Source organism: Sinohyriopsis cumingii, chromosome 10, assembly GCF_028554795.1.
Source record: "Sinohyriopsis cumingii isolate HCF-2022 chromosome 10, ASM2855479v2, whole genome shotgun sequence".
NCBI classification, from domain to species: domain Eukaryota; kingdom Metazoa; phylum Mollusca; class Bivalvia; order Unionida; family Unionidae; genus Sinohyriopsis; species Sinohyriopsis cumingii.
Genome location: NC_142970.1, coordinates 7,582,217 through 7,654,305, shown reverse-complemented (window position 1 = coordinate 7,654,305; position 72,089 = coordinate 7,582,217). Strand labels below are relative to the sequence as shown.

Sequence of the window (72,089 nt, the reverse complement as noted above, 5' to 3'; positions counted from 1 at the left end):
AAGACTGATTATGAGTGGATATTACATTAGGCACAAAGTTAAATGAGGCTATTGGTCACCACCTAACGATTCCAAAAACAGTGTATATACTTATGGATACTTTACAAGAGAACATTTTGGGCTTGCCTGTGGAATTGAGAGAAAGGATTTACCGAGAGCTGGTGAAAATACAAGTGAAACGTAAAGAACAGTTGCATCCGTTACGTCACCAGATCTTTAACCACTGGTACCTGAATGGTATAAGAGAACTGATTCGTCAGAAATTCTTTCAATGGTCAGACATTGTTCAACACTTTGAGGTCGCTAATGATCGACATGTTCATAATTATGGTTACTTCGAGATTCACCTACAGCAATACATTGAGGAAGACAAGGTAAAGGATTACCAACATTTGTTACGTGGAATCTACTTAGCGGAAGAGGAAACTTCTAAACGAACTCTGACGTTTCGGTTACAGTATGCAAGATTTAGATTCCCTACTGGAGAACGAAGATCTCTGGCTAGAAAGTACGTGTATTGCATCCAAAAAAAAAGAGAATATAAAAACAGGCTGCCATGCCACGGTTTATGTCACATGTCATCCAACAGATTCCGTGGAAGGAACTCAATGACCGTATTCAAACCGTGGATCATTACCATCAATTATTACAAGAACTGTATCCGTTCAATTTGGGACAAGTGGTGTGTGTCTTAGTGACTTGTTTTTTGGGATTTCGTTTACCAGCCGATTCTTTGTGAACTCTTTACGATCAGTACTTACCACCTCAATGGCCTTAAATGGTCACGAAAAACTCCTTTTGCTCAAAGCCTTGCGTTTTCATCTGGATACTTCTCGACCTCAACAGGAAAAAAAGATTCGTCAACTTTTAGCTACCCAAGACGTGTATGACGATGTGTGTGTAGCTTGTGACTTACATCCCCATTGGACAGATGTCCGTGCCTGGAAAGAATGGGGTTTTGAGGCTTGGACCCAAGAAGTGGCCCAGTATGCACGAGAGTTGTTCAAGGAAAAAAGTTACTTTTCAACCCGTGTTAGTGACGGTGCCAGAAGAACCCGTCACCCAGGACAGGACTGTCGCGGACAGACCTGAAAGACCCTTTCGGGAGGACACTTGTGTGACCTTACCCCCTACTATAGAACTGGTTAGAACTTTACCCAAAACATGTTGTACAGACACTTGTGTTTATTCCACGTTCACCGTTATCATGTGCCTTTTATCGTTGTACTTAAGCCTTTGGCTTTTATGTATTTTTGTCTTTCCTATTCATGTTTGAAAAAAAACATTCAATAAACGTGTTCTGAAAAAGTATATAAACTCTTGTCTTGTTTGTTTTCGTGTCACAAGTGACATTTCTCACACCATGGCTACCTCTACTGTCTCTGCTCCCTCTTTCTCTACTGTCAAAGTCATCGACGAACACTTAGATCGTGCCAGTTGGGAGGCTTTGTATCTTCGCCATCCCTTTAACATGCTCATTGCTGGACCTAGCGGTTCTGGCAAAACCGAATTCGTCAAACGTTTGATCGAACATAAACATCATTTGATCGATCGGCCCCCTCAACGGATCGTGTGGTGTTACAAAGAGTGGCAATCGGCGTACAGCCTCTTGCGAGAAAGTCAAGGCGATTCCATCGTGTTTGTGGAAGGCATTCCTAATGAAGACGACGGCATCGTCTCTGACTCCTGTCAAACCCATTTGGTCATTTTCGACGATATGTTAGGAGAAGACGAAGAAGAAATTAAATTGTGGTTTACGCGCAAAGGGCATCACCGTAGTACCAGTGTCGATTACATCACCCAAAATTTGTTTCAACAAAGTAAAGCCCATCGCACCATCAGTCTCAATGCGCATTACGTGGTCTTGTTTAAAAGCCCTCGAGATAAATCGCAAGTGCAAGTCTTAGCCAAACAGTTAGGAACGCCTTGACTAACTCAGGCGTACGACGATGCCACTCAAACGCCACACGCCTATTTACTCGTCGATTTGAAACCTACGACTCCCGAGGATTTGCGATTTCGTACCCACTTGTTTCACCACTGGTGCCAAGACGGAGGGCCTGTCCTGTACACGTCTCCGTCCTCGACTTCATTTCACTCCCCATAAAAAAAATCTATAAAAACCTCAGACCCTTTTTCGTCTGTCTCACACAGTGTGAACATGACGTCCCTTCAGTCGCATCTTCCCGTCAAATTGATTCGTGCCTTGTATGGCATCAGTCGAGAAAAAAATCCACAAACAAGAGCTCGTGTCTTAGAAGCTAGTCTCAAAGAAGTCTTACGATGGTTCACGGTGACGGCACGTCAAATACTCCAAGGAATCATTCAGATTCCTCATCAAACCCAACGCTTTTTCGATCGAAACAAAGTTGCTTTGGTCCAACTGGCCGATCCCCGCATCGATACTCAAACCAAAACACAAATCATTTTGAAACCTGGAGGGAGCGGTACTCTAGGAGGGGTCATCATTCGCTCACTCTTAAGATGGGATCCTAATGCCCCCAAAGTTATCCCCAAGACAAAAGTCCAACGAAGCCCCAAGAAGAAAAAGAAAAAGACCAGGTCCCCAAGAAGAATAACTTCTCCAGTGGCAGGACCCTCCTCTTACCAGACACCACCCCGGAAAAAGAAAAGAAGCCCCCAGAAAAAGAAACAGAGAAAAAGTCCCCAGAAAAAGAAAAGTCCACAGAAGAAAACTAGTCGCAAGAGAGGCACTTCGGCCAGGACGCAACCTTACACTCGCAAACCACGACCTGCCACAGCGGTGACTGCGTCTCCGGCAGCCTCACGTTTGTCCACTTCTCCGTTGATGTCACCAGGAACTGAAGAGTACTTGGAGACGTTGATCACACCAAGAACTTCTCCGTTGATGACCCCCAAAAGAACTTCCCCAGTGGCAGGACCCTCCAATTTAGCGGCAGTGGCTGCTGCTCACAAAGTACCTTCTCCCAAAATCAAAGTCCATGAAAGATCGGGTATGTTACAAAGTTTACTGGATTTGTCCAAGCAAGAACTGGCTCGATTTAGTCCGTTGCGTACCCCTGCACGACGTGTCATGCCTGTCCTCAAACTCATACGACGTAAAGACAATCAGTGGCGACGCGTTCCAGTATAAAAAGACCTGTGACCAAGTCGGGGTATCAGTGAACTTGTAAAAGATGTCACCTCCAAGAAGCCACAAAAGAAAGAGACAAAGGCAGACGCGTCATCCGACAAAGCGCTTAGCCAAGCATCGACGTTACCCTAAGAAAAGACACAGTCGTTCCAAGAAAAAGAGGCGTCAACAAAGGGGAGGATTCCTTGGCGATTTTGGGAAAAACATTGTCACCTTTATGACAAAGCGATAGTCCCAAAAAAAAGATAAAAGGGTGTGTGTTAAGTCATCGACGTTAGTGTCTGTTTGGTGAATGTCCCGGAACCCACAAGCAAAGATGTCACCCTCCAGAAAACCCCAAGGAAAGAAAAGAAAAGGACTACCACCACGTTTAGCCAAACATGGGGACATGTTATCTGTCCTGTCCAAAGCTTCTCCACCCCTACGAAAAAAACTCATTCAAACGGCCTCCAAAGAGGTCATCGATACCGTGTGCGAATGTTGTTTGAACGTTTCGAAAGGCACGATCCCTTTGTCCAAACACCAGAAACAATGCTTAGGCAAACATCGTCACGTTCTTCGGAAAATGGTTCAAAAGAAAATTCCCATTCGTCAAAAAAAGAAGATGTTGGTCCAACGTGGAGGCATTTTACCTCTCTTGTTAGGCCCCATACTGAAAGGAGTCTTGGGAACCATGTTGGGAGGACTGGTGGGAGCAAGATAAAAAGGCCCTCGGAAGTCCAAAGATCTCAGAAATCACACCTGACAACCCCATGGAAGGACGAAAACTAGCTTTAGTGCCTTACAAACGATGGATGGAATACCATCGGTGGCAAGAACAACGCACCCGGCATTTACCTCCCAATCCCAATTTGAGCGAGATGTCCCAGTTACAACACGAATTGCAATCCTTGATGGATCGCCAAGATTTGTCCGAAACAGAAAAATCGCAAAAGTACGGTCAACTCTTGCAAAGACTGCAACTCTTTCACCAGAAAGCTTTAGACGAAACAGCTTTACCCACTCTGAAAGATTTTAAGACCTTGATGAAAAGTCCAGCACCATCATCATCATTACCACCACCACCACCACCACCACCACCACCACTACCATCCCCAAGGGTCACCAGAGATGCTACCCCACAAAGACCTGAGGAAGAAGAGACGCGCGAAGTGTTTCAAACACCGTTAGCAGCTCCCATTTCGAGTAAGATTGCAGCATCCTTGTTGACCCCGTCCCCCACACCCCAACGAGAAGAAATGAAAGCTTGGGTTAAAAAGATGATGTCCGCGCCTCCTTCGACAGAAGTGAAAAAGAAAGAAGGGAAACCAGAAGCGAAAAAAGAAAAGAAAACCAAAGCCATTCCATTGCCACCTCCACCACCACTACCTTCGACTTCTACTCCCATAGCCCATCGGACACGTAAATCCGTTTCCAAACCACCCTTTCGACCCACCCAAAGTAGCATCACCGAAGAGTGGGTGACTTATTAACACACCAACACAAAAAAATGGAAAAAGTCTTAGCCAGCATTTACTATGATCCCTCCCATCCTGCAGGTTACGCAGGAGTTCAAAAATTGTATCGTGATGCCAAAACGCGACTGAAAAGTCTCCGTTTACCTCAAGTGCAATGATGGTTACAAGAACAAGCTACCTACACTTTACACAAACCCATTCGACGCAAGTTTGCCAGAAGTCGCACCCGAGTGGAAGGCATCGATCATCAATGGCAAGCCGATTTAGCCGATGTCTCTCATTTGGCCAGCTACAATCGTGGCTACAAATATTTGTTTTGTGTCATCGACGTCTTTTCCAAATTTGCCTGGGTCGTACCCTTGACTTCCAAATCGAGCAGCGAGTTAGTGCGAGCCCTGCAACGGGTGTTGAAACAAAGCGGTCGTCACCCTCTTCGATGGCAAACGGACAAAGGCACCGAATTTCTGAACCAAGCTTTCCAAAAAGAATTAAAGAAACGTGACATTCATTTTTTTACCACCGAGAATCCCGAAACCAAAGCCAGCATCGTGGAACGTTTTCAACGCACTTTGAAAGAACGCATGTGGAAATATTTTACGCATCACCACACTCTGAAGTACATCGACATCTTACCGCACCTGGTACAAGCGTACAACCAATCTTACCATCGAAGCATCGGACGTGCCCCGCAAGACGTGACTCCCGACAACGAAGTGCTGGTGTTTGAGCGCCTGTTCGGTACGTCCCCGACGAGGGCTGTCCCCAAGAAAAGTGGAGAGTTGGCCGTAGGAGATTGGGTGCGCATTGGCAAAACCAAACGCACTTTCGACAAAGGTTACTTACCTAACTGGACGACCGAATTGTTTCGCGTCACTGGACGAGTGCATGGCCGTCATCCTGCCGTCTATAAATTGGAAGACATGAACGGAGAAGTACTCAAAGGAACGTTTTATTTGCCCGAGTTACAACGTGTCACCAGAAAAGAAGACGACGTGTACGACATCGAAAGCATTCTCGAACGCAGAACCCGTAAAGTGGGCAAACGACGTGTCAAAGAAGTCAAAGTACGTTGGAAAGGATATCCACCCAGTTTCGATTCTTGGATCGACGCTTCGCAAGTCATCGACTATAAAAAGAAGAAGTGACCATCATGCCCTTTCACACAGCAGACGCAGCTACGTCGACCACTCCTTCTTCACCTAGTTCTTCTGTGCAAGATTTACAAAAACAACCCTTGTGGGTGTGGTGTGGAGAACGTGTGCCTAAAACGCAAATCGTCTTTTTCTGCCAAATCATCGTGGTGTATTGTGTCATCGGGGCAGCCATCGCCAATTTGAGTTTGCAACAAGGAGACAAACAATTGTGGACCATTTTATTGAGCAGTTGCATCGGTTACCTGCTTCCCAATCCCTCCCTGAAATTCTCCTTGAACGGGAACGTTGTGTCCAGTGCCAGTGCCAGTCACCACTCCAACAACAACCACAACCAGAACCCCATTTTGGGCGGAGACACGCCTCTGACATCCACTAACCCCTCGGACAGCCACAGAACTCTGGAATTATGAGTCACCAAAACCAATTTTACTTAACCTTACCCAGTGACAGTTCCATGGAGGTGTTTCCCCACAACACGTTGTGCTGTTACACGGCCAAATTACCTCAAGCCATCCCCTTAGATCACGAAGCCCATTGGGAAGTGGCTTTAGTGGAAATGATTCACCCGACCCAAGTCCTCAATGTCCTTCCCGATCAAAATAAATTTGATGTGGAAGTTTATGACGAACAAATACAACAGTGGATGGATACCCATAGCAAATATGAAAAGAAAACCCTTGGCACAAAAAATCAAAAGTACACCACCTATCACTTGTTCATTCCCCCAGGTTATTATTTTAGTGGTCAACATTTGGTCAACACCATAGCCACCAGGTTTAATGGCGTGTTTGGGGAAGCTTTTAAGAATGTCAAGAACAAAACTGTCACCCTGGAATACCACAAAACAGCTCGTCGCTTCCTGATGAAATTTCCTGAGGGGGATAAAATCATGGGTTTCTATTTTTATGATGAATTGTTTGACATGTTGGGCGGTAACATGGAGATGAGGAAGAAAGTAGAACAACAAACCCCCCCCCCCCCGAATTATCAGTCATTTACAACAACGAGTCTTTTGGCCAGTATTTTCATACCCCGGTAGAACTGAACCAAGGACTGAATTTGATGTTTGTGTATTCCGATGTGGTGGAATACAACGTGGTGGGACACACCTCCGTACCGTTACTGCGTGTCATTCCTTTCAAAGTGGATTCTGCCACAAACGCTGACGAGGAAGGTGGAAACACTTACCACGTCCACCGCGAATTTGTCCATCCTCACTATTTGCCGGTCAGCAAGTCGTATTTGGACACGGTCAACATTACTATAAAAGGAGATTTGGAACAAAATATTCCATTCACCAAAGGAAAAGTCACGGTCCATTTTCGAAAACGGTTCTCTCACGACTCGTAAGTAAGTCATGTATCCAGTGTACCGAGGGGTTGCACGACAGCGAGGACACGGTTTAGGAGACATGTTAAAATCGGCCTTTCGTTCGGTGGCCCCGGTGTTGAAACCGATGGTGACACGCGGATTGCACGCCTTGAAAGATGCGGCACTGACGCAAGGCAAAGAATTTCTCCAAAATGTCATCATCGACAAACAAAACCCTAAAGAAGCCTTCATGAGGGCAGGCAAAAATGTCTTGCTGCAAACGGGTAAAGACATTTTAGGCCGACGAGACACACCTATAAATGCCCTGCACGCTACCGAGTCAGGCATTCAGCAAGGACAAGGCAGAAAGAAAAGAAGAACCGTTCGAGACTTAGACGTTTTCGATTATTGAGAAAGAGAAAAAAATGATGCACCGGGAGTCTTGCGCTTGTTCCAAGACGGAACTGGATCTGTTTGCCATGCCCCCCACCATGATGACCATGCAAGAATCCCAGTGGGTGGAATTTCATCCCGTCTCCTCTTTGACGGATTCCGCTCCCATCGAGTTTGAAATCAAAGGACAGCCCGAAGATTACATCGATCTGAATAGCAGTTACCTGTACTTAAAAGTGAAAGTGATCGAACCACCCAACACTAACCTAGGCGATAATGATGCAGTAGCTCCCGTCAACAATTTCATGCATTCCTTGTTCAGCGAAGTGGACTTGTACTTGAATAACAAACTGGTCAGCAGCAGCATGGATACTTACCCTTACCGAGCCTACCTGGAGAACACTCATCTGGATGCTTGCGTGGCATGGAAACCTGACCCAGCGACTAAGTTCAACACTATTACACTTGCTGCGGATGCTTCACATTCAACGGGATTTGTAGAACGACGAAAGAAAATTGCTGGAAGTCGTAGTTTAGAACTGATGGATCGCTTGCATTTGGACATGTGGTTGCAAGAAAAGTATTTGCTGAACGGGGTGGATGTCCGCCTGAGACTGAATCGCAGCAGTGCCGCTTTCCATTTGATGTCTGGTGTTGATGATGATATCCCTTCTTACAAAACCGTCATTCAAGAAGCCAGACTTTACGTGCGTCGTGTGGAAGTGTTACCTAAAGTGGGAAACGACATCAGTCAGACGTTGAGCAGAACGACCGCCAAGTATCCGATCCGACGAGTGGAAGTGAAAACGTTCACGATTCCCACTGGACAGCGATCCATGATCGAAGATCATCTGTTCCAAGGACAGTTACCCAAACGTTTGATTGTTGGTATGGTCTCGAATTCAGCTTTCAATGGAGCCTACAACCAAAATCCTTTTGAGTTTAAGCATTACAATGTGTCCAAGATCGAAGTCAGTCGCGATGGCAAGACTTTGTGTACCCGACCTTTCGAGCCTAAGTTTGGTGACAGAAATTACTTGAGATCGTACTTGTCCCTGTACGAAGCCACGGGCCAGTTAGGAACCAACACCAGTCACGGCATTACGTACGACGATTATGACGGAGGCTATGCTTTGTGGGCTTTCGATTTCACTCCAGACCAAGGCAGCGACGAGGGACATTTCCACCCTATAAAATCTGGCCAGATTCGTGTGAAACTTCAGTTTGCAAATGCTCTGCCAGCGACAGTGAACGTCATCCTGTATGCAGAATTCGATAATACCATAGAAATCAACAGTTTGAGAGAAGTCATTCTAGATTACTAGAAGCCATGGAAGACTGTTATCCCTCTTTACCTAGTGGAAAAACTTTAAAGATGGAATGTGAGGAGACGTTGGAAAAAGAAGAAGTGATCATGATGAAGTCAAGATGGCCAGAACAAGAAGCCAATTTAGTCTCCTGTTTTGCCAAACACTTGGTCGACAAAATGACGGAATTGATCAAGAAAAATTGCTATGGATGTCAAAACGATCATCCCAGTCAAATTCAACACGATAAATGCATGATGTTGAGTCAAGAAGAAAAATTGGACGAGTATCTGGACGAAGCTTGGAGCCTCATCTCGAACAAAGACGTGTTGCACCAGTGGTATAAAGACTTGCGTGAACATTCTTGTCCACCATTAACGACTCAAGAGATCCATCGTATCGAAGCTCTCCTGAATCAGAGTGAGGAAACAGAACGAATAACCGTTTATTCGTCAGATATTTTCAAGCAAAAAGTCAGGATCGAATTGACGACTTATTATTACCTGTGAAGAAGAAAAAAACATGGATACCTGGGAACTTTATTACCTTTTGAACCACAGTTCGTATACGGCTTCTTGGAATCCTGTCGTCTGTGCTAAAGATGAACTCCCTCATCGCAAACCTAAAGACCATCAAGCTTACGTGATCAACACGGACGAAAGTCATCTCCCAGGAACCCACTGGGTAGCCGTCTACTTTCCTCAAGAAGGATGTGTGGAATATTTCGATTCGTACGGATTGCCCCCTTTGGAAGACGATATCATTGACTTTATGAGAAGAAATGCTCAAACCACCCGATTCAATAATGTGAAATTACAAGGCACAGATTCCTTGGTGTGTGGACAATATTGTGTGTATTTTCTGCATCATCGCAGCCTGGGCTATTCCTTAGAACATTTAGTGACTCATTTTGATCCTCGTTCTTCTGCTAGAAATGATGTGAAAGTAGATCGATGGTTTTGTGACCATTATGCTTATCTTTTGTCTCAAGCTAGGAAACGTAGTGTCCATCAATGGCCTAATGATTTCCAACAGTGGAAATCACAATTTCATTCACAACGTTGTCAGCCCTGTTTAAAGTAGATTGTCCATTGAGAAAAATGTTTGTGATTTGAAAAAAATTGTTTGATGTTATAGTGTTGGATTATTGTTATAAAATGTTAGAGTTGTTGTTGTTTAGTGTTAAGTGATTTTTGAATAAAAAATGTTGTCTTTTGAAAAAATGCCTTTGTGGTTTGTTTAGCTATAAGAATGTTGGATTGATGCTCTTTCATTTCTTACTATCCCTCTCATGACACTCACTGAACGTTGCGACTCGAAAACCGTGTGGGGGATGTTTTCCTTCACGTCCGCGCTTCGACTTTAAGAACCTACGTGAATTTGCATAGGGTCAGACACAGTCTGATACCGAAGCCAGAAGAAATAGAGAATGTGAGAATGTTAAAAATCACTGAAGACCTGATAGAAGAGCTCTTCAGAGAAGAAATGAACAGGGAGAAAGAAGAATGGACAGAGAAGTACAGACTTCAGAGACAGCAGCAACAGCAGCAACAGCAGCAACAACAGCAGCAGCAGCAACCTGAAGCTGACAGAGGCTTTGTCGATTGCCGTATCGACACCAAAGAGTTCTTCTTCTCTTTCCGAAGAAGCAGACCTATCGCCAGAAAGTCTATCCTCAGAGGACATCGCATTCTTAGAAACTAAAAAAAGAATGCCATAGCAAACAAAAAAAACAGCCCTTTTCAGGGCTACCCAATACTCTAGAAAAGAAATAACGATTGATTTGCCAATGTGTGTAGGTAGAGTAGTGTGAAAATAAACACTAACTCTTTTTTAAAAAATGTAAGGGTATGTGTTTGTGTGTTTGTAAGTGATTAAGTAAGTTGGTGTGGATAGTAGATTAAAATCATGTTGTTTTTTTTGGTGTTTGAGGTGTATATTTGGAGTTAGATTGGATTGCTTTGCATATGTAAATAGTCTATTGAAGTGATTTATAAAAAATTTTAAAATAGTGATGGGTAACATAAAAAGTGAGTGAGTGTTTCTTTTAGGTCCGCGCGTTGTTGTTGTTTTTTTTTTGGTCATGATCTAGGCAAGATCCATTTTATGTTTTTAGGGGGATGTTTTCCATCACGTCCGCGCTTTCACTATAAATTGAAACTCGCTGGGCAGTCTAGCTACCCTTGTTGATTGATCAACACAAGAATGAATAGCAGAATAGTGAAACTGTTAGAACTCCAGATGCACCTGGAATATGCCAGGCGCATAGTAAACGAACTATCAGCGGAGGCTATCGTAGAAGAAGCAAGAATAAAGAAGGAAGAGGAGGAGAGAAGAGAGAGGGAAGAAGAGGAAAAGAAAATAGTAGAGAGGATGTCTTACAATATTCCCGAGACAGAGGATTGGGGTGCTGAAGCGAATCATCCCGCCTCTGCACTCTCAAGACAAAAAGTAAAAAGAGACTGGAGTCAAAGATGCGTGTGCGGCGCCAGGCCTGGAAGGTGCAACCATTAGAAAGGTGCATCTGTAGTTAAAAAAAAACAGCCCTTTTAAGGGCTACCCAATACTCTAGAAAAGAAATAACTATCCATTTGCCAATGTGTGTAGGTAGGGTAGTGTGAAAATAAACACTAACTCTTTTTTAAAAAATGTGAGGGTATGTGTGTTTGTGTGTTTGTGTTTGTAAAAGCTCTGGTATGTTTGTGTGAATAGTAGATTATAGGTTTCTTTATTGTTTCTTAGCGTATGTGGAGAGTATAGTTTGGGTTTGATTATATGAAATGAGAAAAGTGGGGATGTTTTCCTTCACGTACGCGCGTTGATGGGTCATGATCTAGGTAAGATTAATTTTATGTTTTTAGGGGATGTTTTCCATCACGTCCGCGCTTTCACTATAAGAACCCACCACGTTCGTCATTAGAACCATTCTACGGAATAATAAAAACGAAGATGGTGGTTGCAAGTGACTTGTTCAACAATTTGGTACATATATACAACTGGATAATAGATGGTATCTATGTAGTGGAGAGACTGGAAAAAGAATGCAAGATAGCAGAGTACGTGGACTACGCTAAATGTCTAAACATAGCAAAAGAAGTGATAGCAGGAATGATTGAAGAGGAGGAAAAAAGATTGAGAGGTATGATAAATCCCACCTATGTCAGAGTGGGAAGCCTAAAGGAAGCACTTGACAATGCAAGCAAAGTCAGGTGCTTTCTTGAAAAAATGTCACATGGGACAGAGTGCTCTTATGTGGAGAGAGGCCAGGAAAGACTGAGGAAAGGAGAGGAGTTGATGAGAAAAGTGATGGAGGTAGAAGTCAAGAAGATTAAAGAGAGATGGTATAAAGAAAGAAAAGATCAGGAAAACAAAAAGAAACAGGCTGATTTTGAAAGGCTAAATCAAAATTGGATCAAAGTCCAGGAAAAGTTTAGAGCCTTGGGCCATCCAGACTGGATGCCAGAAAAGGAGAAAAAGAAGACAGGAATAGTGACAAAAGTGAGAAGATGGTTGAAGAAGTGGAAGTGTTAGAAGAAACCCAAAGGCACTTTTCAGGGCCCCCATATTTCTCGAAAAGAGATAGCCTTTCCATTGCCTACCCCTTTTTTTAAATTTAAATTTAAATTTAAATTTAAATTTTTTTTTAAAAAAAAAAATCCCATATTCAATTCCCCTTGACGCTAGACAGTCCCACGATTTATTCCCATGTTAAATTCCCCTTGACGCTAGATTGTCCCACGATTTATTCCCATGTTAAATTCCCCTTGACGCTAGATTGTCCCACGATTTTTCTCCATGTTAATTTTCCATTGACGCTAGATTGTCCCAAGGGGGTCTGTAACGCTAATTTCCATTGACGCTAGGGTATCCCCCTTCACTACTCATATGCCAAAGAATGACATATCATAGATAGAAGTAAAGTTTAGAGTTTAATTGAAATATTCACACGCATGAAATTAAACGTATATGTGCAGACGTGCATACGTATATTTACTGATGCACACGAAAGAGGAAATAATTAATTCTTTATTTTCCATGCACGCACTGGCAATTAACTTTTTTGTTTCTTTAATTTACGATTGTAACTTTTTTCCCATAATATGTGTTTCTATGTTATTCAAGCTAAATATCAAAATGAAAATGACTTGTTTGTATACGATGACGACGAAAAAAGAAGATGAATTGATGACATTAATTAGAGGACCACAACAAACGTATAGTCTTATCCTTCTGCTTTTTTTGTCCCCCTCTCGCTCTCCTAAAACTTCTTTAGGGATGGTGGGTAATGTTATCGCGTACGAGACACGATTACTTTCAGAGCAGGAAGGACAATAACATCCTCAGAAAAGAAACAAAAAGCAAGAAGGAACAAACATAATTAATGACAAAATTCGGATCGGACGATTGAGAGTGAGTCAACCGTTGATGATCACCATCACAACTACCTTTACTAATTAGGAGTAAGGAATAGCGGGATGATGATGATGATAATAATAATAATAATAATATAGAAAAGTCGATGGCACGCCATCACAAATTATCCATTTGTTAAAATAAACATATCTGGTTTATATATAAAGCGTTTATAATTTGTGCCCCTTCATGTATTGCCATTGCACATCTCACTGCAGCTGGCTCTTCTACCTACAAACAGCCAGAAGACCAGTTCCTGATTGTAAGAATATGCCTACTGATACGGTTCCGCGTACAAAGTATACGAAACCAAAGTCGCTTTTAATACCAGAAATAGAAGTTGCATATATCAGCTCTTTTGGGGTCGTCTATATTGATTTCTTGGTCCGGAATGAACCGACCGTGATCCCAAACTATACGCAGTTAAACAGCAACCAACATAAACTATTCACAACGTAGATGAAATGTCATTACGCAAAAAATTCCTTTACCGAATAAGTTCTAAGTCGGAAAATTTTTCCACCGCTATATAGATATGTTATACTGTATTGACATATAAGCATTGGAGAATGAGTTCTTTTTTCACTGATGTAAATGAGATGTTACCGAACTATTATACAAAATAACCCTATTCTACTTTATACAACAATGAGGCGTTATGGTATCATTACACACTTACATCATCTTCATCACTCTTTGGCACCTTTCGTAAGTTCTGGAACATTACGATTCTTTGGATGCGAAAGCAATTTAAAAGGATTTGAATGCTATGGTAACATGTTTTGTTGATCAATAATGTTTGTACCTCTTTAATAATAATAATAAAATGATAATAATAATAATAACAACAATAAAAATGATGATAATAATTTAAAGTATCATCAGTATTCGTCATGATCATTATTAACATAAAAAATGATTATAACCTTTTATTCTTCTTCTTCTTCTTCTTCTTCTTCTTCTTATTATTATTATTATTATTATAAAACCATAACAACATCACTGATATGTGTATATAGTGCAATCGTGTATATTAGTTGACTCCTTATGGGGAAATCAATTCGGCGAGGCCAGTGATTGTTACAAGTTACAAGTAAAACGTCTATTAGTTACCTTATATATCCACACCTTGTCGCTACTATTAAAATTGAAACTAATACATTAAAGACGGTGCATGGAAAGTGTGGAGATGTTGCTTCGTTTTGAATTTTCATTGGCAAAACAAATAAAGATGATACATAAAATGAAAGCAGTTGAAAAATAAACTTCATCTTCTGATCCTGCTTTATTTCAGACGGTTTTATATAGTCTTGATGATACGTAGGTGCAGTGGGTCAGATAGATAAATACACATGGACTCCACATACTTGTACTCCTCGCTATTATTTCTGAGTTGCGCCCAGTCCCAATTTTACATATATAACATAATCCCGTCCCTATTCCTGTACCGCATCCTTCCACATCAGTATATTGTATATTGTCTCTAAGAGTAATACAGTCCGCAACTCAAGCATCCTCCTTTATTGTTGTAAATCTTTTCATATTGTGTGAATCTAAACATTTGATAATAACTAAGCATTTGCTAAAATATTATTTTCGAAAATGTAAAATACATTGATTTAAATTATGAAGTAATGCTGACTCACTAAACCTCAGGCTTACTTAATGAAATGTAGCAATTCTGTAAGGACAATTCAGTTATTGGGTCTCAGAACAATACGAATTAGGCAGGGGCTGTTCATGCTGCCAATATTATACACGAATGGGGATCAGGTTAATTAATTAGTTAATTATATAAGTCTGTTTACATATGAAGCACAAGCAGTTTGGTCTCTCTTCACGACAATGTCATCATCACAATCAAAAGAGTATTTTGATCGACTATTACTAGCATGTTTTGTTGGGTTTACGGGTCAAATGATAATTTAGGGTTTGATAGAATAATTTGTTCTCAACCAGTGTTTTCATAGTTGTGGATCCATTTAGCAGTCTCATGATTCTACCGATAAAGAAAATAGAACTGTACCACATATACAACATGCAGCAAAGTCACGAAGATACTTTCATAACTGAACTGTAAAAAATTTACTAAACAAACGATTTCAACATCCAACAGATCAATTCAGCATTTCAGCATTTATGTAAAATAATCCTGAAGTAAATTTTGTCCAAATGTAGTTTCTGGATTCAAAATTATACAAAAAATGATTAATGTGTATGAAGTAAATACACATATTTAAGATCTGCCTTCAAACGTCGCTGCTCTTATTAAATATTCTAAATCATTTCACACATTTATCGTTCAAAAATCAATCGCTTGAGACAGAACGGATGTTATACGTAATATGAAAATATTATATAAATTATGGTGATCTGCAATCAAATATGGATAGGATACAAATAATTTCCGAACCATAATATAACTCATATCATAACACAAATAGTCTTTATCATTAGGATGAATTTGAAAAGAAAGCCTCCGTCTGATTCCTCTGTTTTGTCGTCTGCTCTTGCATGTATCTGTGCAAGAGTTGTCACCCAGGTAAGCGATCTCGTGTCCACTTGGACCGTATGATCATAAATGAACAGAAATTATGTTCAGTTTTGAAAGACTTATAATAACATGAATGAATCGTAGATGAGTCATAGGCACTCACTTCTGGTCTGCTGTGTCTATGGAAACATACACCGAATTCACCATTGGTCTGCTCTCTCTGAAAAGCAATATCAACAGCACAAATTCTAATTAATGCATACGCGTTATGTATCTGAATACGAAAGCAACATTGGCCTGGAATTGGCCTTCACTTTATCCATATCAGAGCCCTGAATTCAAGTCGACGCTTTAAAATAACAGTTTGAGTTAAGTTCAGTTGTAATAAGCAATTTACGGCCAAAATCCCATTATACCGTTATATTTTTCTCCCACAACCGTGTCGTCCTCCATATGGGACAATAGTTGTTACACTAAAGTAACAACGCGTTGCACTGAAGAAGCGAATGACGCACGACTAACTATCACATGCTTACTCACGTGACGGTTATTGAATTTCGTACATGATAGCTGGTAATGATATACAATTACTTCAACTCTCTATGCATTGCCTGTCCACTGATATCATACGTTAAAAAATGTCCATAATATCACATCGCCACTCCCTTGTGCTATATCCATTCCCGCAATTTAAATAATCTGTAAATGTTATTCTGGACATTATTCATATAAGAGTTATATACATATACGAGTTATTATTACAGGTCCGGTTTTGCTCGCTGTGCACAGGGAGTAAAGACATCAAGAATTGAATTGCACATATAGACTTGGTAGACAGTTTGAACTGACTTAGTTATGATTCAGTGACTGTTATTACATCAGACTCGGTAAGATAAAATTAAATTGTAAATGAGTTCTTCCTTTTTAATTTGTTCTCTTTATGTTTTCTGTTGCCGATAACGGTCATTGTACACACTTAAATTTGTATTTATAATGACTTCAATATCTGTTTCAGGTAATATATGACCTTTTTTCCAGTAGTTTGGTTCTATGAACTTAAGAATTTTTATCAGTTGTAAATGTTGCAAATGAGAAGATTTGAACGCTTTTACTATAAAGCCAAAATCGGATTAGGTTATTATTGAATCTTCTAATCTGTATTAATATACTAACTGAGGAGGTTATTTATCTTTAGCAAGCAGAATCAACGTATGCTGTGGACTACTCCTACTGTCTTTATGTTATATTAAATCCCCAGTATTTACTTCCGAGTTATACGATTTAATGTTTAAGTACTGTTTCAAAATTATCAATCAAATGATGTCAATAGTAAGAAAATGATCAAATAAAATATTTGGTGTATCGATATTTGATTGGAACAAACATTATTGTTCCTGTTCATAAAGTATAGAGACATGTAGTATAATGCCTAAATTTGAAAGGTATTGATATTGTCGTGGCTAAAAATGAACCTATCAATATCTTTCCGATCTTGCACTAAAATACACTTTCATTTGCTTCCAATCCAAATTAATACATAGGTTCTAGCGCTAGAAGGGATATTGACGCTATTGCTATCACTTTTGTTAAGACTTTACTTATAACTTGGGGTTTTATTTACTAATAATTGTTAACCTCTCTATTAATTGTGATCATGCACTCGAAATCATTTTACACAACAAAGTCAGTTAATTATATAATTCACATGCATAATTCTGACCTTGGAGCCATAAACACACTTGTTTGAACTAGAAGCTGGAAATGAAAAGCATAACTTTCTTGACTGCCTTGTGTCGAGCACAAACGTAAGCTACTATAATCTTTAACTAAAACATCGGCGCAAAATATCAATATATACCTCTCTTTTTCCTCTTCTTTTTCTTTCCGTCAATTTTGTATGTTTCTTTTCAAATGTACTTGCACTGAAAACTGAACCAATCTTGATGAACGTTTGTTAAAAAAGAATACACACAAAACGGATATAGTCTTAACTTGTATTTCACTCCTCGTACATGATGCGCTTTCGCGATGCTTTGTTCAACTTTATTTTTCTGACGGCTGTGCTTTGACATGTAATACATTTTTGTCCTATTGCAAGAAAAACGTATCAGAAAATAATAAAATCATAACAAGTCTAGAATTGTACACAGGGCTGATGTATATAAAAGCTTCTCGCTTTGCTTATTGGCAGGGCACATTGTTTATTTAGCTACAGAGGGTGAAATTACTAAACACGTTTTATGTTCCGAATTCAGTCTACAACCATACGGATATTTCTTGGAACTATGTTAGAAATCTATTCTTAGACTATACAGCGCACCACTTTAACCACAGTTCATCAAATAAATCATTCTAAATTTGATATAAATATGCTATACAATATATATATATATATATATATATATATATATATATATATATATATATATATATATATATATATATATCTAAAAGACCGTTTACACCAGGAATCTTTTAATCTTTCTCCTTAGGTCAAATTGCTAACAATGAATCGAGCGAGAGAGAAATCTGTCTATCGATTACTCTTGGTCGGTAAAACTGGGAGTGGCAAGAGTGCGACCGGAAACTCGATCCTTGGGAGATCCGCTTTCAACTCAATAAAAAGTTCAAACCCGGATACTCGGGACATATCTGTATCCGAGTCCACGGATTTACATGGAAATAAGATCGTAGTTGTTGATACTCCAGGGCTGTTTGACAGAGCAGACTCCTTGCGTCATATTGCAATTAAGATTCAAGATTCCGTGAAGATGTTGTCACCAGGTCCTCATGCGTTCCTGGTAGTTTTGAAAGCTGGTAGAGTCACTGAAGAAGACGAAAGGATACTTGAATTTCTAACGATCATGTTTGGTCCAAACGTTTTCAACCATGCGATCATCATATTGACACATATAGATCACGTGGAGAATATTAAACAATTCTTAGATGAATTCCAGGAAAATGAGGTAATAAAGCATTTGTTCCATATGTGTAGGCTACGAATCATCACAATAAACAATTACGAAAACGATATGGACATTATTCAGCGAGAAAGAGACAAATTAATGTTTATGGTGGATGAACTAACTGATAATGGCATGCAGTATTACCAGGATGATCTTTCAGTTTATAAAGATTTCCTAAACAAGCATACTGAAGAATGGACTTATACATGTAGGGACAAAGGGGAAATTCAAAAGATATTTCTAGAGCACCGAAAGGAAATGCACAGGGAAGAGACAAAGAGACAAAAAGAGACGGCGGACGGACATGAAAGAGAGAATCTGACTAAAACGTTGACGGAGGAAGAGCTGAAATCAGCATTTGAGGAAGCGCAATTCAAAACGTTTGCAAGCGAATGCATACATACAGTGGTAGCAGCAATCTTCCAATTGCGGGCTGTAGTCATGGCAGCCGCAGTCTTTTTGTTTTCGGGATCAACCCAACCAACACAAACAACCAGTTCTGACAGTTAGTGAATATTGCAGACATTATTTATTTTAATGTGATCCTCATTTTATGTCGCCATTGATTTGTGCAAAACAGGCAACGCTAAAGACACGCACACACTGACATTCCATCCACGCAAAGAATAGCATATTTGTTTTAATACGAATCTGTTGAAAAGGTTGAAGATTTATTTCTTCTGTATAACTTGTCATTTGTGATCGTATCAGTTCAAATATCCATTAGATAAATGCTGAGAACAGATTTTGAATGGAACAAAATTATTATTCATCGTTTAACGCGCGCACGATTCGTTTTGTAAACTTTTACGTAGTTTTAAAACTTTGAACTATGATGGAATACCGTGACTTTGATATCATGAAGAAAAAAAAACAGCAAATCTTAAATATATCAAGCGGTGTTAGTACACCAACAAAGGAACAAGTGAGAGTTGTAGAAATCAAACATATTCATCAAATCATCAATAAAATATTGGTGATAAGTTTTTATATCATCTTTTAAATTAATTTGAGAAAGGAATACTTTCGGAACTGTTATAGAATGTATAGAATGCATTGCTTAATATATATATATATATATATATATATATATATATATATATATATATATATATATATATATATGCTAATTTTCAGTTCAGAACAACATATTGGAGGGTGAAGACGAGATTACAAGTGGTTATAATTCAACAGATAGTGTGGAAAACAGTGGACATGGAACGTTGGAAGAAACGTCTGAACTAGGTAGATAGAAAGTGGTGAATATTTACTAATACACTGGGTGTGAAGTGTAATTAAACATCATACCATCTTCTGATTCTAAAGAGTCTTTTCCTGGGTAATCTGTTGGTTATGATAACGTTATTAGTATTATATGTCTATATAGTTTGCTTTGCACTGTGTTTTAAAACATCAATGATAGAGTCGCTTTTCTCGCTTAATTATATTACTGATACATAATGTACACATTGGTGAAAGAAATAAGTTATAATATTCTGCAGGTTATATACGGTAGTTATTCAAGTAGAAGCTATTTTCTAATAGCCGCCCCCCTTTCCACCAAACATTCATACCTTTACGAGGCTTAATGTTTCTTATACGTCCAGTATGGTTCGTCCAAACAAATAAAACAGTATATAAGTAATCAAATGACAGTTATAAAATCCAAATCAACTTAATTTAAGAACATTTCTCTCAATGATGTACGGTATTCACCCCACCCGCACCCCCAAGTTGCACCGCCACAATTCGTCTATTATATTAACTACGGTACATTCAAATGACCAATTAGCATGTACAAAACTACGCATCTCACAAATAATAAAAAAGAACTGCACTGTGCTTATTGTGTTGAAATCATTTACAACATTTTTATTATTCCCATTGGAAAATTGGGTTTACACTTATTTGCATCGCCGCTCTGTGAACCCTGAATTGTATTCAACTTCCAAAGTCTCTTGATATCAGCCATTCGAATCAAAGTGAATAACATTTGATAACTTTGGGATTACAGAACTCATACTACAATTCACTTGTATTTGAAGCAGGAAATGTTAAAAAGATCTTTTTTTTGCAATTAGACATTTGTAATACATATTTGACTGAATTTGTATCCGCAATCAATTACGATCCCAATGCGTACGATATCGCTATATTTGGAAAGATCTTTTGAAAGCGTGATAATATGATTCATCTGTCCCAGTTATGCAAGATGTCGTAGATTAGAAGTATTGTCGAAATTGTGATAGTTATTCAAAAGCTTGGATATTATTTGATTTCATATGAATACTCCTTAGCGATATCTGAGTGTTTTGTTACAATCTTGAGATTACGAACCGTTCATACTTATCTGGCCGTAGTGAAAACGTTTTGCGGAATAGGGTCAACTAATCTTACAGCCTCGTAAAATGTTTCGTTGTGTATAACCAGATTCACCGTTATTATTTACGGTATAGTTCGACATTTTGTTATGTGCAATTTATTTTAAGCTGTCCCAAAATTAACATCTTGACATGATAGAAAACGCTGACAATTGAAAGGGTGCTATATCGATTGTGATTTAGTGACGTCACAGCTATATTCATCATGACGACATTGTTAATCTGCACTATCAAACCGAATGTTTGAATTTAATCAGCCGTATCGTTTGCACTTTTAGTGGATTTGGATACACGTTTGGGAAACATTTCCATTCGCAACGAATATTTCATTCAAGGCACATATGAAAACAATTTTCTTTCTCCATTAACGCTCTGCTTTCGTACTGGATACTATCGATAGTGCGCAGTAACCCTATTCTTAATACAGCTGATAACATTTTTTTCTTCTCTGATGTTGGTTGTTTTTCGTAAAACGGTCTATAACTCATATAATTTATAAATTTTTAATTCTATGCGTTATGACCAAAAACCATAGCATTTCTCAACAGTTTAGTTTTCTTCGTTGTAAAATGATGCACGGTGTTGCAAGACAAACTGGAGATTTTCCAACAAATAGATTTAAAGATATTTAAAACAGATTATCGAAAATATGCTATCGTTGTCCATTGAGAACATAATCGTGAACTTAAGTTAGGTATTCGAATCTCCACTGACATAGGCTAAGAGTCTGTACGGTGTACGAGATCGACAAGTTTACAAAGGGATATACATTTAACACCTGCAAGAATATCCATTTGGACTCTCAAATATAAACTTTAGAATGAGGTATAATGTCCAAAATGCTATTTTGTTTATTTCTTAATCCTATTCTGCTGCATGTCAATAGTTGCCTTCCTTTTGATAAGGAATGGATCAACAAGCCGTATATTGGCTCTTATGTCACTCATTTTTTTATACGAACATTCATTTGTATTAAATTTAAAATAACTCATAAATGATGCAGATCAATGTAGGAGAGCTGTTTAGATTGTTACTTTGATCAATAGTCTATCCAACATTTTAATACGTTTTTGATTCAACAATAACTAGGTGTATACATCACTAACAATACCATAAATAAGATGCTGTTAAAAAGTATCGAAATTAATGGAGAAAAGTAGAACATGACATTTAAATTGAACAGGTGGAATCAAAGATTTTAAACATAATTTATTAAGGGCGCAAAACATTGTATGTATTTATACTAATTTAGAGATGCACTATTATTACTTTCATCGTGATTATTATTATGTGATATGTGTTTATGATCTGCACCATCAATTTAATAGAAACTGCATCGCCGAAACACTGGCGAGGATCCTAACACATATGCATATTTACCGAAGGTGCATTAGCTACCAAGTCAGCACCTAGCCTAAAAATAGCAAGTTTCCAAGGTACATTAATGATCGCATTGAGGGTTCGTTGTATCGGTCATTACATTCGCTGGTGATAACAATACCTCAATGTTTAGAATTGTATTTCAACACTATTATACCATCTTTGGAATTTGCACCCTCAATACCAGAGCTTTGAGCCATAACGGGTTTTCAGAAGGTGTAAATAAAGACATAAATGAAAATGTCTTGCTCAACGAAAAGAAACCAGTTTCATTCTGCCGCTCTGGGAACTGTTGCGTACTGGTTTACGCTCCCCACCTTATCAACAGTTTGTAGCAAAAATCAGAACGCTCGGTACAACACAGGAAAAAGTAATCAAAACAAGCCGCGTAGAGACAAGGTGAGGACAGTGCAGTGGGTATTTCCTACAACATTGGCTGATTACTATATCCTCAAACTTCATCTACAATGAGACTGTTTTATAAACAAACGAACACCAGGTGAGTCATGCAGAATGTATGAAGATTAAACAATACTCGTACGTTCAGGCTAAGTTGTACGCGAGATAACAGAGACCCATCCCCACTCCCAATTCATTTAGGAATCACCTATATATATATATATATATATATATATATATATATATATATATATATCTGTGTGTGTGTGTGTGTGTGTACATAAAGTGTGTCCTTTACTTTCCATCTGCAGGAAAAGAACTCGAAACCAGCTTGAATAAACTTATTTTCCACCTGCAAATCTCTATGCAAAGTAAATTGAACGAGAAACGCACGGAATGCATTCTAAGGTGGAAAGAAAGGTCATTTCCAGAGATCATCATTAAAGCGGTGAAGGAAATCAATAAAGGTAAATTTTTACTTGGCCATATCTTAGATTCGTTTGATTCTGTCATATTTTTGTAGCATTTTTATACCTAACCATTTAGGGTTTCCAGCTTTTGCGCACTGAACAAAACTCCATGAGATACCCTTACTCACTAATGCAGGATACGATGCACTGTGACTTGTTTTCTACTCAACATCCATTAAACTATTTATATACGAGTGTGTGTGTGTGTGTGTGTGTGTGTGTGTGTGTGTGTGTGTGTGTTACCTCTCCATCTCTCTCTCTCTCTCTCATAAACACTGTTGTTTCAATCATCCAGCATTATCGACAACTATGGGTACATACAGGTGCGTTGAGGGATTGCTGAAGGTGTCCGCTCCTCTATCCATCATCCATGTCCATATTGTGAACACAGATTGTTTGCGAGCAGAGGAAACACTCTCTATTCCGTAAAGGTCATTAATTACATACTGACTATTCCTGGACAGGTGTATACACTTTAAACGTTTTGCTCGACTGTGAAACATTTAAAGACACATTAAAATGAATTAGTTTACATATGCTGATGATCGAATCCAGTGAATTAAAGCTTAAAAAAATGTAAATGGCGACACGTGAGTCACTATACTTTAGGTTGCAAAACATGAACCGAGCATTTATATGATTAAATAATCGGGAGATCTATTGATCAAACTGTTACTGAAATTTCTTGCCGTTACTGATGATGACTATTGTCCGTGTAAATTACACCAATCGTGATGTATTTGGTGAGATACTATACTTTTAATGGCGGTCATATCAGACGCGATTCATTTATATGGTGGTCAGTTTTAGAAAACTGTATTTAAAGGTTGTGCAAGTTATGGGCTTAGTAGTAACTTTTTTATATTGAATATAATTGAACTGTTGTTACAGGCACCTTCCATCACATGTACAATTTATATTTTGCATCATCCGATAAATTTATTTTTCACTCTTGATTTAATCAACTCATATCATTTGAATTAGACAAAGATTTATAATCATTATTCCTGGTGATATTATGTAAATCACCTCCAAATATTCACTGTTCAGTGATTTGCTAACCGAAGAGAGTCAGAACGAAAATCTCTGTCATCTCTGGCAAAAAAGAAACAAACACAGATGAGTTTTAGCTACTTGAGGCTCTTTCGCAATTAACGGTAACCCATCGTCCAAACATATCATAAATTCCTTTCAACATCTCACGCCGATTGCAAACGAGCGGACAAACGTTGGGAAGAAAGTTATTTCAAATTTTGTTTTAGTGAGGGAAAGTAAAAATGGCGAAAGGTGTGGGTTTGGACGAAAACAAACACAACAAAATCAACTAATAGCATCGATCGCATTCGCATCAAGGGCATTCAGTGTAAGAGAAAGGGGAGAAATCCTTCATCATATGTCATTCTTCTTGTTGTTGCGTGCTATGTAAAGATCATTTAAACGGATCCTTATGGGATACGTTCCATTTATTTACCATGTGGAAATTTGAATAATGAGCTGTAATGAAGGGAATAGCATAAAACGGCTCTATTGTAAGTTCTAGTGAGTTATTGATCAGAGTTGAAGGTAACAAAACGTTGATCTGATCAGAACACCCAAAACGCTGTGAAAATGCAAACTTTGAGACTAATATTATGAACAAAAGGGTAACAACATACCGCACGTTAAAATGGAATAATAATAATAATAATTATTATTATTATTATTATTATTATTATTATTATTTAGCATATTTTTATTTGCGTAATTTTTTTATGCATTAATTAAGTCTTAAATTATACCGAATTTGGTTTTTTGTTTCGTATGTATTTTCATGGAATACTGTATTTATTTGAGCTTATGCTGAAGAACGATGTAATATCTCCGGTGCTGTTTTTCTTTGAAGGATGTTTAGAGCTACAAATATTTCTGAATCTGTTTATGCATTATTTTATTGTGATCAATAACGTGATCCACACCAAAAATAAAATTGTCCAAGTGCAATATGAATATGTCTAATTTACAAGTAATATCTACAAGAATCAACACTCTCTTTGGATGTTACTACTAAGGCTCGGTATACTGTGTCCCATCAGATGAATTTGTCTGCAGTCCATTTAATTGATTATAAGTTTCCCTGTATGCCTCTTGAAGAAAAAATAAAATTAGACCATATCCTGTTTAAAGTTTACTTTCGGATATCATTGAGCACACGTTCAAGTCGTTTACAGACAATATCCATCATTCATAAGACAGTGCCAATCGGACAGAATGGAGATATTTCTCATATATTGCATGATTTTACGGAAATTATAAAATCCAGAAACATGAGATGGTCATGCACATAGGTTCGGCCGCAAAAACAGAGGGAAAAAAAGCCATCATCGTAAAGATTAAATAATATCAAGACAGGAAGAGTGTGCAAACCGTATATTTCTGCCAAATAAAGTTCATCTCTCCAGGAATACTTTAAGGTAAGATAATTAAGACCCAGTAGAACCTGACCGACATTTTATGAATAAGGTTATAAATATGAGCATTGATGGGAAGTTAATCAACCCACAACAAAATCCCTCCAAATGCCAACGAAGAGGTTCCTCTTGATCTTAACTGGCTTGTGCAAAATGATCTCGTAATAATACACGCAATAGATACCTAAGTGATCTTCATTGCCCTCCCTCATATTTCATGTAGTGATCAATTTCTCCCACGATCGTCAACAAGACAGAAAAGAAAGACATGTCAGATATGGTGAATATTGTATGACAAGTGCAACAGATGAAGGTAAAATATAAATTTTCTGTTGGATAGTTGTGACGTGTTTGGCGAGAATACAAGCAATTAATAATGTGTAGAGATACTCTCAGTACGTATAACTTTACTGTGGAAAGTATTCTTGTCTTGTTTCTATAATACCTTTAGATAGGTAAGTTTAAAACAGTTTGTATGTCACACCATTGTAATTGTGTATGCCCAGTGGACATAATCGCCGAAACAAGATGAAAGTGCCTTAAATAGGCATTAACACAACTATCTATCATTGCAGCAAAGACAGATAGAAATTGGGAGGAGTGTATGCAAAAGTCAAACGCTACTGTGGAGATGATTGAAAAATTCCCGCAAAATGAACTTCCTGACAAGCAGGAGGTACTGACGTATATCTACAGCTATTTTAGTCCGACATCTGTAGAGACTGGCGATTTAGCCAAGACAATTGGATATCAGGAGAAAAACTGGATATGTGCCGTGGAGAAGTATGCACCTAAGTAATTGTATCGATCAGTGTCTTGATTATTCTGGACTTAATTAACTAGCACACTTACATTCTCAGCTAAGTGTAATACGAGCATCATGGTCCTTAGTAATGAAGGCACAACAGTTATATCTTTGTCATTTCACTGTATATTAAAAAAAAAGTATCTGCGGAAAACTGAATTCTACGGCAATTCGCTTCTTCTCCATTTTTGTTTCTAAATTATAGTCTTACATCAAAGTTTGCATTAACTTATAATAATGACGTAGCTCAGATCATATAGTTATTGATATCACAGGCTTTGACTAGATTTATGACATGAAATACTGATAGAGAATGTAGGTTCTCCATCAACAAAACGATCAAGGCTAATATTATTTTTTTCTGCCATGAATAATACAAGCGCGACGCAACCTAGCAGCTCAACTACACGACGCGATTTTGTGGCGGCACAAAGAAAGAAGCAAGAATCTACATTATCTATATTCAGAATGTCTGAAGATCAGATTCTTTTAAATTCATTCGTATTAATACGAAACAAATTTTATGTAATGACATGGTATTTTGTTTAATATTTCAATGACTATATAGAGAATATGATAATTAGGTTCTTAAATATGTGCTGAAACATTCATATGGTCTCAATGATTTCGAACTCCGTAGGCAACACAATTTTCCAGTACGAATTTCAGTACAAGGTCAGTAACCCATGTTCATCATTTTGATATGAGAATCGTGCTTCACCGTTAGAACAAACGAACATATCTTTATTTTGTGGTATAAGTTATAAACTCTAGATATTAATTATTGTTTTAGATTGTTGAAGACACTACCTGAAGAAAAATACCCATACGAGGCCGCCCTGTTATATTTTGAGATAACGATGCGTTATTTGGCCTTACAGGAGTCTTTCGAGAATAGAGAGTATTTCAAGAGCCGATCATTGTCTGCAGCCAGAAAAGCCAACGACAAACAATTACAGTTATATGGCACCGTGTTGTTTGTCCAAGCTGAATGGATGGCCAACACGATAGATACTGGCCCAGGTGAAAGCAAAAGTAGACATGTAGATAATATTGGAGAGACAGAGAGAGACAGGATATGATAGACGGAGCCCCACGTTCTGTTAAGAATCTATGGTCATAAAATAAGTAACAAAAGGAAAAAACCAACAAGCTTTGTAAGACTTAACAAATAATTTAGTTTTCTAAGTTAAAAAATGAAATTGGGGGTCAGTCCTGGATCTCAATTTCAGCAAGAGTCCTTAACAAAGGATGCGTTCTTTCATCTTGCCAATAAATATTCTTTGTCAGACGTAAAAAGTATATTTCGCAAAACAAGAAAATGAAAATAGTTTGGACCAGTATCGTGTGGAAAACGACATTTGTTATAACAGTGATCTGCGTTTAATTAATAAAGTTGCATCTGGATCTGAGGCGGATAGGATTTATACACTTATTGATATTGCTTGTTCCCCATGTATAGCAAAAACAGGATTATGGGACGGTGATACAGTGCTGTTTTTGGTTCAGATGAAATAGTTTAATGCAGTCCATTCCATTTTTAGCCTTAAGTGCATATGAAGAATGCAACCTGACACTGCAAACATAGAATTATTATAGTGGCTGATTAAAAGAATAGAAGGCTAGTAAAACATATATCGTTTCAAGAGCATATTTGAAATATCAAGTCAAAAATAGGTATTCTAATGGGCTTTTATCATTTGGCTGATAGATAGATAGATAGATCCATCGATCATAGATAGATAGGTAGGTACATTGATCGATTGATAGATAGATGGGTAGATAGATATATAGATTGATAGATAGATAGATTGGTAGGTAGGTTTGTGGATAGATAGATAGATAGATATGCACAATTATAAATAAAAGAGGATTGACATACTTGGTTCATTTCTAGCTGTATTTGACTAGAACATTATAGCAGACATAAAATAGTTGTACATTTATACATCTGCTTGATAGAGCACGACGAGCAGAATGTAATTTTGGGAGAGTTTGGATATTTATTACCTTCTGCACCGTTACAGTTACACTAACCTACAAAGTAAAATTTAGATATCACCTTGGGTTATGTTATAATATACTTTCTACTTTACAGCGAGACAAAGGGAGTATTTTTTTAGAGTAGCATTCTCAATGGAACGTTCTTTACAACTGGCGCAATATCTGGAGGATAAAATGGCAACACAAGTTATTCAGACAATTTTGCAGGAAGTTGAGATCCGATGCAAGCGTCCATATCCCAAGGAAATAGACCGTTGGATGAGGAGAAAACTATCAAAGAAAATAAAATGCCTTTGGATAAACAAAAGTTTGTATATTCAGTCTATAACGTTAATCTGCATCTAATGGTTACCTACCTTTTGAGATCTTATTAAAAGCATACATACAGTTATATACATAGATACAATTTCTATGTGTTCCACACTGCATCTCGAAAGCATTGATATACTGCTATTAACATTGTGAATACTCTGAAATTCTTGGAACAGAATATGTATGAAATGTTATCCATATCATGCAACTGGTTTTGTTTAAAAGGTATTTTTGACCACTCCGGTGGCCTAGTTATTAGAGCGACTGCCTCAGATGCGAGAGGCCGAGTCATACCAAAGACATAAAAATGGTACTAACATCTGCCTCTATGAGCTCAGCATTAAGAGGCTAGTGTTATGACTGGTCGGCCTGGTGTCAGTATAATGTGACTGCAGCATCTAGACATCACTAGAAACTGCCACCCTGCAGACATCGTAGCGATATGACTGAAAAATTGTTAAAGATACGTTAAAAATCCAAATCACACACACACACACACACACACACACACACACACACACACACAAGGTAACTGTATATTGCAAAATTTAATTATGAAGAAACAAAACATTAAAAATTATTTTGATCCACTACTGAACAAATATTCAGTAGCGTGATAACTTTGCATTTTCAAGGTTCAACTTAGAGCAAGGCATGCCGTCATCAATGTTGAACAAAAGTGGTCTACATATAGATTAGGATTCTCAATGGAACGTTCTTTACAACTGGTCCAATAACTGGGTGATAGAGTAGAGTGGCAACACAAGCTATTCAGACAATTTTGAAACAAGTTGAGATCCAATGCAAGCTTCCGTATCCTCAAAAAATAGACCTTTGGATGAGGAGAAAACTATCAAAGAAAATAAAATACCTTTGGATAAACAAAAATTTGTACTTTCATTCCATAACTTTAAACTACATCTTACTCCATGTCAGTAGTTTCCTACCTTTTGACATCTTATAAAAAGCATACATAAAGTACTATATACAGATAGAATTTCTATCTTTATCTGCACTGCATCTTGAAATTCTTGATATATTACTATTAATATTGTGAATACACTGAAATCCTTTTGACAGAATATTTACGAAATATTATCCATGTCATGCAATTTATTTTCTTCAAAAGGTAACTACATAGAGCACAATTGCATTACGAAGGAACAAACCATTAAAGATAATGTTGATCCTTTACATGTTAATAATCCAGTAACATGTGTTAACGCTGCATTTTCAAGGCTATGCTTAGAGTAAAGCATGCCGTCATCAATGTTGTAACAAAACTGGTGTGCGTAAGAAAGACGCTGCTGTACTAAATCTAATAGCACATTCCTCGATATAAAGCATATATTATCGATTATTGTATCTACGATGCACCGAAAGTATCGTGAAGTTTCTCGAACAATATTCTATCAAGTACAAATTGCGTTAAGTGCAGCATCATAATTAATCAGTTACTTTTTCGGTATTAAATAAATGCAGAAATATAATATAAATTTGCAGCTGATGTGGAAAATATTAATTCGTCCCAACAAAAAAAAGCAGTAACATTGGTTAAATGACAGAATTATACTAACTGTTCATAACTTGATGCATTCTGGTCTTCGGGGGAATATAGTAGCATTTCCTTGAGTCGATTCATTCCAGCAGACATCACCCTAGTGAAAAATTGGACAATTTGAATACACAGGCTTGATACATATCTACATATTTACTACCAAAGCTGGGTTAAATAATAGAAACTACATGTGACAGTCGTCGCATACCACGTTACATTGACAATAAAGAAATAAAAACAAGCCGTAGAAAACTACAGCAACACAAGAGAAGATAAACTATTAAACTGATCTTTCAAATATGCTTACTTTTACCTGAAACAACATTTTTCGTGATCTTTATAAGACTTTCCCTAGACAAATAGCCACTTCATAAAATAGTATTTACAGCCTAACTGGTGCGAACAAAATTCATAATTAAATAAATAAAAAGATACAGATGTATAGGGTATCATTATTCCTGAGACTTCTCAAAGCAACTGCCCCGATACCTTCTGTATTTTCTGGAATCTCTTTTCAATCTTTATTTTGAATTATTTTCAATATCAAGTGCTTGATTACATTTACGTTAATAGACAGTGACAATTGGTCTCAATTAGCTTCTTTGAAGTATGATAGCATTTCATGCAATCCTTTTTAGATTAAATAATTTTCCCTTTTTCTCATTAAAGGAGAAGAGAAAACCTTCAACCCTGACGATGACTTTTCGGAACAAGCAGAGAGTTCAGGTAAACTCAATGACACATCTGGTAAAATAATACGTCTATAGACATTTATCTTCAAATGTACGTACGTATGTATGTATGTATGTACAGCTATCAAAAGTGTTTTTTGCATCAATTATCTGGCACCTGAAATTTGTTGTATACCTTCCCAAGGCGAGAAAAAAATGGTTAACTTATTCGTGTTATGTAGAGGAATCCAGTAGTAAAGAATACAGGCAATTTAATCACGTGAATTCTCAAAATAGGGCCCATGAAGGATATTTATTGCCTCTGAACCATACAAGTTTTCCGATTCTTCAATTCAAAGTTATCAGCTGTATTTTCCTTAAAAGATTACGCGAGTACTGAGGAGTAGCCTTGTCCAAAGAATCCCGACACTGTCTGGACCAAAGCTAATAGTCATCATTTTACTCTTCTACACATAATACTGTAATACATGCTAAAACCTGTTAGGCTTCTGCTCTGCTTCGTTTGAACATTTTTAGCAAATATATGCCGCATTTGATATTGGTATGACTAGATATGTGTAATTTTGATACATACTTCTTATTTTAACCTTTATATGGTATATGGGAAAATAAAGATGATGCAAGTGTAACAAGATAACCGGGTGGGATTTCTGATTTACAACGGAACTCTTTTCATGGTGATACGAATACAATGTTTCATAATGAAAGACTTGAATGAGCAATTAATTGTGATTAATATGAGCGTGTATATGATCCAAATATTGGATCAATTAACATAAAACGCACGGACTTAATAATGCAAATACAAATAAATGACTTTACACAGTACAAGGACAAGTGGTGAATAATTCACAGTGATTTCACAACGAAAACATTAATGTGTTTTACTCAGATTGTAAAACATATGTAGTATTTTACTCATATAGTGAAATGTATTCACTCAAATAGTGAAATTATCAGATATCATCATCATCATCTTTATTTCCTTCCATGGAAGATTACATGATATAAGAATAAATCATCTGAATACAATCAATAAATATTTTTTAAAAAAAAATTTTAAAAAAATTCTATATTAGAATACAAATTCTTACATAATATCAATCAACAAAGTGTTCGTCAACTCATAAGTTGCAAGTTTCAGTACCTTATTTACAGAAGATAGCTGCACACTGCATGACAAAGTATGCTGCATACAGGACGAATAGCTTGGAGTTTTCTTTGTCGATTACTCCTGATGGTAACCTTTTACCTAAAGGATATTGTAGTTGCAGCTCATCTTCTGCATTAAATAACGTAATGTGCAGACTCAGGGGAAATTTATCAGTAAGGAAATCCCAGAAAGAATTTCGAAAGTTCGACATATAAGGACAACTAACACAACAATGAAGTATCAAGTCTGTATAAACATTCCCACATCTAATACACATATCAAGCTGTGTTTGTGGAACAGCAGCCCATAGTTTATCTACATATGTAAATACCTTAGTGTGTTGTCTGGTTTTAGCCGACTGCCACACTGAGGCAGGTCGTAAGTATTCGTGTATCGAAGAGAATCTATCAAAATCTGCTTGATTAGACATACGAACTCTCCAGAGGCTATTTTCAAGACCAACAATTTTTGACCTTACAATTTCTTTCTAATTATGTTTATCTGGAATTTCAGAATGACGTAAATAATCAGTTAGATACCCGAGCAAGTCAAACTTCTTTGAGGTATAATATAAATTTGAAGTTAACCCGCAGCTTGACATGCATCCGCTCAAAATGAAGTGAAATAACGCAACGTTAAACACGCGTTTAGTATGTACATTGTTAGGCATCAAACACAACCTGTGTAAAAACATCAATTTTCTTCTATCAATTTCGGACTGCGCTGATGTCCATCCTAGCATTCCCAGGGCAATATCTGATCTTGTATGTATTGGAAAACCTTGTAAATGTTTGGCAAAATACCTTAGAGTTTTATCCAATAAAGCGAGGTCACTTTTTGAAATGTTATACCATAATTCACTTCCATAAAACATTGAAGGGAAAATTACCTTTTTAATTACATTTGCAGCAACCAAAGGATTTAAACCATTCGGTTTAATGCCAATACCAAACAGACCGTGAAAAGATTTTTTCCCTTTCTTGCATGCATCGAGTGTTGCGTCATGCGACGTCAGCTTTGAGTTAATCCGGTGACCCAGGTGTGTTGCCGAATCAGTAACCGGCAAACATGACGGGCCAAGATACCATTTCATATTGATATAATTCTTGTATTGGGGTCCGAAAATGATAATGTATGACTTTGTGACACTAAGCTCGAATCGCCACATATTACTGTAGTCGTATGCTATATCTAACAGCTTTTGTAGATTGCTAGGATATATAGCCAAAAGTGAAATATCATCAGCTAGGGTTGGATTTCCCACAGCTAAGGATCCAATCTTTTCTCTAAATCCACTATTTTTTCTAACTGTAGCAGCAAGTCATTTATAAATATTGTGTACATCAAGGTTGACAAAACATCCCCTTGTCTCACTCCTTGGCCAATTGAGAACCAATCTGAAAATTGCCCATTTACAAGAACTTTACTCTGTAAATTTGTATACATGTTAAAAAATATCAAAAGGGATTTACCCGTAATTCCCAACGTGAATAATTTAAAAAGCAGTCCTTCGTGCCACACGGTATCAAATGCCTTTTTTGTATCAAGAAAAGCAGCAAAAACCCGTGAACCCATGTTTACATTATATTGTACTGATTGCAACAGCACAAAACTCGCTGTTGTGCAGCCTAAACCTTTTTGGTAACCATGTTGTTGTGAACTGGGTATACTAGAATTAGTATCTTTGAGCCAAGTTACCAAACGTTCATGAATAATTTTCTCAAAGGTTTTGTAGATAACAGGCAGTAAAGTAACAGGCCTGTAACTTTCGAGGGAGTTCTTTGATTTTCTGTTACCTTTGTACAGTGGTATTACTAACCCTTTTTTTGCAATCTACAGGTATGTAAGATTGATCAATCATCCGACTAAATAAAACTGTCATACACTCGATGAGGTAGTCGCTGCCATAGATCAAATGTTCATTGCAAATTTGATCGTTGCCCGATGCTTTTGATTTCTTTAGACCTTTAATGATTTCTCTTACTTCGTTTAAACTGATACTGGTCTGTAAGGCATCGATACGGCTTACTTCGTCCTGTAGACCCCGATTTAATTCTCTCTCTATAAATTCATAAAAGTTTCCGTCAAAACTATGGTTTAAATTCGGCGTGTGAATGTCCTCATAGTATCTGGCAAAGCCATTTGCGATGGAATCATCATCACGGACACAAACTCCATCAGTTGATAGTTCCTGACAAAAATTTATATTGTTCCCTCTCTTAATGTTGATCATTTTCCAAAAGTGTCTTACATCGCATTCATGTGCTTTTTCAATTTCTTCATACACCTCCCCCATATATTTTTCCACAGCCAGTTTTGAACGTTTCTAAAGTCTCTCTTCTTATCTTTATATTCTCTGTAAGAATTAAACTGACTACCCCTCGGTCTTCCCTCATTTATCCAAGTATACCTAGCTTGTCTTTGAAGTTTATGTGCTTCTTTGAGTTCATTTGACCAGTATGGTTTGGCCTGATAATTGAATTTAGGCTTTGGAAGCGCGATGTCGCTTGACTGCTGTATTGCATTAACAATGTGCCGGTAAAAGCTATCAACATTGTCGGAAATAGTATCTATATCTAAAGTTTTCAGGCGAAGGTCCAGCTCAGATTGATAGTTTTTCAAGATATCAGCGTTTAATTTATTCCAGGCTATGTTGTTTCTCTTCATAGACTGTCTGAAGTCTCTCCCACAGGTCACTGTACAAAGGGAAGTAAGGATAGGGAGGTGGTCCGATATCACGAGCTCTTCGTGATCTGAAAAAATGTGCACACTTCGTAATCTACCTATGCATTGATCCGACAGTACAAAATGATCAATCATCGTTCTTGCTGGGGTGAGCGTATAACGGGAACCAGTGCATATTGTTAAATGTCCAGCACTCACTAGATTATTATATCGCAAGAACTCATGAAATACTCTATCTTTGTAATCTCTGAAAGTGTCTGGTTCAGCTACTGCATTGAAATCACCAGTAAAATACACGTCCCCCAGCTGTGAGTACTGATCATAGAGATTTTGAATCAACTCAATTTGCGCTTTGTAACAATCTATGCCATATAATAGGGTCGGCATATATACACAAAAAATATATACATTTTGCATATCGGGAAATTTGAATTATATGCCAACAACTCTGTCACTATTAACTTCATCTATAAAGTTAGCATATCTCATGAGAGAAGTTTTGCAGAAGATTGCAACTCCTCCTTTACCACATTTTATTAACGTGCTATTAGAGGAAATATCCTCTGCCTTAGCAGTGCATTTATAATCAGAACGAATAGTATCGCAAAATGGAAGTATGTGCTGTAATAGTTTATGTTCAGTTACGCAAGCTACGTCAACATTATATTTATCCAGCATTGCACTAAAGCTAAGAGCAGAGGACATAATTCCTCTAACATTCCAGGTCAGTATATTAAGATTCATATTAACTTGCAATAAAGGCATATTAATACTTATGCATCGTGAAAGCAGGACTAAAATGACCAAGATGACAAAACACATTAACTTACGACAGAACATAATGGCAAATTTATGAACAATTAACTGTCACCCTAGTCACGGAATATCGCATCCTGCACCTTCATTTGCCTCCTGATCGCGATTGCTAAACCTGTCTTGCCAAGATTGATTCCCATACCACCTTCTTACATAAACACCTTTTGGCCATGTTACATCATTTTCAACAGTGTTGCAGTCTGAGTTATATACAGTCAGCTTGGCCAATAGACAATTACGTCTACTGTGGATAAACTTTATGGATAACGGATCTATATCGTATTCTTTCAAGAATTTTCCGAGGCCTTCAGCAGTAGATTTGACGCCAATGCCACCCACATAAAAGCGCCTTGTTCTACGTCTAACTACACCTTCAAATACAACATTCTCATTATTGTCATCAACATCCTCATGTCCAACAGTACTCTCTGAACCTATTTCTAAACCTGATTTACCAAATGATCTAGGTCTTTCTACCTGACCCCCAATAACGGTAGGTATCTTGCTAGGAGGGGTTTTCAAGTCAATACCTTTCACATTACTGTTGCTAGTAATCGGATGCCTAACGTTCTCTATCCTGGTCGAAGTCGAAGTCCCCTGTTCAGAAAGCCGTTCGGTGTGGGTTAACAGTTTATTTTGATTCCGAATGGGTGTGCGTACATTTGTCACATCAGGATGAACATTGGCTTTATAAATCTGTGGGATATTGCCATCGAAGGGGGCGATATGTCTTCTATCGAAAGTCTGTGAAATTATATCCGAACTTTTTGAAACCAGAGTTTGCAGAGCACTGACCCCACTCTTTTCCAAAGTTGATTGGGCCGTTACGCCGGTTCGTGACTCCACTGCCATTGTACCTGGTGTAGCGTCGTCAGCCTCAACCGGCACGGGAGACAAACAGTTGGACACTGCAGTTCTGTTCTGAGATTCACTTGATAGGCAGCAGTGTATATCGCAACCAGTTTTGTTAGAGTCGATCAAGACGGGAGATGAACAGTTAGACACATGAATCTTGTTCTGAGCGGCAATTGATGGAGAACGTTGATCACCACATCCATTGGGACTACATGATAGGTTACTTACAGCTGGACTATTCGTGCGAACGACATCCGCATAAGACATGGGTTTTCTCAAAGATTTCATCAGCTTTACTCTAAGTTGCTCGGTGATGGTGTGGAGAGTTTCATTTTCTTTCATCAACACGCTTTGAGTAGTTTTCAGTGACTTAATCTCATTACGGAGCAGTTCTATTGTTTGAGATTGTGCCTGTACCTTATTGTTTACATCAGCACGGAATGCATTAAGGTCATTCATAGTCACCAGTGTGATTTGGGTTGCCTTCAGAGATATAATCTCTTCTCTGAGCGAAACAACAGTTTGTTGTAGATGACAGCAATCACTCTTGATTTCCGCTAGCGAGAGTCTTGCTGAATTAATCACTTGTTCTGCTTGCCCTGAGCTATTTTCATCGTCATGTTCACAATGTTCAGCTTGTACATTAGGGTTTGATTTCTTCTTGCTAAAAATAGAATCGATCTCGCAAGGATCCCCTTTTATAAATATAGCTAAAGAATAACAATCCCTTGCATATTTTATTAAACTACTTACACCATTTCTGTTCTTTCTAACAACCAAATATCCAGACGGACAGCCAGGAAAACCTCGTGCTCTACTAAATAAAACTGACCCATACCAGGTTACAATATCTTCACTGTCGTGTGAAACCTCTAGCAATTTCTCAATATACATGTCTCTGGGTAGATTATCTAATTCCTGATCAAGTCTTCTAATATAGTCCTGATTGGGAACCTGAGATATGACATCTTGATATGTTGGGCTGTTACAACGGTGACTCGAATCTTGGGCATCTCTGTCAAAACATGTATTGTCAACATTCTGTGTACTCGTGTACTGAGATTGCGAGCATAGATCTGCCTTGTTTGCATTGTCAGGCTCATCACTCACCAAATCTGCATCATAAAAAGCATTTAAACCACAATACCCATGTACAGTACAATCACCTTCATTTTCTGTTTCCAGTTCAATATATTTCTTCCTGGAGCGAGTCTCATAAACAGAATTATCCTTGATTTGCACATAAGCACTGTAACGTCCATCTGAACAGTCCGCCATCTTGTTATTGTCCTCTTCTTGGTATTAATTCTTTGCTCTTGTGTAAATAATCTTTACAATACCAAAAACACACCGGGTTTTACAAATTCCAAAATTAAGCTCACGGCTAAAATATTGCATATATGGAGTTACACACTCCGTTACCAGCACACTCGACTACCAGTTACATTGGCCAATCAAACCGTCAATATTCCAGGTTGGTCAATCAAGCAGTCAGCGCATACTAGTCTCGGTCAGCAACTCTCAATCACCTGTTACTAGACCAGCAACACTGTGTTTATTCAGCTCCACGGCTGATATGGCTCAGCTTCACAGCTGCTATGGTCGACTTCTATGGTTAGTTCTGTAGCTGGTACAACGTCGACTCAGATCGCTCCGATCACTCGGGTCATTCTGTGCTCACACGGGCATATACGATAAAACCTAATGAAGTTATATACGGTAAGTTATACAGATTATATTGTCGGCACAATAATTACAAAACAACAAACAGGTTCAGAAGTGATGTGATGTGATTTGGATTTTTAACGTAGCTTTGATAAGTTTTCAGTCATATCGCTACGATGTCTGCAATGTGTCAGTTTATAGTGATGTCTAGCACTGGCGCAGCATGCCTCAGACATGTAGCATGATGTCCCACCCAGTCACATTATCCTGACACCAGGCCGACCAGTCCTAACACTAACCTCTTGATGGTGAGCGCCAAGCGAGGCAACTGTTAGTACCATTTTTGAAAGTCTTTGGTATGACTCGGCCGGGGGTAGAACCCACGACCTCCCGCATCCGAGGCGGAGGTTCAGAAGTAAACTTAACCTTGCCCGACAAGAATTCCACGGTACTAATCTTTTCTTAAAAATGTAGATTTATATTGCTAATATTATAAATCCCTTGCTAATTCACAGAACAGAATATAAAATATTTGCATTACACTTCGTAAACCGAAGCTAATTAGCAAACATACAAAAATAATTGTGGTAGTACAAACAATAGTTACAACTTATACACAAAAAATTAATAATTCACATACTCTACAGCTGAAGATATGCAACTCTTTAAAGTAAACCGCTCACTGACAATACGTTCCGTAATGTAAAGATTTGATCTTACGGTGTGGCATTTGTACAGAGACGAATTCGTCATACATTGTCTGTGCGTTGGACGTATTAGGTTTTTCCCATTGAAAGTACTTCGCACGTGCAGCATAGAATGAACCGAACTCACTATTTCAAAATATTTTATAATATACATAAATCATCCTCGGGTATCGTTGTACACAAAAAAAACGAAACCCAGGTACATGTATTTAATAAATAAAAGGATTTATAAAATTCCGTGACAGCGAGTATTATCGCTAATAAAGAAATATATATTTCAAATAAGGCAGTAAATAGAAATTCCGTATTTCCTTATTCACTGTAATAAATTGAAAATTTACTTGATACTTGAGTTTTTCCTCCTAAATTATATGATTTTGGAAAATAAAATGGTTTCAAAGTTGTGAATAATCAGTAAAAAGAAATGCAATGCAATATTATTAAATATATATTTTAATGAGACAATATAAGATAAATTATATAATGAATAGCATATTGTAGGTGTGGCATAAAGGGAGAAGCTTATACGTAGGTAAGAACTGATCTGAACTTAATAGAGCACAGCTCATCGGTTTACATATCTTTATACATGAAATGGTGGTTTATGACAAAGTTTGGTTTTCCTGAATTGAATTAATTGGGATAAGCATATTCCAAATATCAAGCGTCCTTTTAAGTTTACATCTATATAACATGCTGGTGGAACGGCTTTTTAATCAATGAAATCATAATTTGTTTTATGGCATTATCAATTTGTTTTATATGTAAGTGGGATACAGCTTAAATAATACAACTTTTGTTTCAAAGAAATATTATATACATTAATAAATCTTCTTATTCCATACATTTAGTATTAAATACCAAGAAGATGGTTGCTGAAGAACCCCGGAAGGGCAAGTTGAATTAAACATCAACAGTTTGGTCTTTTGACATTGAAAATGATCTTATTTTTAATTCTTCAGTACTTTGAATCAAAAAATATAAAATGCAAAGGAAATATTTATGACACGTTACACGAGTAATGTTTTCTGCAGTATAGCCTTTAATTTTCAGCAGTTATTTCTACAAATTTGGTGTGTGCTGACCCAAAGGAATAGGGTGTACTTTGTGAAAATTACACAATCTCTGTCTGACTAAAGAAGAATGTAAATTGAGAAAATATGATCCAGGATCTTGGAGCATATCATTCGTCATTTTATTTTAGAGCATGCACATTCCTTTAAAAAAGACTGGATACGTAACGTTCAAATCCAAATCACACATACGTTTTTCACAGAAGAATAATTAAGCATCAAATGAACAAATGCATTCATTTATTTCTGTATCAGATATGTGAGCTTTAAGTGAAAAATTTTGTGGTCGTCATGTTACAATGTATATCTATCAAAACTATGTGCTAAAGTTTGCAATGATCATTTTTCAGCATCTCGTCCTGATGAGCCGTCATCAAAAACGTTCAATATTAAACACGCAATACGTCAGGAAGACGTAGTTCATGTACAGCAATATTTGGAAAATCGAAAGTGGGAACATGAGGATGAGCTACTCGACTGCCTTAGCTATTCTCTTGCTTTCTGTGACGGTGAAGGAAAACAAACCATGGCAAAACATTTCATATCGTGGATTTGTAAAGAGTTGACCAAGTCACATCAGCCTTATCATGTGTCAGTATGGGCAGCGAGCATTGCAAAAAAATATAGCACCAACTCATACCTAGTCCTTGTCTGCAACTACTGGGATGATGTCGATCAGAAATTCAAAGATAAATGTTTCTTAGGTCTTCCTGTTATATATCAGGAATACAATACGGTCAGCGACGAAGAGCAATATGTTCAAAGTAGCGGAACCTTTTTGGAAACGGTGTTATCCCCGATCGAAGCGATACAGGCAAACGAAGTTATGTCTAAAAACACAGATTGGCTAATGAATACATATAGTAATCTAGAAATGATTAAACCGTGTCACGTCAGGAGTGCTCTTCTTGAGGTCAAAAAAGAAACCTGTATTGTTCTTTACTGCCGAATGAAAGGATTCATCCCTTTTGGAGAATGCCCGTTTCCAACGTCTCTATCCGCAGGGGGAATATCGTTTCCTATTGATGTGAGAGAGGGTTTCTATGTACCTGCCATGCTTCAAGAAGGTGCAGAAGGGCAAAGTGACCACCAGCTTTTCCGAATGGGTTATAGCATGGGTCCACATGACAAGAAAATCAGTGCGACTGTGGGTCCATTTGTACAGATGGGGGTAAATAATGTTGGATTTTTGACCTGTGCGCATGCTTTTGGAGTTCCTTGCAATATTCAAGCCGCATTGGGAATGCCCGTTGTTCATCCTGCTAATGGCGAATTTGCTGAAGTTAATCCAATTCCTGCTGACGAGTCAATCTGCGGCTACGTCGACAGAATTGTATTTGATATTGATCCAGATCATCTTGTGAATGTTGATGTTGCTCTTATCCGACTAAAGCCTGAGAAAGTTCCCCACAAAGGACGTTTTGCCCGCAATCTTCATGCAGCGGGTAAGTGGGGGTGGAGCATATAATAGAGTGAATAATTACACGAAGCTAAACCATGGTTAAAATATATTTGTTAATACGTATTTGTTTTATTTCAAGGCACTCATTATTAATTGCTTAAGCACATACAATTGGGGGAAAGGCAAAGAGGGCAAATCTCTACAAATCATCTTTACAGACATCAGTAATGTGGACTGGTGCCCAATAAAACTGTAGCTACATTTTTTTATAGTTTTTATTATACAACGGTTTGATTTAATAAAAAAGCATGCCTTCCATATTGTATTAATGAGAGATCCAAGATGATTGAGCGAGACATGTTAAACAAAAAAAAAACTATAAAAGATAATATAAGTTATTATTTCTGAAGCTTTTGAACTCTTTACTAAAAACATTATTTTTTGTGCTTTGTGCCAACAATCCACTCTAAACACTCAATTTGTTTTGCATAGTTGCTTCGAAAAGACCTGATACATACAATAAAATTTTAAACGCTTCTTTAAAAATGGAGCAATGTCCAGTCACCTATGTCTCATTGATTTAGTACATAATTGTGTGTAGAGTATATCAGGTCAAACTGGGTAAGTAATATAAACCTTGATGATTAGTTTTATATATGAGTTTTAACGCTTGCTTATATATATATATATATATATATATATATATATATATATATATATATATATATATATATATATATATATATATATATATATAATGTGTTTGCAATTTAACACAATTAAAAAGAAGTTCAGTATTTCTTTTAGGCTGATATAAAGTTCTACACTTCAAATTCAGCATGCCACAAATCGTTATGATGAAGTCTCCTTTCCGAGCCTGAACATTTTGACTTTCATAATAAAATAAACATTTCACTCGATTTTATTTTCAGATCCAAACCGACGTCAGCTTCTAACCTTTGATAACGGAGAAATAATGACGAAAGAAAATGTAGAATTCTTGTCAAACCATGAAGGAAAGATTATCAAAGTTGGTGCTGTGTCAGGTGTGACGTCATCACACTTATTTTATAACGGTCGTGTTGCAATTAGAATCAGAGAAGCGGAATTATTACATGAACACGGACATATCTTTCCTTCGATCAATGAGGGAACCAGGAGCTATGTCATGAAAGGGCAATATATAATCCAGTCCAGACCGGAGAGTGTATTCCTCATTGCCGGCGACTCGGGTTCTGGTGTATTTTACACTGATCAGAGCTGGAGACTTCGCTGTATTGGCATAGCAATTGGCTACCTGGCTAAAACATATGAAGCTGTTGTCACTCCTATAGAAGACGTTCTTGGAGCTTTAGGATTGGATGAGAACGCTTTAATGCGATTTCCTGAACATTATATTTACCAGCGAGAACAAAGACAGTAAATGTCAGATGTAAAGTTCCTTACGAATATTTTTGACACTTCCTTGCGCTAAAGTAATAAATATGTAGTGGAATACGGAAATGCAGAAATAGTCAAAGGCAGCGTAATTTGAATCCTATGTTTGTGTGGTAAACGATAGTATGTATTTGAATTTCGAATAAAGCTGACTACCAACGGCCACAGTAGCAATACTAATAAGACAGTGAACAGTATAATAGCTTACCCTACTGTGAACAATCTCACAATCCACCTTTAGTTTATGTTACTAAGGATCACTGAAAACTGTAATGGGTTGCTTTTTGTAATATATTAAACTTGATTCGTAACAGACTTAGAGACGGAGGTTACTAGTCCTATGTCCCCCTGCTCCTTGTTGAGAGATACATTGTAAGACGGAAACAATTTAGTGCATTATCCACGTTTGCTTTTTTAAAGCGCAGTTTGTATTTTGTTTTGGGTTTTTTTTAAATCAAAACTATGTTTATTATATTACCTTAGAATGTCTTAATCTGGACAGTCCATTGTTTGCATTCTACAGTTATATGTACATGAGCAATATTTCATACTAACTATTATCCTGTGGGATGATTCTAATAATGTATCATATACTTGGACCTCTCAAGTCATCTAACCCCGGCCGAGTCATACCAAAGACGTATCAAAAGTTACTTACATCTGCCTCGCTATGCACTCAGCATTAAGATGTTAGTTTAGGACTGGTCGGCCTGATGTCAGGATAATGTGACTGAGTGGGACATCATGCTATATATCTGCCTTACGATACCTCAGTGCTAGACATCACCATAATTCCACACTGCAGACATCTTAGCGCTATGACTGAATAATTGATAAAGCTACGTTAAAAATCCAAAGACACACACAAACACACATCAGATGATATATGTCTTGCTCATATTAACTATACACTATAAACTATTTGTGGTAAGTGATGAAATTAGCTACACTTGTATATTGTGTAGGGTTGTGTGTGTTGTACACTAGACCATCCATACTTGATTGCTTTCGTCGCCTCCTATTATATACCGTTCATGATTAAAAGTTAATTTGTTGGGATCAGACTTGACGCTTAATATACAAATCGATCGCTAATGGGTGTTCAGCATTTAAAGTGTAAGCAATGTTTCAAGACCTCCGGTGAAGTATGTATTGATCATGTACAATAGAAGAAATACATTAAACCATATATTACTTTATATTGGTCCTACACATAAAAGTGTGATTTGATTTGATTTGATTTTTAACGTAGCTTTAACAATTTTTCAGTCATATCGCTACAATGTCTGCAATGTGGCCGTTTATAGTGATGTCTAGCACTGGGGCATCATGCCGCAGACATGTAGCATGATGTCCCACCCAGTCACATTATCCTGACACCAGGCCGACCAGTCCTAACACTAACCTCTTAATGCTGAACGCCAAGCGAGGCAGCTGTTAGTACCATTTTTGTAAGTCTTTGGTATGACTCGGCCGGGGATCGAACCAACGACCTCCCGCATCCGAGGCGGACGCTCTAACCACTAGGCCACCGGAGCGGTCATAAAAGTGTAAAACATTTGGTCTCACTTAAGTCAAATACATTTACAATACACTTAGGCCAAACACGGCACAACATGTATAACAATGTTTAAACGTTTTAAGCTTTGCTGTGACAAATTATACAATATTTGTATTTGTATTTCCCTCAAGATTTACATTAAACAATCTTTCACACTACATTTTCTAATCAGTTTCATAAGCAAGCAATGAAACTGAGATAATTTATTTCCTAAAATGGCATTTAAGGTGTGAAAGAGATGAATGAATGAAATACATAATGTGTAGTGTTTTTATTTCCTCTAATATAATAGCCATGTAGTGTCAATTAGTTCATAAATATACATATTAACATACATGCAAATCAATGTTCTTAACTTAATTTAGGGAAACGTGCGAACCTAAATTTAGGCTTCTATAACAGAAACCTTGGGAGTGAATTAATATTGTTCAAGGATGTGAGGAGGCCGCACAACGACTTTAAGAGCAATGTTAGACTGTTAATTTGACAAAGAGGAGAAACAAGTACTCCATATATGAGAAATAATCTGAAACAAGACATAGGTAAGAGTTAACCAGGCACAAGATGTATGTTTCCATTGATGTGTATCACATTTTAAAATAATCTTCAAAACAAAATATGACCTAGACATGAATGAGTATAATGCAACATATTGCCAAAGACGCAACATTTTGTTAACCCTTGGATAACCTATAACTCTTCATAAGCACACCTCACAGCTACTTTTGTTTTTTATTTCTGAATAGGGTGTTCCATACACATTAACCTCCATCCCCCTCCTAGGCTTGCGCAAAAGATAACGTCATACTTATAACGTCAAACTTATGGCTCATAAAGCTGAAATGGGTTCTTATCATCGTTAGCCCATGTGAAAGAGAGACAGAGACAGAGAAAAACGGTGTGTGTGTGTGTGTGTGTGTGTGTGCGTCGGTGTGGGGTGGACTTTTCTATTTTTTAAACTATTTATGCCAACGGTTCATACTTTATATATACTGACATATATTACATGCACTGTATGCATCAGCATCCAGTTGTCACAATAAGCAAGTGGATTTATTATAATGTGTTCAATAGATAATCACCAGAATGCACGTATATAAAGGATAACTATCGAATATGTACAATATGCCTCCATTGTACTTTTCGCTATAATACATTGCAGTTGGTATTGTTTTCTTTCTTTTTATCTCTTTTTATTTTCTAATGTCGTATTTAAACATAATTCTCTCTCTCTCTCTCTCTTTCTCTCTCTCTCTCTCTCTCTGGCCACGCAGATGCATGAAATGCCAGATCATCCATTTTCATACTAAATAATTAAGATGAATGTGATAAGGCCCATTTTGGACTACCTTTAAGCTCTGCCAAAACCACATGTGATGTCAACCAAATAAGGAATACTCACCCTCAAAGTCTTTCATAATTAATATATCTTCAAATTCAACAACAGTTTATGTGATATAAAGAATATCACTTACAAATGCTGTCTTAATTAGAGAAATAGCAATCATCGTTGTTTTTCTTAGTACCTCATAGCCAAATGTAAAATTTACCCTAAGAAGAATGTGGCATACCTAAGAAAGTGAATCAGAAAATATAGATTAGGTACACACGAGGGACCAGGAGTGGCCGAGTGGTCAAAAGCTTTCGGCCTTACTGATCACTGACATATCTCCTCTGTCTGAATAGGTTTTAGTCTCGGACGCGGTCTATAATGGTATTTGGGAAAGTTTACCATTAGCTTCCCGTTGGTTGTGGTTCTTCCCGTGATTTTCCCTGACTCTTACCCAACAAATATACGGCCGATAATTATCATGCGCTGAAATGGCAATAAGCCAGAACTTACAACAGGTACACAGATCTATACAGGAGACAAATGTACAATTGTAATGGGTGTAATCTGCTTTATAAGTATTGTGAAGAGACTGTGTTATATGCTGACTTCAAGCAGACTATTTAATATCGAGATCTGCTTATAATATGTAGATATGATGGACAGAGATGAGGTCACATTCCTTTTACTTTGTGATTCACCGATCAATTCTTAGAATTGACATTTTTTAAAGTGTAAAGCGTTGTAAACCTATCACTTGCAATATTAACGCGTCTTTGAACGAAACGCAATGGTTATGATACAGGTTACTAAATATGTGCAGATTGAAACTTCCAAAGGTCACAAGACCAAAAACTTGTACCGATGTATGACTGTTATGTAGGCCAGACACCTGGATGTTTAATCAGATTAGACATGCGGCTGAAGCTCAGTGATTGTTAAGAACATCATGTGTCTTAAAAATCAACCAAAGCCATTTCCTAGGGTAAAAAAAAACATCAAAAAGGTGAAACGTTTGTTATTTTTGTAATGAAGTCACTTCAACTCTGTCTGCGTGTCCCCTATAAAACAAGCAGGCCTATTGCAAAATTCAATTTGTTCACACAAGAAGCACTAATTTGTCACACGCCCACAAAACAGTCAATAAAAGACAGTCATCTCTATATTAACTAACATACGCAACATAATATCCATTGCATTGTTGGTTTAGTCTCAAAATCTCTGATTTATTATGGCCTGTTAACTGTATTACATGTAAACAATTCTGTTCAAAATACAAGTATTATATAGTATAAGAGGTTGTTTAGATAACATGTATGAGTTAATTGGCAGATAGTAATGGTGTACTTACTAAAGTAATGGTACAAATACCGCTATCAATGTAAATTCTTATCCAAATTGAAGAGTTAAACTACACTTTTCATTTGAAATGGCTGCTCACGTGGTCTTGAAACTTTGCCAGGAGCAGGAGACATGCACAGTAGTAGGACAAAGCGGCTTAATCCGGTCCATAGTCCTATGTGATTTGTACGACCGATAAAATGGGTGACACAATATGCTAAAAATATTTGGACTAAAGTTCCTAATGGACTTTAAGAATACAATTTAGTGTTCTTGTGTTACCTGCCTCAAAAACTTAAATACTGTATGTACTGTTGCTACTTGCAAATACTGGAAGACAGTATGATCAGACAGACATAATTATAGGACCGATAAAGATGAAGATACAGGTTAGACAGAATTTTGCCGGCAACAGTGTAATGGAGAACCAGACGAAGGAGGTTCGATTTTAAGTAAAACCTTCAGATCATGCGCAATCGGCAGGCTATGTACACAGATCAAAACAAAACATTTAATATGCATTCTGTTTCAAAAGTATCTGGCGCATTTAAAACGTTGATGGCCGCAATAAATATTTACAAACACCAGCTACTCGTTTCTCAACTGGATTTAAACCGTACAATTAATACTCAGGTAGCATGCACCGCTATTAAGAGTAGTCTGACAGACAATAATACGTAAAGGTTAAGTAAATCGGTCTGATTATATGCAGTCTGCATTTTCGTTGTGCAGGTAATAGTCAGAATATTTAACACTGGTTCTTCTCCGCTGGAGGTAAAAACCGAAATCAGTAATGCTGGACCAACAAAATGTATCTCAAAGCCTGGTAAAAAGCATGTCGAAGTAGGACAACTGCATCAGATTCTCAAACATGCAAACAACACGAGCAATTTAGAAACGCCAGATATATAACATCGACCACGAAATGAAAAGGAAGCAGATATTTTTATATTAATAGTTGTGGGAACTCTTGTGCGTCTTTCTTTAAAACCTTTTAAGAACTTCTAATATGCATATGGACCCAGGACATATTTAAATTTACAATATATCCTCTACATTATTTCTCATTACTGGACATTCCACTGTGTGACAATCAATACAAATCATACGTTAATCTAAAAAAAACTTCAAAGATGACTTCACAGTGAAGTTCTTGTCATAGGTTCACCGGCATTTTTATTATTTTTGACAGGCTGGACTGTAAACAAAGCAACATACAATGAGACACAGATTTCACTCCTGGATCATCACCAAGGACGTATTACTCTAGGTACACCATCGCCAAATTACACACAGACAACCACACAATAAGCTGATATTCTCAAGAATAAACAATTACCTTTAAATCCCTACAAAATATGCATCAATATAACTCTTCTATCATCACCAAAACGAGAGAGAAAAATATGACCTAAAATTATACAAGAGCTACGTTCGTTGGTACTGAACTGGCAGTACTACGTTTGACCCGATTGCATGTGGCGTTCTCTCAAAGGAAAACTTCATTGCATCATCCGTACAAGATGAGTTGCCTCGAACATTCTCGCATTCAGCGATACAGCGGTTTTCATAATATAGTAGACACTTTAATCTAAATGTCAGTAGCTATAGCCAAAACAAACAACACAAATCTAAAGAAAGAAAAGAAAGAATCTGAAAAACAGTCTTGAAAAACCAGTTTACAACAACGCTGTTAATTACATGGATGTTGCTGCTCTTTGTCAAGACAAACTAATTATGGACAGGATTATGAAAGTTGTATTTTTCTTTTGTGTGCAACAAGTGACTCAACTGTTGTAGGTTGTGTACGAGGGGTAGGAATAGGTGGTGCTTCAAATTTGCTCTGAACAAAACAATATTCATATTGTTGTAGCTATAGCAACTATCGTTACACCCTTTTCTTTCGAACAATTATTTCAGATTTTAACCTAATGGAACTTTTCTCCTCAATTCTGAGTTGTTCTCCACAAGTTCCTCTCCAACTGTATTTGATGTTCCTTTCATTGGGCCTGATTAGTTCAAACCGTCTATAACTGTTTTCGCAATGCATCCCTTCTCTTTGTGTCTGTGTCCTTGGTGGTTATTATCAATTGCAGCTATTTAATATGCGTGTTGTGTATTTCGGCATTAGGTTTCAAGAAATCTAGTTTTGCATTGGTATGTTCTGCACCACTTCGATAGCCAATTAAATCGCTTAAAAGCCTAGTAATCAAAAACTATTTCCGTGTAGATGGCAATTCTCCGCTTTGGATTATTTTCTTGCAATCTTCAATTACTGTCTCTGCTTTTTCTTACCTGTTTGTCAGATGAATATGTTGTATATGTCGTTCATATCCCGTCATTCTCGGGAAATTATAGGATATTGTCGATCGGAAATGGCGTTTAGTGACAACTCACGTCTGGTGAGACTATGCATTGCAGGCTGTGTATTCACTACGGTAGTTACTGTGCATAACATCAACAGCAATGACTATTATATCCCCTCTTTTCGTTGAATCATGTTGAAATGATACGGTACTTATTAATAGTAGTTGATAGAATGCTATCATGGGTCTGACGTTAGCTTGTTACAAATTGGAACAACCTTTCCCTCGTGCAATTTCATAGCGGTGTAATGTTTTGTATCTGACAGCTGTTTCTTTCCAGATGGTACTATAGTTCATTCATACAATGGTTTATTTTATATCTTCCTCTACAGATCAAGAATTTGACTTGTATTACTAGAATCTTAGACGTTGATGGCAAAGTCACTAGCAAGATTTACAGTGTAAGCATCCTGTATATTGTGCATGTAATGTACCACATCATTTTTCATTTTGCCTCATTTACACATCTTTGTCACTTTCAGCCATTTCTCAATTATGTGTTATTCAGGACATTAATCAGTTACAGACTGAATAAGAATGAGTTTTTTTTATTTATTTCTTACCCAGATAAGTTCAGCTATGCCTGGGTTAAGGGACCTTGATATATCGCCTTACATATATATGTAACATAATTTTGCGTCGAATAATTATATGAGTTCCAAATGAAATGCGCAGATAGCTACTTTCGGAGTTTTACATCAGGTATATGACTTATATATAATCTTGTATCACCTTAATTATACAGAGAGGTGCATTATTGTTTGGGACATACAGTATGACTAATATAACTCTAGTTACTTCAACATTGACATCCATAATGATGTAGTTACACTGAGAATTTGTTTTGGACCTCATCATTGAAACGTCCATTATACTAAACTGAATACGCTAATTATATATAAAAAAATATGCATACAATATTTTATTTTTACATTTTTGTTTCATTGTATTCGTATATATATATTCACACTCCTATACCATCCTTAATGACTTTGCTATTCCTTAGCGAGTTACTCCTCTTTAACCATGGTTGTAGTAGACAGAGCAGCATTTTAACCTTCTATACAGATATTTCTACTTAACGTTCTAAATAGTCTCTCCGGAGTTACTTCCCTTATTTTGGAAACGTAGTAGTAGTCGTAGTAGCAGTAATAAAAGGCATAATACCATGTTTAATTCTCAAAAACACGACATAGTTTTGAAAGAAAGCAATTAGCTAGAATTTTGCCATATCCAACAAATTACTATATCCTCTACATTAGTTCTCAGTACTGGACATTCCACTGTGTGACAATCAATATAAATCATACGTTAATCTAAAATACCTTCAAAGATGACTTCACGGTGAAGTTCTGTCGTAGGTTCACCGGCATTTTTTGTTGTTGACAGGTTGTACTGTAAACAAAGCACCACTTGGATAGCTCATTAAATCGCTTAAGAGCCTAGTAGTTAAAAAATATTTCCGTGTAGATGGCAGTTTTCCGCTTTGGATTATTTTCTTGTAATCTTCAATTACTGTCTCTGCTACTTTCGGAGTTTTACGTCATGTATATGACTTAGATATAAAAAAGTATCAACTTAGTTATACAAAGAGTTGCATTATTTTTGGGACGTACAGAATGACTAACATAACTCTTGTTACTTCAATATTGACATCCATAATCATGTAGTTACATTGAGAATTCGTTTTGGACCTCATCATTGAAACGTCCATTATACTAAATTGAATACGCTAATAATATATAAATAAATAAGCATACACTATCTTATTTTTACTTTTTTGTTTCATTGTATTCGTTCATATATATATATATATATATATATATATATATATATATATATATATATACACTCCTATACTACCCTTAAGTAGACAGAGCAGCATTTTAACCTTCTATACACATATTTCTACTCAACGTGCTGAATAATCTTTCCCGAGTTACTTCCCTTACATTGGAAAAGTAATAGTAGTAGTCGTAGTAGCAGTAATAAAAGGCATAATACTATGTTAAATTCTCAGTAAATAGTTTTGAAAGAAAGCAATTAGCTAGAAATTTGCCTTAGCCAACACATTACTAAAAGCAAGTTTGAATTTGGCTCAATTTCTACTGCTTTGAATGACTTCCATTTTCTCAACTCCTTCACCTATAAGAACAAACAAATAGGAAACTGTATTTCATTATAGCGTAATATAACATGACTTACGTTCTCGGTTTTATTATACTAATTGTTAAAAGAAAACTAAAACCTACACAAAATAACAAGAAAAAACACAAAAACGGTTGGGGACAGATGTAAGCAACTTAAAGCAAAGTATATATATGATCTATGTTGTGGTGTTCCACATGTGTCTGTTCTTGGACCTGTTCTCTTCATTATATACACTCAGCCGCTCTCAAGTGTCATAGATCATTATCCAGTGTCTCACCAACTGTACGCTAATGACACCCAAATGTACAAATCTAGCCACCCAACTGAAGTTGATGCTACCATCCAACGTGTAGAGATGTACATTTCTGATGTGAAATCATGGATCACATGTAACAAGTTGCAGATGAATGATGATAAAACTGAGTCTCAATTATGTCTGGTTCATCTCAATACTTACTCCAGAAACTTCAAAAAGTTCAAAACACAGCTGCTCTGAACATACTTAGAGTACCACGATCAGAGCACACCATACCGCTGCTCTGTACCCTACACTGGCTATCCATTGGATCCAGAATCAAACACAAAATTTGTTCTCTGTGTGTAACGTTTCACTGATTTACTAGACACAAAGACACATTGATCCCATTTAAGAGTGCTCTCAAAACTCACTTATTCCTACTGTAAGAACAAACTTAAAGACCTAATAATGTTTCCAACCTTAAATATTCTCAGCATGTTTTTTTATGTGTTTTAATTTCATGGTGTTTGTTTTTGTAATCATATCATTATATATGTTTTTTATGTTATAGGTGTTGTCTAATGTTGTAAAGCGCTTAGAGCTTCTAAAGATTAGGCGCTATACAAGGTCGTCATTATGATTATTATTATTATTATTATTATTTTATATAAACTAAAGTGAGATTTTGTAAAAGTACAATTAAATGCAAAATAAAGTAATTTTCAACAAAGATCATGAAGCTGCAGAACGAATGCTAGAAGTTATTAGAGAGATTCATTTCTAAGGGTCACAAAACGAGAGCTGTTTCGCAACTCTCGCGAGACATTTGGTGAAATGTGCAATGACAATTCCTTTTACTTTTCCAACAATCGTGCCCAGTTTTCTGTTATCATCTCATCATAAAATAAAACTTCCTCATGGATAATTTATTTTGTAGCTGCAAAGGGTGTAATAAGGGTGTAATAATAATAATAATAACAATAATCTAACAAGGATAACACATTTCGTCATGAAGACCTATCTACCGCGTGGTCATTAATTTTTTTAATAGGTTATGTTAGAAATCATTATTACTTTTTACTTTTTAAACAATCGTGTCCAGTTTTCTATTATAATCTCATCATAAAATAAAACTTAATGATAATAATAATAATAATAATAATAATCTAACGGGGATAACACGTCATGAAGACCCATCTGTCACGTGGTCGTTAATTTTTGTAACAGATTATGTTAGAAAACATTCTTTTTATTGTATAAATGATACATGTCTTATATTAATTTGCTTGTTCCGTAAATTGGACGTTTATAGAAATATGCCCCCAAGAAGAAAGACTCACCGAACAATGAAACCGTATTTCCGGTGAAAATGGACAGATTACAATGCGTACACATAAAATAACACTTGAGAGTAAACAATTATATGTTTCCTTCACATCGTTCCTATTTCCTTCCGAAAGATGTAGATTTCAGGGAAGAGGTTTATGTTACACTTAGCATAAGTTTTTACTGCACTGGACCTAAATAGTAAATGTTTCTACTGTCAATACTTCATCTCGCAGTATCTTCTTTATACTTTGCTCTGCAATAATTATTTTGCTCCAACCCAAAGTTAGTGAGTAAAATGTTTCCAAATAGTAGACCAACTAATTTTAATATGTTATTTCATTCTTTATTAATTTATTTGATATGAACAAGTGCGGTAATTAAAAAGAGATTGAACTGACAGCTAGTTTATGCAACGATAAACACAAAAGACACAAAAGACATTTTCCTCAAATTGAGATTTTTCAATATCTTTGATATAATGCTTGGCTTTGAGACAATGAGCTGGCATCGTGGATTAAACAAGTCCTAATATTATTCATAGATGAAGTGACACGTTTCCCACTATTACGAGCAATTATACTTTTACGTACTGAAGAGCTCCGAAGGTTAACGGTCAATCACGATCTCCGTTGAGAAGTAACTCGATATATACTCGAAGAAATAGCACAGCGTATAGGTATGTTATGTATGTTATATTAAAGTGTATGCCTGCTGCTAATCTTGAAAGAGTTCGAGTATTTTAGATTTAAATAATTGTATGTCGGATCTGAATTACCTAACTGAGTTCAACGTCCTTTTACAGAGTTTGATTTCTGACCTTAGGCAAAGTGACGTCATTTCTATCATGCTTTGGAGAAATTTCAATTGTCTAATCAAATGAAGATAGTCTTGTTGTAGCTCTGATTAAACAGCAAGGACTTTTGCAAACTTCAAGAATTCTCCATCTTTGATTTAAAACAGAAAAGGATTCCCAGATGTGCAATATTAACATTAAAGAGTGTTTTTTTCCCACCCGCTGTATTATACACACCACTATAAAAAGTAAAAATAATGTCAGCAATATCAAGAGCAAGATGACACAAAATCTTAATTTTAGGAAACGTTTTGAGAAATTGAAACACTGTAGAGTACTATTGGACATGTATGAAAATAAACTATTTACATCATCCCCGCAAACCCCACATAGTAATCTGAGCATACACATTGAAAGTAGAAGACGTTTAAAACCATTACACTTTGAATTAAAACGTAATCCCGATTTAAACAAAATATAGATAATCGAGATTATCAAATGCAGATGTAGAGATTATATGGTAAAAACAAATATGATCTGGCTCAGTATGAATTTGACAACGGCTTTTTCACTCAGGAGTGTAAGAGTTACCTCCCCCATGATAGCGATCACCGCTCTGTGTGTGTGTGTGTGTGTGTGTGATGTAGAAAGATGGATCTTCCGTTGCTTTCTAATCGATGTCATTTTAACTAAACTATGCCTATGACGTGATAAAATCAGAGGAGACAGACACCTTCAAAACGTATCCCATATGAGTCGTACAGTAGAAATCAGCTTGTTAACAGTTAAAATAAAGAATTTTGTTTCCACAGTTCCCACTAGGGGATATTTGTTCTTAATATAAGATCAGAAATAATATTTTGAGCGTTCTAGCCCACACTCGCACAATAAATTAGCCATACAAGGATATCGATGAAAGGTCAGGGATTCATGTTTCTAACTTTAAAACTTATTCATACTTGGTTATGTTATACTCTCTGAATCGGATGGTTTGAATCCCTTTCACATCTTCCAGTTCCAGGTGCATATTTACACTATTACACTCGTAAACATTTTTTATTGCATTATTCCATTTCTAGGACTCCTGATAACATTCTGGAAATTATTTTGATTACTTCACATGTAGAAGGAGTATTCATTTAAAACAAATAAGCATACAGAAACAACCAACATTACCACAACGCTCAGAAGGAAAAGCCATTTGTACTGCCTTATTTTTCATTAGATGTCACGTTGCTGTCCAGACACGGTGTGATCTGTCATTCAGTCCTCCATGAATAGATGTTCATTAAATCTGAACAGCGACACTATTTGCATATGATTATCATTGCGTTCACTGTTGAAGCAATGAAACATTAATCAATTGCATCTTGCCTCATCCTAATAGCCAATTAGCAATTTCCATTACGCTACATTGTAACTTTCGGAATGCCAATGTTTTTAAAAAATGTTTTATAAAAATGAAACAATCTATTGCAAGGAGACAATAGAATTTATCGTTGGAAATGCAGTATTAAAATTGGTACCCTGTGCAATATTATAAAACAAAAAAAATCACTAAAATGTCAACTGAAGACACGAGATGACAGTATTGTAATAACATACCTAATATATTCAGTAATGCATTTTGACAGATGTAATGGTGCAAAATAAAATGTGCACTCTACACGCACAGCAAATGCAAAATAAAATAATCCAAACAGATTATACAACATATTCTAGTAATACTAGCAAGTATAATTACAATACTTGTATATAACATGGCGTTAACCCGCCCCCCCCCCCCATAATGTAATGACATTAGTTACCATACAAGGTCACCTGTGTACGCTAGTACAGTTATTCAGTTTTCTATTCTTGTTATAGCATAGACATTTGTCAGTTGCTGACTGCATAGATTATGTGAATTCGACAGTAACGAATGGTACGCCTGTACAAAAACGACCACAGGTTAGTAGAAAGAGCTTTAATCAAGGGAGGTAATGCAGTCATTAATTTTGGACTAGATCACTCAATATTAGCTTTAGCTGGACATCATAGGACTCAGATAAGGGTCAACTGGACCAGAACAGCGAATTTTACTTCAAGCATATTAGTTCACAAACTGCATGCAAATTTACTTATCAAACGTTTTATCTATAGCTAGCATTTAAAGACGAATATGGATGGTAAACATGGATGGTTGGATGATATGAATGGAGTTTTTTTCTTTTCTACTGGTACTCTTTAGAATGTCATTGACGGTGTTACCTTGATCTGTATTCTTCAAACGTTTTCTCCATTGTTTCTGTCTCAGAAACATTCTTTTGAAGCTACTGTTAACATCTAATACCAAACTCATTATGCATTCTCGATAAATTTTGAGTAAAAAACTCTAACTACAGCATTTCAAATCTGCAAACAATATCAGATATGAAAACCAGTATAGCCATGATTTGATAATATATCATGCTTGTCATGAGAATATAACTTGACTGGCCATGTTTATTATGAGAATATTACATGCATTAAAACGATTGTCACGGCAATATAACATGCCTGAACATGTTTGTCATTAGAATTTAACATGCCTGAACATTCTTGTTATTAACATTTAAGAAGCCTAAACATGCTTGTCTTGAGAAAGTAACATGCTTGAGCATGTTTGTCATTCGAATTTAACAATCCTGAACGTGCTTGTCAGGGGAAAACAACATGACTGAACATGCTTGTCATGAGGATTTAACATGCCTGAACATGCTTGTCATGAGAAAGTAACATGCCTAAACATGCTTGTCATGAGAAAGTAACATGCCTAAACATGCTTGTCATGAGAATTTAACGTGCCTGAACATGCTTGTCATGAGAAAGTAACATGCCTGAACATGCTTGTCATGAGAATTTAACCATCCTGAACGTGCTTCTCAGGGGAAATTAACATGCCTTAACATGCATGTCATGGGCAAATAACATGCCTGAATATGCCTATCATGAGAATGTAGCAAACTCGTAATGATAATTTGCCTTGCATTTATACGATTTGGGCATGCTTGTTCTCAGAATTTAGCACGCTTGTTATGAGCATTTAACATACTCAACACGAAAAGTTAGCATACTCCTCACGTCAATTTAAGTCGGTTGCCATAAGAACCAAATCTGCCTGCCATGATAATTTAGTATTATGGTAGAGGCAAATCGTTTTGAAGACTCCCATACCAGAAAAGATACATTATAATTAAGGTTACAGATTTTCAAATTGCTTGTGTCTGAATGTGTTTCATACTCAGAAAGACTAGAGAATACGTGACAATCTGTCTAAATTAATTGTAATTTAACTGTTTAGTTTCATACATGAATACTGATAAAAACTAAATATCAGGCAGCTTAATTACCATATATCAGGACAGTATATGCATTGCCATCTTCAGGAAATAGCATACCAATTATGGCATAAAATGTCGATTAAATTATAAGCCCAAATTTTCCATATAATTCCCATCCCCATAATTGAATTATCTTCAAACATATTCCATATGAAAGCTTTACTATATCGCCATAAAGCAGATAGCATAAATGTTCAGGTTTTATATTGTCTGGTATATAATTGACAAAGATATAATATCCAGCCTTTATGAGCAGATTGTGATACAAATGAAATCAGTGTGCATGCACTATCATAAATGCTGTATGCATGCAATGACTATGAATGGGTTATAAGGCTTAACTTTGAACATTAAGTAGAAAGAGCTGAATAGACGATAATTACAACAGGATTTATACTGGTCATATGTAACTATGTGATCAGGCTGAACTGCTATTAGTTATATACATAATGCACAGAAATCTACTTTACCTTAACTTGTATTCATACGACGATACATTTTCAAACATGACGCTATTAAAACAAAAATCAAGATGAAAATAAAACATAACTTACATTACAAGAGCTTACAGTATTAAGAGTGTATACTGTCTATGCATTCGTGTATCGTGATAGAAACTATCAGTGGCCAAAACACACAATTTAAATAACGCATTTTATAAGTTATGTACTGAGTGATTCAGGAACTGATAGTTTTTACCACGAAGTTAATCGTGGTATAAACTTTCCGTGGCCTAATGATACGGTTTACATAATATGATATTTGTTGTATGGTTCGGCAACTGAAGTTTATAGAACGATAAGCAGTGAAAGCACGTCATTAAATTGTTAGCTGCAGATAAGACTTTGGTTTGGCATGGTGTGGAGTGGCGCAAAAACATCATAAAGCATTTGAATAATATATTTTCAATGAAATGTTGAGTCTCCATGCAAAACATTATATTAGCATATGATATATAGAACTATATATATATATATATATATATATATATATATATATATATATATATATATATATATATATATATATATATATATATATATGTGTGTGTGTGTGTGTGTGTGTGTGTGTGTGTGTGAGTGTGTGTGTGCGTGTGTGTGCATGTGTGTTTAATAAATGAAAAGAAAGAATAAGATAGAAGAGAATGTTTTAAAGCTCATTCCGCATACACTCACTTATGAGTTGACTCCAACTGCTAACAACATGGACCTCAATCTGCCGTCTTATAATGCACAGGCATATCAACTTCTATCTTGTTTGTTCTAAGGATTACTATTTGCATACAACATAGACTCAGATCTGCAGCGCATGATGCGAGAGCAGATCTGACTCTATGCAGTTTGCACTTGGACTCGACTTATACGCATTACAGACAGTAAATAAAATAACTGCATTCCAAGAAGTACTGTAACAATGCACAGTTTAATTTTATCAATAATATAAAATGTATTGACTTTTCTTGAACTCAATACATTATTTATTGAACAGTATTATACGTTATTGGCAAACATTTATATTTCACAGCTCATAAAAAATAAATAGACAAAACAAAAAATCTGTATTTGTTTAATTACTTTGTTTAATTACTTTTATAGCGTGGTCGAAAATCACCTTACGCAAGCATTATGTGTTATTTTATGGAGCTGTAGTTATTCTGTGCGACGCAATCCGTTGTATTGCTGTTAATCGCATATGAGCAGTTCAGGCAATCAGAATTCAGAACGATGTTTGGAAAAAGCCTGATGATTGAAGCAGGTCTACTATTGTGTTGGCATATACCATCGATATTTACGTATAAGTCGAACCCAAGCGCAAACTCTGTTCTGTCGACACATGGTGTGCCGTCAGTTATTGCTCTATGCAGTTTGATAAGAGCAATCAGTACAACAAGCAACATAGACACGGATTTGCCAGTTTAGTATGCGAAGAAAAATTAGAGTTAAGGTTGTTCGCAGTTAGTTGTTGTTCTTGTTTTGTTTAATGACATTTGTCAGTTCCTGACAAGCTATACAAGGCGGCCAGTATTACTCGTGGATGAGGAATCTGGGTAAACACCGGCAGGAACCGCCGATCCACGAGAAACTAGTGACAAACATTCGCACATACCCAAGAGCCCGAAACTCGAACAATCGCTGATAGACTAGAGATGGTATTGATCTGTAAAGGTGAGCGCTTTAGACCAATCTGCCACCAGGGTTAGTAGTTGGATTCCACCTATAAGCGATTATATGCGGTAACACAAAGCTGCTTATTATCGATGATAGTAAATTGGCAAGAAATGAAGATTGATGATATAGGTCCTCAATGAGCCGCATTGGCCCACGTCTTGTTGTACGGGTCCTCAACATTGTCAGGTGTCGTCAAATTTGGACCAACACAACTTACGTCCTTATCACGGTCTTATACCAAGGCCAATTACCCATTTAATGGCATAATTAATTACCGTACTTTTAATAAACTTAGTAGCCCAGGTACTGTTCGAATTCACGTGGTATCTTTCCTTGCATCTTACAGATCAAATTCGTTATGCGTGTAATTTTGTAAACTTACGTGAATTTATCAAAGTCAAATACCGCAGTAAGCGATATATATATATATATATATATATATATATATATATATATATATATATATATATATATATATATATATATATATAAGGGAAGTTTTATTTGCCTCTTCGTTGATTCGAATGCTGGGTCCGCAGGTCACTGCATCCATCGCGATACCTTGGTGCATCATATTCCACATCTTCTCAAATAAGCGAATACTGCACATACAGCCAAACTGATAGAACATATCCATGTATAGCTCCATTCGTGATTAGCTTGAAAATGTATATTTATATGGTGTGATCTTCATTGGAACGCAAATAATAAGTCAGTCTATCCACAAATATGTGTACAAATCGTGCGAAGAAACAATTAATCTTGTATATCCTTTGTATCATTTATTTCCTTTCGATAATTTCTCCACATCACATTTTTGCGAATCATGCCACATTTATATTTTACACCCATGGTAATAATATTAATCTTTACATGGTACTTAAAATACTTTCAAACCAATTTGGTGGTATCAGCATTACGTTATATATTGTATTTAAAATAATGTCACGAGGACATCATTGTATCTGTACTAACTTACAATAATAACAGGAGGCTTTGATTGCATCCGTATTAATCTTAACATTGTATTAAAAATAATATAAGCTATCAGTCGGTTGGTAGCGACTTTTCCGTACTACAGTCGTGACTCAAGGATGCGAAGCATTTAGAAAATTGACTTCTAAAGTTTCCTATTGTGTAGGTAGAAGATAAGATAATAAAACATGGGATATAATATTGTAATGGTTTTACTATTTGAAAGTCGCTTTGCCACGATATCAAAGAATAAAGATGACTATTGTTGAAATATTTAATCAATTTGGTTATTACAGCAAAAACAAAGAAATGTACAATTAAAAAAAAATATTTGTTTCTTCAGGTTTATTGTGTAGTTGTTTAAACGAGCTTTTGCAACATGAATGCAGTTGTAGTAGTGTACCAATATTCCAGCTACTACTACTACTACTAATAATAATAATAATAATAAGACATTTTGAAACTCTTAATACATTCATTAACCGGTGTCTCGTAAAACGGTAAACGTTGATCGCAGTCGAAAATATAACTGGCGGCATAATGAAAGCTTAGAGTCTCATGAAGCAAGTAAAACTTAACTACTATATTAAATATATATGGGTTGCTTTAGCGTGAGATCTAGGTATAACTTCCACCTTTAATTATTTTGGTATGTTCTCCTCCATTTCAAGCAGCAATCTGTACAAAACAAGTCAATTGTGAAGATTGCAAAACTTATGTATCTATAAAACTTATGTATCTATGGTACTAAACTAATTTAAACCCCAAACCATAAGACGCCATAAACAGTTTTATCTACAACAGTTGTTGTGGTATTCGGCAATTGCTCGAGAAATCTTCAAATACTGGTGCGAAGGTAATTTTCTTTTTCGGGGTTATCAACTGTAGTATCATTCAAATAGCGGTCATTATCATGATTTCAACGCAAAAAGGTTTGATTTTGCAGTTTTGGTGATAAACTAAACGGATGCATCAGTAAAGAGATAGCGTTGCAAACGTCAAATAAATCGTTACAGCAAGATACAAGTTATTGAATGTTGTTGGTGATGGTTTGAAGACAACTGGGTCACACATGTATTGCTCGTGAGACCGCAGTTGATTACGAGCTTACATCTTCAATAAAAGTACGAAATCGCCTAATTGTCATATGATGCACCATGTTGATATGAAGTTGCAGCTAATCACTGCAGTCCAAGCTGATGTTTACAAACTAGCTGTTATGCCAATATCATGAATAAGGAACCGATCCAAAGACACACAAGAGTGATCCGTGCTAAATTTCGTTGAAACTGGTTTGGTATTTGACAAGATGAAAATGGCAAGAGTTGACGGACGATTGATGACGCGCGACGCATGGCAGATACATTAACATAGATTTAGCTAACTTAGCCTCACTGCTATATAAATTAAAAATCAATAGTGCCTGCTGCGAAAAGGTGATACTTTGTATCAATTCCTTTAGAATGAATGTACACCAACTAGTGTGGACGAAAGTTGGGATAGAGCAAACAAAACGTTTAACTGGTACCTTTATTTAACGGGAAAAGTCAAACAAAATTAGGAGTTAGCAAGAAATACTTACATCATAGATTTCGTTTTATAGTGAAGAGTGTCGTTCACAATGCCATACGAAATATCAGATCTGGCAGTGGGTGAACATGAAACACTATATGAGCGCATTTGATGTAAATTTATAGTGCAGCACCTATTTGTGTCAATGATATTATCCTAAAAAATCAAATTCAATTGGAAGTTAGCATGAAACGCTTCTCAAATTCATAGCTCTCATTTCTGAATGCAGGATATAGTTGTGGATCAATCAATAAGGACCTAACCAATCAAATAAAGAGGGTTTTCTTAAAGTTTTAATCGCAGTGACATTTTCATAATTATTTCTAATTTTCGTCCGTCTGTTAGGGAACGTTTGTTATCACCACTCCTAACTTACGTGGATGATTGCCATGAAATAAAACACACACTTTTATCCCAGTGTATGGTTGGTATTAAATGAACATAATACTGCTAGGACGTTAAATTTGGTCACCTTGAAAGTCGTCCTGCACTCCGTCTCGTCGCTATTGTACTCTCTAATGGGTGGTCATGTCCAGAAGATGTGGTTTGAGAGCTTTCAGCTAAATTCATATTCATATGATATATCCTTGTTTGGCCATGCAATCAAATAGTGTTGTTTATATAACCAACACAACCCTGCTATCAATACTCTTCTTGAATGGATGGCCATATTACTGCAGCATTTTCACTGAAAGACGTCCTATCATGCCAGGCTGGTCCTAAACAAAACTGACACTTTTTGGATATCCAATATGGCCACCACTGTGATCATCTTGAATTTTTTCTCATTCATACCACTACTGAATAGATGATCATATCAACATCGTGTTTAAAATAAAATAATTAATTTTTACAAGTTAGAGTGTCTTTCATTCTATGGATTCCATTCCGTAAATAAGTTTAATATGTAATGATAACCATGATGTATATTTTCGCACTGAAGTCAAAACATTTGTTTCGTACATGTTGTATGTGGGTCGTCGGTTTTAATGGTGACAGGGATATATTTGTGATGCCAAAATAATTGCAGTGGATACAACTGCACTCTAGTAATCGTTCCTAAAAGTCATTATTTTGAAATATATTTTACGAATTAAATCCAAAAATAGACTCCACGAATTAAAACACAAGTCCTATCAATGTAAAGTACAAAATGAATCTCAGTTCAAATCCTGATCAAATCCAAGATAGAAGGCGACGTTTGTAATTGTCAGCGTTGTACTGATGTCTCTGAAGTCTCTTGTTCAATCAAAGAAAATAGTATCCCATTTGTTGAATTTCATATAAATTCCATGAAATGTCTTTGTCCAAGAATTCTCAGAGCACTTTTGTATTTACAGGGAAAACAATCAATTGAATTCAATAATTTTAAGAAAATTAAGACTGGACACAACATTAAACAACTTGACGTCGCTAGTGTTTAAAGCACGATTGATATAATTCTTATCAAGACAACAGTTACAAGACTAACGAAAACGCAAAACAGATTCCCGGACTGGGGGTCAAGAGTTCATCCCTCTGGAAAAAATAGTAGTTTGTTTATCAATTGACGGATGCATGATGTCACATAGTCCATGTATGATCCTGACTCAACTGAAACATTCTTCCTCTGAAAAGGATAACACAAAAATATAAAATGTTGCTTACTAAAACTCTCGCTGATTTTGAAACAAGGTCAACAACCAGATACAATGTTTCTAGTATTAGTTGTTCACATAAAAAAATAAAAAATCAGCCAGGTCAAACAACACTGAACTCAATTCTGGACAATATCAAATCCAGTAAACAATATTACATTAAAATAGCATGTAATGGGATAAAAAACTTAAACTAACAAACAAACAATTTAATTACATATACATATCATTCCACCCCCATTAATTAAGAAAGATTTATTGAATAAAGCATTATTGTTGACATAGGTCAATTGTGCATGTGGTTGATATAAAAATTATAAAAAGAAAACATAACACGAAATCTCATGAATGATACAAATTATACATGAAATAATACATTTCTATATACGGGAAGATGCATCTGTCATTAAATTATATTTTCCCTTGATGTACCTGATGTCAATATTTTATTCCAGCAATTACAAACTCTACCTTAGTAATCTCTGATTTTTTGTTTTTACCTTGTCGTTGAAAGTAAGGGGTTGTCATCACTAGACACAATAAATGGAGAAGTAGCTGAACTAATGTAAACGTGTTATAATGCCAATATCAAAGCCAAACATTCCTTCTAGATTGTTGAATAATTTATTTCGTGCTCATTTAATTTCTGAGAAAAATAGCACACTGGATGGTCAACACCATTTGTATCTTCTTGAAGGAATACTGCTCCAACACCAACATCACTTGCATCAACAGACAGTTTAAAGGATTGGATACAATTTGGAGATGTAAGAACTGGTACACTCTTAAGTATGGTTTTTAACTTATCAAAAGCCTCCTGACATTTTTCAGTGCAATGAAACTTGGTTTTCTTGCTTAATAGATTTGTCAGAGCTTCAGCAATTATGAAAAAGAATGGAACAAAATTTCCGATAGTATCCAGCCATACCCAAAACTAGCATCGGTTTGATTTAACTTGTCCATGTCTAAAACATGTCATATAAATGTTACACAAGCACAGCAAAATTTAGTTTTGGATAATTTAATTGTCCAGCCTGCATCAGTGTGTCTGTCAAAAAATTCCAAATTGTCGAAAATTTTCTTTCCATGTGTCGTAGTAGATGATGACATCATCTATGTAAGCATCACAATTACCTATACCAGAGGTAATCATGTTCATCAAACGCTGAAAAGTACTTAGCGAACCTTTCATCCCAAACGGAATCACTTTATATTAAAACAGACAAGCTGGAGTTACGAATTCCGAAATTTTATTTTGCCTTTTCAGTCAGTAGAATTAGCCAACATCATTTCATTAGGTCAAATTTGGTGACATACTTTGTATTTCCAATTTTTTAAATGCAATCATCGATTCTTGACAATGAAGTGCATCTGTTTTAGTCACACTGTTCACCTTTCTATAATCAGTGCACATGCGGAAAGTATTGTCTGGTTTCTGAACAAGTAAACATGGTAAACTGCAGTCACTTTTACTCGGCTCTATGAAATCAATCCCCAGCAAATACTGAATTTATTTTTTAAAGTACTCCTGTTTCAGAGGTTTCATTATGTACGGCTGTTGTTTCTTAGGCATGGAATTTACAATTTCATTGTTATGGTAGATGTTCTTTGTTCTTGTAGGAACACCTGGAAAGAAGTGCTCATATTCATGTAATAACTGTTTAAGTTCATTCCTTTCTTGTTTTTGCAAATGTGAAAGTTTCTGGTCAAGATTATCCATGATTTCTGAATTCAGAAGATTTTTACTCCAAAATCAGTAGAATCCGATCCCCTTCCTTCGCTTAAATCCTCAGTGAGTGTACAACTAATATTAATTGCATGATTAACATGGCTACCTCTCTCATCATACTGGTACTCCTATAATTTAATATAATTTAATGACATCCCAGCAGTACTATTATCATAATTTAACTCATTCATTTTCTTTTTAATTTTGTAATAGCCATAATACTTAATCTGAAGGAAAGACATTGAAGAATGAACAGGTGAAACAGAGCGCTAGTACCTGATTCAAAGGCTCTTTATATTGTAATTCTGTCAAACGATTCTTACACTTTTAACTTGAATTGCTGAATGTCAAATTCAAGCAGAATTAGCTGGAAAATTCCAGACATAAAATTTGACCCTTGATCAGATTGTACAGATTTGGGAAGGCCAAATTGAGCAAACAAACTTTATTAAATCTTTAATAGAGTTTTAGTTTTAATATTCCTCAAAGGGATTGCCTCTGGGAATCTCGTTGACACACACATTATGGTCAACAAGTATTGGTTACCTGGTTTGGTCTCAGGTAAGGAACCAGCACAATATACCACCATTCTGCTAAATGGTTCGTCAAATGCAGGAATAGGCTGTTGATAAGCCTTAAGTGTCCTTTGACAAGTATGACAAGATCTGCAGTATTTACCAACATTACTTTTAATATTTGGCTAATAGAAATGAGTCAAGATCTTGTTATAAGTCTTATTAATCCTTAAATGACCAGTCAAAGGAGTATTGTGGGCCATACGAAGGATTTCACTTCTGCATGATTTTGGAACTATTATTCGATAGTTCACTGACCATTCGTCACCAACACATACCTCAGGAAGTCTCCATGTTCTCATAAGAATCCCATTTATAATTAAATAACAAACAGGTAATTATGTGGTTCCAGTTTCACTAATGGCCCTTTGAAACAAACAGGAGATCTCAGGATATATTTGCTGTTCAACGACAAGCGATTGTCGTTTGTCAACCTGATTATAATAAAAAGAACGAGTAGTTAAAAGATAATCACTGTGATCAATACCTTTTGATTGATCCGAACAAGGAGTGAATGCGACCTGATCAAAAGCCTGACCAATACATGTATCAGCTAAAGGAATACGTTCCTGATCAAAATCATTCTCAATAGCTTTCTTTGTCATAGATCTAGTAGCTGTACAAGCTGGGTATAAATCAAGGAATGTTTTGCTCATTAGGATCAATTGTTTGATCCAAAGAAGGCTGGTCAGTTACAGTTGGATTAACCACAGCGTGATATCCAGATAGGTCATTACCTATTAATAAACGAACGCCCTAAACGCGTACAGAAACCACTCGTCCGACTGTCACAGGTCCTGAGACTACGACTGATGACAAATGTATACAATGGAGATGAACATTAATAACTCTACTCCCTGTATAAGAAAACTCTAATTAGAAGAAGACTTATCAGACAAAGGCAAATTACCTGATAATAAAAGGATCCTGTGTCCCTTAACATTTTGTTAGACGTGGGATTTTCTCTATCACTCACGAATGATATAGAATCCTTCGATATGAATGGTTTATAATTCTCCATAATAAAATCAGACTCGAGTTTATTAGACCTAAGAAATGCATTGCTTTCAATACATGACCGTGACCTTGACCTCTTAGAACTAAGAGCATTTCGAAAAGGTCTGTTTTGATTATGATGCTTATTTTAAAATTTGTAGCAATTATAAATAAGTGTCCTTTCTTCTTCCAAAAGGTACAAGTAGAAAGGGATAAGGATTTCTGACACTTCTTATCAGAAACTTGATTTCTAAAAGTTGTGCCAGATTGAAATTTAGAATATCTTGTATTACGCTGAAATACTTTTCCACCAAAAGACTGCAGAGTGGACGACGTGCTTCCAAAAGAAAATGTATGAGCTACAGAATATTCGTCAGCAGTACGAGCGGCATTTGTTAAGGTTGCGACCTTATGCTCATCAAGATGTATCTTAATCGACACAGTTTTTGAACTCTTCAAGTAATTCAAGTTTTCCGAGATTTTCGTAATCTTTATAAACTTTCTTTGCCAAGCAACACTTCTCAAATAACTGCTCTTTTTATTTTGCAAATTTGACATGAATATGTATAGCTTCGTTTTCTTGTTCATGAATATTTGCCTCAGGGACTAACTCATAACCCGTTAAGATGCATTCCTTAACCAGATCATAGTCGTCACTTTGCTGTGCTGATAGGGATGTATCGATATTTCGGGCTTTGCCAGAAAGCGAACACTGTACTAATTTAATCCAGTGCTCCCTTGGCCATTTCAAATTTTCAGCAATTGTTTTAAAATTAAGGAAAGCAATTATGTATTTCTTTATCTCTAAAAATGGGTACTAGCCTAATATTCTTAGTAACATCAAAACTTGAATTTATATGTAAAGTGTAAGCGTGCGTTTCACTTGCCAGCTCAAATTCTCTTTTCCTCAATTGATATTCTTTTTTTCCTTCTCTCTTTGCATTTGCATTTGCATCCGTCTCTCCCATTCTCCTCTTCCACCAATTGCAACTGGATTTGTTTCTCTTCTTTCTGTAACTGCATTTGTTCTTTCTGTAACTGTATTTGTTGGTTCTGTAACGGCATTTTTTTCTCCTCTTTCTCCAATTGTAGCTGTGTTTGCATATGTTTCTCCTCTTTCTCCTTATCTAATTACATTTGCATTTGTTTATTCTAATTCCTGGAGTTCAAGCTTTCTTAACTCTAATTCCATCTTTTATCTTAATTATAATTACTTTACTTCTATGTTAGAGCCTGACACAGACTTACTGATCAAAACCAAAGCACCTTTATCCAACACATTCTTTTCCGCCAAATATTGGACGAATATATTCTTTTTTCTTGCTTCGTTATAGAAGAATCTGCCAGAGAAAGATCATATTTTCTGGCAAGTTGAATCAATTCACTTCTGTTTAAAAGCTTGTTGATTTCACTAAAGACTTCCGAAACGTGAAATAATACTTGGGATTTAAAACTTCCGAAACTAGGTGAATTTTTAAAAAACAAAATTTTATGATATATGTTAGAAAAATTCGTATAACAAGGACGAGCACCCTAAATTTCTGTTACGAGTCTATGTTCTTAAAGAATGTAACAGAAAAGAGTAAATATAACAAGCTTTGTAAATTTTAACAAATAATTTATTTCTTTAGAACACAAATTGAAACATGAGAACATAAACATATGGTTTTACTAATTATATCCAAAAATATAACCAGAGTTAAAATATAAGTCCCACCAATGAAAAGTTTTAAGTGAATCTCAGTTCAAATCATGATGTAATATAAGATGGAAGGCGATGACGTCTGTAATAGTCAGCGTTATACTGATGTGTCAACGGTCTTTTGCTGAATCACGTAAAATATTATTCCAACTTTTGAATTCGGTACAAATTCCAGTAAATGTCTTTGTCCACAAATTATCAGAGCACCTTTGTATTTCAAGGTAAAACAATCAATTGAATTCAATAATTTGAAGCAAACAGAAATGTCTTAAGTGTTTAATGCACGACTAATAAATTTTGTATCATAATATCAATTATAAAATTAACTAAAACGCAAAAGAGATTCACTGATGGGGGTCAAAAGTTCATCCTTCTAGAAAAAACAAAAGTTTGTTTATGAATTGACAAATGCTTGATGTCATATACTCCAGGTAAGACCTTGACTCATCTTAATGATTCTTAATCTGAGAAGGATAATAACAAAAATAAAACAGTTGTTTACTAAAACTGTCACTGATTTTGAAACAAGGTCAGCAACTAGTTACAATGTTTCTAGTATTACTTGTTTACATCGAAAATGCAAAATAAAAAACAGGCAAGTCAAACAGAACTGAACTCTATTCTGGACAATATCAAATTAGGTAAACAATATTACATTACAATAGCAGGTAATGGAATAATCAATTAAATCTAATAAACAAACAATTAAATTACATATACAAAACAACATTTATAAGGCAAAAACTTTATATGGCAAAAGGAAATTTAACATGATGGGGTAATATAGGGAGAGTAGGAATGGAACTGGTATTCCGTCACGATACTGGACACTGGGAAAAATGATAACATTGTTGCAAATGGCTAACATGAATACGCGCTACTGTATGTAGGTAGGTAGAGGAAACGCTTTTATAGGGACATACATACACATCCATACAGAAACAAACAAATACTTTTACAACATGAGAGACAGAAAAAGTTTGACAATGGAGTACAAATCTTATCCAGATATATTAGTGGCCCTTAAAAGGGTCGATGGGGTTTCTTCATTCTTCTGTTTCCTCCACTTCTTCCACCAACATCTTATTCTTTCTATAAATTTCATCATCTTCTCTTTTTCTTTTCTTCCTCCGTGATTCAGTCTGGATGCCGCATGTTTCTTAACATTTCTTGGACTTTGATTTGAGGAATGAGGCATTGATGCTCACTCAGAAGTGAAATCCGTGTCCCATTGCAGTCCACGAAACGGTGATAACCTATCATAAGAACGTATTTAAAGGTACTTTAGATTAATGTATAATTTAATAGGATATGAACACACTGGGAAGGCCAGTACAGGGAAAGAAATTTAGAGACTATATAGAAAGAAAGAAAATGCGATCTGAGTCGATGTGAACTTTACGTCGGTATTCTCTAAGGAGTGTAAGAGTTACCTCCCTCGTGCTCAAATCAGTGGAGATTCACACCTTCAAACAGTCTACCCGTGTGAGTTGCATAGTGCAATTCAGCTTGCTGACAGTTAAAAGATACGAGTGTTCTTATGGAAAATAAATACTTAGTTTCCTCTGTTACCACAGTTGATGACCAATGAGATATTGTCTCCTTAATATAAGATTTGAAGTAAGATAATTTACCAAACCATTTCATTATTTGTAGCCATTGCAAAAGAATCATGGAGGAATTTCGGCTTTAACTTTTATCCAAGTCATTCCTAGTTAAAATGGCATTTGTTTGTTAAAGCTATTTTGCGAAGTGCCGAATATGTCACATACTATTTCGGCAACAGAGAAATAATGAGTATAAAATTTAATGTTCAAAATGCACGTCTTGCTATATATAAAACGTTTATAAATTACGTATGATTCTAGTATTAACAAGAAAGAGATATGGTTGTGTTTATTTTCAAATTTATAAAGCGGTGGTCAAACAAAGAAAACTGCATGAATATTTATGAGTGGTACTTTATTCTCATACACCGATTAAACATTTGTTTGCCATACATATTTTCGAAAATTTACCTCCCACCCCAACTGTTCAGACAATGCTCCCTTGTGAAGTTATTCACGTAATCAGTCACACAGAATTTGTCAAATTGGTTGGCATAAAATGGATGATTTAGAGTATGTATGGGTATATGACATTAAATGCCGGTCTTGCAAGACTATCACAAGCTTATAAAATTATGATTCTACATTTCTGACCTAAAATGAGTCGAATGCCTTTCATCAGTATTGCTGTCATGGTGACCATATATCTTAGCAAGAACGTATCCTGCTAATATAGGTTCTGAATTGATACACATGTATGTCGAAAGACCACACTACGAGCACGAGAGAGAGAAGGAGACAGAGAGAGCGAGAGCGAGAGGCACGTTAAAAGCAAAGTAGCTGTATGTCTTGGAGGACTTGGGACAGCACTATGGTTTAAAACCGGAGGTAATGCTGGAACTACTAAAGAACGGTGAAGATGTAAAGTGGTTTCCTCAATCCGTCACCTGTAAAATGTGTATTAATTTAAATATATAAAAAAAATAGCAGCGCAAAAAAACCCCTAAGAACAGAGCTCCGAAAGAAGAAGCATTTATATTTTATTATTATTCATGTGATACTACTACACTGAAGGTGTTATTTATCTTTGAGTCATCCATCAATATCGTACACATTAAATCTGACTAGCGACACAATTTTCATTCGAAGATCACGGCGTTAAGATCTAAATAACTTACTTCTAAATCCACTGAATGCATGTGAGTGAAATTTTCGTACTGCTCATAAAATGTCTAACACATCAAAATTAAAGACGGTAGTAACACTTGGCATGTTTGGACCAAAATCAGTAATGAATAAGATCTTCCCATAACTGGATGGTATTCATCAAGTGGAAACGGGTTGTGGCATATAGCAGTTAGCATGTTTGGACTGAAATCTATAATGTTGTATACTTTCCAAGTGCTTGACATATGCGGCACATTAGTCCGTCCTTTCCGTTTGAAATTACTTTTCCATTACTACCCTCCGACCGCAAGGAATGATCGGCTTGTGTTACAACAACCGCAGTTTAGTGAGAGAAAAAAAAAAAATCTTTCTTCAAGGGAGATAATGCAGTAATTAATTTTGGACGTGATCACTAAAGATTAACTTTCACTCTTCATTATATGAATAAGTGAGGGTAAATTGTACCAGAAACGCTATTTTTAAAGCAAGAATATTAATTCACAAAATGATTTCAAATTTATTTATTAGTTTTGTCTATATTTGCCCTTTAAAGACATAAATGGACAGTAGCGTCTTTGGTAGTCCACTTTAGAACGTCTTAGTGTTATAACATTGATCATCCTTGCATTTTCTTTATTCGTCAAAGTTCTCCTCCGTTTCTTCGGTCTCAGAAGCTTTATTCAAGATGCCATATTTGCT

General features: G+C 36.3%; 1 protein-coding gene and 1 long non-coding RNA gene across 3 annotated transcripts; one reads left to right on the top strand and one right to left on the bottom strand.

Annotated features, from left to right (window-relative positions):
* The first annotated feature begins 18,115 nt into the window (after positions 1 to 18,115).
* Positions 18,116 to 43,492, top strand: LOC149789562 (uncharacterized). Of its 2 annotated transcripts, none has more exons than XM_089971578.1 (9): positions 18,116 to 19,115; positions 19,748 to 19,855; positions 23,082 to 23,237; positions 26,263 to 26,470; positions 27,286 to 27,515; positions 28,591 to 28,803; positions 31,036 to 31,092; positions 40,363 to 41,457; positions 42,347 to 43,492. In XM_089971578.1, exons 1-9 carry the CDS (start codon positions 18,152 to 18,154, stop codon positions 42,835 to 42,837), a joined length of 3,522 nt encoding a protein of 1,173 aa, XP_089827704.1. In that variant the 5' UTR covers positions 18,116 to 18,151; the 3' UTR covers positions 42,838 to 43,492. The 2 variants fall into 2 exon arrangements, with proteins under 2 accessions (XP_089827704.1, XP_089827705.1); XM_089971579.1 differs by lacking the exon at positions 18,116 to 19,115 and adding an exon at positions 19,120 to 19,272.
* Positions 18,341 to 47,197, bottom strand: LOC149789561 (uncharacterized). Its single transcript, XR_016423669.1, has 3 exons — positions 47,094 to 47,197; positions 30,386 to 30,466; positions 18,341 to 18,470 (listed from the first exon to the last, which is right to left on the bottom strand). It is a non-coding gene; the product is annotated as an uncharacterized LOC149789561 (long non-coding RNA).
* Positions 47,198 to 72,089: the final 24,892 nt, after the last annotated feature.

Excerpts from the sequence above, each read along its gene's own strand:
- LOC149789562 (XM_089971578.1), top strand. The coding sequence starts at position 18,152 with ATGAATCGAGCGAGAGAGAAATCTGTCTATCGATTACTCTTGGTCGGT. Across the intron at positions 19,116-19,747 it reads ACAAACAACCAGTTCTGACA|TTCAGAACAACATATTGGAG; the intron begins GTTAGTGAATAT and ends GCTAATTTTCAG. Across the intron at positions 19,856-23,081 it reads GGAAGAAACGTCTGAACTAG|GAAAAGAACTCGAAACCAGC; the intron begins GTAGATAGAAAG and ends TTCCATCTGCAG.